This window comes from Vespa crabro, chromosome 9, assembly GCF_910589235.1.
Source record: "Vespa crabro chromosome 9, iyVesCrab1.2, whole genome shotgun sequence".
In the NCBI taxonomy this organism is placed as follows: domain Eukaryota; kingdom Metazoa; phylum Arthropoda; class Insecta; order Hymenoptera; family Vespidae; genus Vespa; species Vespa crabro.
The window spans coordinates 8,956,651-9,028,739 of NC_060963.1; positions in this window are offsets into that span (position 1 = coordinate 8,956,651).

Consider the following 72,089-nt stretch of genomic DNA (forward strand, 5'->3'; position numbering starts at 1 on the left):
AATAAGAACAATAATAATAATAAGAATAAAAAGAATAATAATAAGAATAATATTAATAATAAGAATAATAAGAATAAGAATAATAATAATAATCAGAATAATTTGAATAATAAGAACAACAAGAATAATAAGAATAATAGTAAGAATAATAAGAATAATAAGAATAGTAAGAATTATAAGAATAATAATAATAAGAGAAATATTAATAAGAATAATAAGAATAATAATAGGAATAATAAGAATAATATTAAGAATAATTAGATTAATAGGAATAATAAGAGTATCAATATTAATAGGAATAATAAGTGAAATAAGAATAATAAGAATAAAAATAGGAATAATTTGAATAATAATAATAATAAGAATAATAATAAGAATAGCAAGAATAATAAGATTAATAAAAATTATAAGAATAATAAGAATGATGAGAATTATAAGAAGAATTAGAATAATATTAATAATAACAATAAGAAAAAAATAATGAGAATTAAAATAAGAATAATAAGAATAATAATAATAAGAAGAATCAGAAGAATAATAAGAATAATAAGAATTATAACAATAATAAGAATTATAAGAATAGTAAATATAATAATAAGAATAATAAGAATAGTAATAATAATGAGTATAATAGGAATAATAAGAAGAACAAGAAAAATAATAAGAATAAATATATGAATAATTAGAATAATAGGAATAATAAGAGTAACAATAATAATAGGAATAATAAGAAAAATAAGAATAAAAATAGGAATAATGATAATAATCAGAATAATAATAGGAATAAAAGGAAAAATAAGAATAATAATTATAATAATAATAATAATAGGAATAGTAAGTATAATAATGAGAATAACGAGAATAATAAGAATAATAAGAATAATAAGAATAATAATAAGAATAATAAGAATAATAATAAGAATAACAAGAATAATAAGATTAATAAAAATTATAAGATTAATTAGAATAATATTAATAATAACAATTTGAATACAAATAATAAGAATAAAAATAAGAATAATAAGAATAATAATATTAATAAGAATAAGAAGAATAATAAGAATAAGAAGAATAATAAGAATAATAAGAATTATAACAATAATATGAATTATAAGAATAGTAAGTATAATAATTAGAATAATAAGAATAATAAGAATAATAATAAGAAAAATAAGAATAATAAAAATAATAAATAATATGAAGTATATAAAATAATAATATATAAAATAATAAGAATAACGAGAATAATAATATGAATATTAATAATAATAATAATAATAAGAAGAATACTGATATGAATAAAGAGAATAATAAGAATAATAAGAATAATAATAACAATAATAAGAATAATAGGAATAATAATAAGAATAATTAGAATAATAAGAATAATAAGAGTAACAATAATAATAGGAATAATAAGAGAAATAAGAGTAATAAGAATAAAAATAGGAATAATGATAATAATCAGAATAATACTGGGATTAAAAAGAATAATAAGAATAATAGGTATAACAAGAATAATAATAAGAATAATAAGAATAATAAGAATAATAAGAATTATAACAATAATAAGAATTATAAGAATAGTAAGTATAATAATAAGAATAATAAGAATAATAAGAATAACAAGAATAAGAAGAATAATAAGAATAATAAGAATAGTAATAATTATAAGAATAATAAGAATAAGAGAAATAATAATAAGAATAATAAGAATAATAATAGGTATAATAAGAATAAAAGAATAATTATAAGAATAATTAGATTTATAGGAATAATAAGAGTATCAATAATATTAGGAAAAATAAGTGAAATAAGAATAATAAGAATAAAAATTGGAATAATTTGAATAATAATAATAATAAGAATAATAATAGGAATAACAAGAATATTATGATTAATAAAAATTATAAGAATAATAAGAATGATAAGAATTATAAGAATAATAAGAATAATATTAATAATAATAATAAGAATAAAATAATAAGAATAAAAATAAGAATAATAGGAATAATAATAATAAGAAGAATAAGAAGGATAATAAGAATAATAAGAATTATAATAATAATAAGAATTATAAGATTAGTAAGTATAATAATAAGAATAAGAAGAATAATAATAATAAAGAGAATAATAAGAATAATAAGAATAGTAAAAAGAATAATATTAATAATAAGAATAATAAGAATAAGAATAATAATAATAATGAGAATAATATGAATAATAAGAATAATAATAAAAATAATAAGAATAACAAGAATAATAAGAATAATAAGAATAATAGGAAGAATAATAAGAATGATAAGAATAGTTAGAATTATAAGAATAATAAGAATAAGAGAATTAAAAATAAGAATAATCAGAATAATAATAAGAATAATTAGATTAATAGGAATAATAAGAGTATCAATAATAATAGGAATAATAAGTGATATAAGAATAATAAGAATAAAAATAGGAATAATTGGAATAATAATAATAATTAGAATAATAATAGGAATAGAATGAATAATATGATTAATAAAAATTATAAGAATAATAAGAATGATAAGAATTATAACAATTATAAGAATTATAAGAATAGTAAGTATAATAATAAGAATAATAACAAAATAATAATAAGGAGAGTAATAAGAATAGTAAGAATAATAAAAAGAATAATAAGAATAACAAGAATAATAAGAATAATATGAATAATAATAAGAATAATAAGAATAATAAGCATAGAAAGAATTATAAGAATAAAAAAAATAATAATAAGAATAATAAGATTAATAATAGGAATAATAAGAATAAAAGAATATTTATAGGAATAATTAGATTAATACGAATAAGAAGAGTATCAATAATAATAGTAATAATAAGTGAAATAAGAATTATAAGAATAAAATGGGAATAATGTGAATAATAAGAATAATAAGAATTATAAGAATAATAAGAAGAAGAAGAAGAAAAATAAGAATAATAATAATAAGAATAAGAATAATAATAAAAATAATAAGAATAATAAGAATTATAAGATTAACAAGAATAATAATAATATAAGAATAAAAATAATAATAATAAGAAAAATAATAATAAAAATAAGAACAATTATAATAATAAGAATAATAATAAGAATAATAAGAAAAATAAGAATAATAAGAATAATAATAAGAATAATAAGAATAATAAGAATAATAAGAAAAATAAGAATAATATGAATATTAAGAATAATAAGAATAAAAAGAATAATAATAAGAATAATATTAATAATAAGAATAATAAGAATAAGAATAATAATAATAATGGGAATAATATGAATAATAAGAATAACAAGAATAATAAGAATAATAGTAAGAATAATAAGAATAATAAGAATAGTAAGAATTATAAGAATAATAATAATAAGAGAAATAATAAAAAGAATAATAAGAGTTATAATAGGAATAATAAGAATAATAATAAGAATAATTAGATTAATAGGAATAATAAGAGTATCAATATTAATAGGAATAATATGTGAAATAAGAATAATAAGAATAAAAATAGGAATAATTTGAATAATAATATTAATAATAATAATAATAATAAGAATAGCAAGAATAATATGATTAATAAAAATTATAAGAATAATAAGAATGATAAGAATTATAAGAATAATAAGAATATTATTAATGATAAAAATAAGAATAAAATAATAAGAATAAAAATAAGAATAATAAGAATAATAATAATAAGAAGAATAAGAATAATAATAAGAATAATAAGAATTATAACAATTATAAGAATTATAAGAATAGTAAGTATAAAAATAAGAATAATAATAATAATAATAATAATGAGAATAATAAGAATAAAAGGAATAATAATAAAAATAATAAGAATAATAATAAGAATAATGAGAATAACAAGAATAATAAGAATATTAAGAATAATAATAAGTAATAATAAGAATAATATGAATAATAATTAGAATAACGAGAATAATAATAAGAATAACAAGAATAAAAATAATAAGAAGAAGAATAATAAGAGGAATAACGAGAATAATAAGAATAAGAATAATAATAATAATAAGAAGAAGAAGAATAATAAGAATAATAATAAGAATAATTAGAAAAATAGGAATAATAAGAGTAACAATAATAATAGGAATAATAAGAATAATAATAAAAATAATAAGAATAATAATAAGAATAATGAGAGTAATAATAAGAATAATAAGAATATCAAAAAAATAAGAATAATTGGAGTATTAATAGGAATAATAAGAATAATAATAAGAATAAGAAGAATAACAAGAATAATGAGAATAAAATAATAACAAAAAGAATAATAAGAATAATAATAGGAATAATAATTAGAATAATAAGAATAACAAGAATAATAAGAATAGTAAGATTAATAATAAGAAGAATAAGAATAATAAGAATGACAAGATTAATAAGAATAATAATAAGAAGAATAAGTATAATAAGAATAGGATAAATAATAAAAGGAATAATAAGAATAATAAGAATAATAATAATATTAAGAATAAAAATAAGAATAATAAGAAAAATAATAATAAGAATTCGAATAATAATAAGAATAATAAGAATTATAAGAATAATAAGAATGACTAGAATAGTGAGAATAATAATAATAATAAGAATAATAAGAATAACAAGAATAATAAGGAAAAGAAGAATAATAATAAGAATAATAAGAATAATATGAGTAACAAGAATAATAGGAATAAAAAGGTAAATAAGAATAATAAGAATAAAAATAGGAATAATGACAATAATAAGAATAATATTAACAATAATAAGAATATTAAGAATAATAAGTATAATAAGAATAAAAATAAGAGTAATAAGAATATTAATAAGAAGAATACGAATAATAATAAGAATAATAAGAATAATAATAAGAATAACACGAATAATAATAATATTAAGAATAAAAATAAGAATAATAAGAATAATTAGAATAATAGAAATAAGAAGAATAATAAGAATAGAAATGGGAATAATGAGAGGAACAAGAATTATAAGAATAATAAGAAGAATAATAAGATTAATTAGAATAATAGGAATAATAATAGTAACATTAATAATAGGAATAATAATAATAAGAATAATAATTGTAATAATAATGGGAATAATAAGAATATTAATAAGTATAATAAAAATAATAATATGAATAATAAGAATAATAAGAACAATAATATAATTAGTAACAAGAATAATAAGAATAGAAATAAGATTAATATGAATAATAATAAGAATAATAATAAGAATAATAATAAGAATAATAAGAATAAGAAGAATAATAGGAATAATAATAATAATAAGATTAATAAGAATAATAATAGGAATAATGAGGATAATAATACGAATAATAAGAATAATAAAATTAATAGTAAGAATAATAAAAATAATTATAGGATTATTAAGAATAATAATAAGAATAATAAGAATAACAAGAATAATAGGAATAATAAGAATTATAAGTATAGTAATAAGAATTATAAGAATAAAAATTGGAATAATAAGAATAATAAGAATTATATGAATATTAATAAGAATGATAATAAGATTAACAAGAATAAAAAGAATAATAACAAGAACAATAAGAATAATCAGAATAATAAGAAGAATAATAAGAATATTAAGAATAATATGAAATATAAGATTAATAAGAATAATAATAAGAATTATAAGAATAACAAGAATAATAATAATAATAAGAATAATAATAAGAATAAATAGCATAACATGAATAATAATTAGAAGAAGAATAATAATAAGAATAGTAAGAATAATAATAATAATAATAAGAATAATATTAATCAGAAAATTAATAATAGGTATAATAAGAGTAACAATAAAAATAGGAATAATAAGAAAAATAATAATAATAAGAATTAAAATAGGAATAATGAGAATAATAATATGAATAATAAGAATAATATTATGAATATGAATAATAATAGGAATAATAAGAATAATTAGAATAATAAGAATAATAATAAGAAAAATAAGAATAATAATAAGAATAATAATAAGAATAATAAGAATAATAATAAGAATAGTAAGGATAACAAGAATAATAAGAATAATAAGAATAATATGAATAATAAGAATAATAATAAGACTAATAAGAATAACATGAATAATAGAAATAAAAAGAATAATTAGAATAATATGAATAATAATAGGAGTAATAAGAATAATTAGAATAATAAGAATAATAGGAATATTGAGAGTAACAAGAATAATTGGAATAATAAGAAAAGTAAGAATAATAAGAATAAAAATAGGAATGATGAGAATAATAAGAATAATAATAAGAATAATGAGAATGTTAAGTATAATAAGAATAATAAGAATAGTAATATGAATAATATTAATAATAATAAGAGTAATAAGAATAATAAGAATATTAATAATTGTAATCGGAATAATAAGAATAATAAGAATAATAAGAATAATAAGAATAATAATAGGAGTATATAAGAATAATAAGAATTATATGAATAATAATAAGAATAATAAGGATAATATGATTAATAATAAGAATAATAATAAGACTAATAAGAATAATAAGAATAATAATAAGAATAATAAGAATAATAAGAATAATAAGAATAATAAGAATAGTAATAATTATAAGAATAATAAGAATAAGAGAAATAATGATAATAATAATAATAATAATAATAATAATTATAATAAGAATAATAATAAGGATAATTAGAATAATAGGAATAATAAGAATAATAATAAAAATAAAAATAAAAATAATAATAATAATAATAATAATAATAATAATAAGAATAATAATAAGAATAATAAGAATAATAAGAATAATAAGAATTATAAGAATAATAAGTATAAAAAGAATAAACAGAATAATAAGAATAATAAGAATAATAATATGTATAACAAGAATAATAATATTAATAAGAATTATAATTAGAATAACGAGAATAATAAACATAATAAGAATAATAAGAATAATAATAAGAATAAAATGAATAATAAGAATAATAAGAATTAGAAAAATAATAAGAATTATAAGAATAGTAAATATAATAATAAGAATAATAAGAATAATAATAAGATTAATAAGAATAATAAGAATATTAAGAATTATAAGAATAATAAGAATAAAAGAAATAATAATAAGTATAATAAGAATAATAAGAAGAATAATAGGAATAATAAGAATAATAAGAATAATAAGAAGATTAATTAGATTAATAGGAATAATTATAGTATCAATAATAAAAGGAATAATAAGTGATATAAGAATAATAAGAATAAAAATAGGAATAATGTGAGTAATAAGAATAATAAGAATAATAATAAGAATAACAATAATAATAAGATTAAAAAGATTTATAATAATAATAAGAATAATAAGAATTATACGAATAATAAGAATAATATTAAGAATAACAATAAAAATAATAATATAAGAATAAAAATAAGAATAATAAAAATAATAATAATAAGAAGAATAAGAAGAATAATAAGAATAATGAGAATTATAACAATTATAAGAATTATAAGAATAGTAAGTATAAAAATAAGAATAATAAGAATAATAATAATAATGTGAATAATAAGAATAATAAGAATAATAAAAAAAATAATAAGAATAATAATAAGAATAATGGGAATAACAAGAATAATAAGAATATTAAGAATAATAATAAGAGTAATAAGAATAATAAGAATAATAATAAGAATAACGAGAATAATAATAAGAATAACAAGAATAATAATAATAATTAGAAGAATAATAATAGGAATAACGAGAATAATAAGAATAATAATAATAATAATAATAATAATAATAATAATAATAATAATAATAATAATAATAATAATAATAATTATAATAAGAGTAATAAGAATAATAATAAGAATAATTAGAATAATAGGAATAATAAGAGTAACAATAATAATCAGAATAATAAGAATAATAATAAAAATAATAAGAATAATAATAAGAATAATGAGAATAACAAAAATATTAAGAATAATAATAAGAATAATAAGAATAATAATAATAATAATAATAATAATAATAATAATAATAATAATAAGAATAATAAGAATAATAATAAGAATAATAAGAATAATAATAAGCATAATAAGAATAATAAGAATAGTAAGAATTATAAGAATAATAACAATAAGAGAAATATTAATAAGAATAATAAGAATAATAATAGCAATAATAAGAATAATAATAAGAATAATTAGATTAATAGGAATAATAAGAGTATCAATATTAATAGGAATAATAAGTGAAATAAGAATAATAAGAATAAAAATCGGAATAATTTGAATAATAATAATAATAAGAATAATAATAAGAATAGCAAGAATAATATGATTAATAAAAATTATAAGAATAATAAGAATGATAAGAATTATAAGAAGAATTAGAATAATATTAATAATAACAATAAGAATAAAATAATGAGAATTAAAATAAGAATAATAAGAATAATAATAATAAGAATAATCCGAAGAATAATAAGAATAATAAGAATTATAACAATTATAAGAATTATAAGAATAGTAAGTATAAAAATAAGAATAATAAGAATAATAATAATAATGAGAATAATAAGAATAAAAAGAATAATAATAAAAATAATATGAATAATAATAAGAATAATGAGAATAACAAGAATAATAAGAATATTAAGAATAATAATAAGAATAATAAGAATAATATGAATAATAATAAGATTAACGAGAATAATAAGAAGAATAACAAGAATAATAATAATAAGAAGAAGAATAATAAGAGGAATAACGAGAATAATAAGAATAAGAATAATAATAATAATAATAATAATAATAATAAGAATAATAAGAATAATAATAAGAATAATTAGAAAAATAGGAATAATAAGAGTAACAATAATAATAGGAATAATAAGAATAATAAGAATAATAAGTATAATGATAAGAATAAGAATATTAACTAGAATAATAAGAATAAAATGAATAATAATAAGAATAAAGAGAATAACATGAATAATAATAAGAAGAAGAATAATAATAAGAATAATAAGAATAATAATAAGAATAATAAAAGTAGTAAGAATCAGAAAAATAGTAATAGGTATAATAAGAGGAACAATAATAATAGGAATAATAAGAAAAATAAGACTAATGAGAATTAAAATAGGAATAATGAGAATAATAATATGAATAATAAGAATAATAATAATAATATGAATAATAATAGGAATAATAAGAATTATTAGAATAATAAGAATAATAAAAATAATAATAAGACTAATAAAAATAACATGAATAATAGGAATAATAAGATAAATAAGAATAGTAAGAATAAAAATAGGAATAATTGGAATAATAAGAATAATAATAAGAATAATAAGTATAATAAGAATAATAAGAATAATAAGAAAAATAAGAATTATAAGAATAATAAGATGAGTAATAAAAATAACAAGAATAAAAGAATAATAATAAGAATAATAAGAATAACAAGAATGATAAGAATAATAGGAATAATACTAGGAATAATAAGAATATTAATAAGAATCATAAGAAAAATAAGATTAATAAGAATAATATTAAGAATAATAAGAACAATAAGAATAATAAGAAAAATAATATTAAGAATAATAAGAATCATAATAAGAATAATGAGAATACTAAGAATAATATGAAATATAAGAATAATTCGAACAATAAGAATGACAAGATTAATAAGAATAATAAGAATGATAATAAGAATAACAAGAATAAGAAGAATAATAATAAGAATAATAAGAATATTAGGAATAATAGGAGTAACAAGAATAATAGTAATAATAAGATAAATAAGTATAATAAGAATAAAAATAGGAATAATGAGAATAATTAGAATAATAATAAGAATTATAAGAATAATAAGAGTAATAATAATAAGAAAAATAATAATAGGAATAATATGAATATTAAGAATAATAATAAGAATACTAAGAATAATAATAAGAATAATAAGAATAAGAAGAACAATAAGAATAATAAGAATAATAATAATATTAATTTATATGCGAATAAAAATAGGAATAATAAGAATAATAAGAATAATAAGTATAGTAATCGGAATAATAAGAATAAACAGAATATAAAAGAATAGAAATAGGAATAATAAGAATAATAAGAATAATAATAGAAATAATAAGAATGATAATAAGAATAATAAGAAAAATAAGAATAATAGGAATAATAAGAACAATATGAATAATAAGAATAATAAGAAGAATATTAAGAATAACATGAATAATAGGAATAATAAGAATAATAAGAATAATAATAAGAATAAAGACCTTTACATGAATAAAAATAAGAATAAGAATAATATTAAGAATAATAAGAATAAAAAGAAATATAAGAATAATATGAATAATAATAAGAATAATAAGAATAATAGGAGTAACAAGAATAAAAACTGGAATAATGAGAATAATAAGAAGCATAATAAGAATAACAATAATGATAATAATAATAAGCATTATAAGAATAATAAGAATAAAAATAACAATAAGAATAATAAGAATAATAATAATAATAAGAATAATAATAAGAATATAAAGAATAACATGAATAATAGGAATAATAACAATAATAAGAATAATATGAATAATAAGAATAATTAGAATAATAAAAATAATAATAAGAATAATAATAAGAATAATAAGAATAACAAGAATAATAAGAATATTAAGAATTATATGAATAATAAGAATAATAATAAGAATAATTAGAAAAGTAAGAATAATAAGAATAATTACAATGACAAGAATAATAAGAATAATAAGAATGATAATAAGATTAACGAGAATAAAAAGAATAATAATAAGAACAATAAAAATAATCAGAATAATAAGAAGAATAATAAGAATATTAAGAATAATATGAAATATAAGATTAATAAGAATAATAATAAGAATTATAAGAATAACAAGAATAATAATAATAATAAGAATAATAATAAGAATAAATAGCATAACATGAATAATAATAAGAAGAAGAATAATAATAAGAATACTAATAATAATAATAATAATAATAAGAATAATATTAATCGGAAAAATAATAATAGGTATAATAAGAGTAACAATAAAAATAGGAATAATAAGAAAAATAATAATAATAAGAATTAAAATAGGAATACTGAGAATAATAATATGAATAATAAGAATAATAATATGAATATGAATAATAATAGGAATAATAAGAATAATTAGAATAATAAGAATAATAATAAGAATAATAAGAATAATAATAAGAATAATAATAAGAATAATAAGAATAATAATAAGAATAGTAAGGATAACAAGAATAATAAGAATAATATGAATAATAAGAATAATAATAAGACTAATAAGAATAACATGAATAATAGAAATAAAAAGAATAATTAGAATAATATGAATAATACTAGGACTAATAAGTGTAATAATAAGAATAATATGAATAGTAAGAACAATAATAAGATTAATAATAAGAATAATAAGAATAATAATAGGAATAATAAGAATATTAAGAATAATAATAAGAATGCTAAGAATGATAATAAGAATAATAAGAATAAGAAGAACAATAAGAATAATAAGAATAATAATAATATTAAGGTATATACGAATAATAATAGGAATAATAAGAATAATAAGAATAATAAGTATAGTAATCGGAATAATAAGAATAAACAGAATATAAAAGAATAGAAATAGGAATAATAAGTTTAATAAGAATTATAACAAGAATAATAAGAATAATACGAATAATAATAATAAGAATAATAGTAATAAAAATAATATGAATAATAATAGGAATAATAAGAATAATAAGAACAATAATGGGAATAATAGGAGTAATAAGAATAATAAGAATAATAAGAATGTAAAGAATAATAATAGGAATAATAAGAATAATATGAATAATAATAGGTATAATATGGTTAATAAGAATTATAACAAGAATAATAAGAGTAATAAGAATAATAAGAATAATATGAATAGCAATAAGAATAATAAGAATAATGAGAATAATAATAGGAATAATGAGAATAATAAGAATAATAAGAATAATAATAAGAATAATAATAAGAATAAAAATAAGAATAATAAGAAGAATAAGAATAATAATAAGCATAATAAGTATATCAAGAATAGTAGGAATATTAAGAATAATAAGAATATTAATAATAATAATAATAATAATAATAATAATAATAATAATAATAATAATAATAATAATAATAATAATAATAATAATAATAATAATAATAATAATAATAATAATAATAATAATAATAATAATAATAATAATAATAATAATAATAATAATAATAATAATAATAATAATAATAATAATAATAATAATAGGAATAATAAGAATTATAAGAATTATAAGAATAATATGAATAATAATAATTATAATAAGAATGATAAGAATAATAATAAGAATAACAAGAATAATAATAAGAATAATAAGAATAATAATAGGAAAAATTAAGAATAATAAGTATAATATGAATAATAAGAATAAGAAGAATAATAGAAATAATATGAATAATAAGAATAATAAGAATAATATTAATAATAAGAATTATAAGATTAATAAGAATAATAATCAGGATAATAAGTATAATAAGAATTATGAGAATAATAATAGGAATAATAAGAATAAGAATTGGAATAATAAGAATAATAAGAATAATAAGAAGAACAAGAATAATAGGAATAATTAGAATAATAAGAATAATAAGAATATTAATAATAATAAGAAGTATAAGATTATTAAGAATATTAATAAGAATAATAAGAATTATAAGAATAATAAGAATAATTATAAAAATAATAAGAATAATATGATTAATTAGAAAGACAAGAATAAGAAGAATAATAAGAATAATAAGAATAATTATAAATATAACAAGAATAATAGGAATAATAAGAATAAAAAGAATAATAAGAATAATAAAAAGAATAATAAGAATAATAAGACTTATAATTATAATAAGAATAATAATAAGAATAATAAGAATAATAAGAAAAAAAGAATAATAATCGGAAAATATGAATGATACGAATAACAAGAACAATAATAGGCATAATAAAAGTAATAAGCATAATAATAAGAATATTAAGATCAGTAAAAATAATAAGAATAATATGAATTATAAGAATATTAATAGGAATAACAAGAATAATAAGAATAATAATAAGAATAATAAGTACAATAAGAATAATACGAATAATAAGAATAATAGGAATAACAAGAATAATAATAATAATAAGAATAAAAATAAGAATAAGAATAATAATAAGAATAATAAGAGTAATAAGAATAATAAGAATAAAAAGACTAATAATAATTATAATAATAATAAGAAGTATAAGATTATTAAGAATATTAATTATGAATAATAAGAATTTTAAGAATAATAAGTATAATTATAAAAATAATAAGAATAATATGAATTATTAGAATGGCAAGAATAATAAGAATAATAAGAATAATAATAAATATAACAAGAATAATAAGAATAATAAGAATAATAAGAATAATAATAGGAATAATAAGAATAAAAAGAAAAATAAGAATAATAAAAAGAATAATATGAATAATAAGACTTATAAGTATAATAAGAATAATAAGAATAATATTAAGAATAATAAGAATAATATGAATAATAAAAAGATTAATAAAAATAATAATAAGTATAAGAATAATAATAAGAATAATAAGAATAATAAGAATAAAAAGAATAATAAGTATAATAATTTGAATAATAGGAATTATACGAATAATAATAACAATAATAGGCTTAATAAGAATAATAAGAATAATAATAGGAATAAAAAGAATAATAATAAGAGTAATAAGTATTATAAGAATAATAAGAATAATAATCAGAATAACAAGTATAATAAGAATAATGAGAATATTTATAAAAATAATAAGATAAATAAGAATATTAAGAATAATAAGAATGAGAATAGAAATAATATGAATTATAAGAATAATATGAATAATAAAAAGAATAATAAGAATAATACGAAAAATAAGAATTATTAGAATGACAAGAATCATAATAATAATAATAAAAATTATAATCGGAATAATTAGAATAATAAGAATAATATAAATAATAATAATAAGAATAATAATATGAAAAATAAGAATAATAAGAATAATAAAAATAATAAGAATACTAATCAGAATAACAAGAATAATAAGAATAATGAGAATAATTATAAGAATAATAAGAAAAAAAGTATAATAAGAATAATAATAAAAATAAGAAAAAGAATAAGAATTATAATAAGAATAATAAGAATAATAATAGGAAAAATTAAGAGTAGTAAGTATAATATGAATAATAAGAATAAGAAGAATAATAGGAATAATATGAATAATAAGAATAATAAGAATAATAAGAATAATAATAAGTATAATAAGGACAATAATAAGAATAATAGGAATAACAAGAATAATAATAATAAGAAGAATAATAATAAGAATAATAATAATAATAAGAAAAATAAGAGTAATAAGAATAATAAGAATAATAATAGGAATAATTAGAGTAATAAGAATTATAAGAATAATAAGAATAATAATCAGAATAACAAGAATAATAAGAATAATGAGAATAATAATAATAATAATAAGAAAAATAAGTATATTAAGAATAATAAGAATGTTAATAGGAATAATAAGAATAATAAGAATAATAATAAGAATAATAAGAATAATAAGAATTATTAGAATGAAAATAATAATAATAATAATAATAAAAATTATAATAGGAATAATTAGAATAAAAAGAATAATAAGAATAATAATAATAAGAATAATAATAGGAATCATAAGAATAATAAGAATAATAAGAATTACAAGAATGATAGGGAAAAAAATAAGAATTATAAGAATTATAATAAGAATAATAAGAATAATAATAAGAATAATAAGAATTATAAGAGTAATAAGAATAATAATCAGAATAACAAGAATAATAAGAATAATGAGAATAGTAATAAGAATAATAAGAAAAATAAGATAATTAAGAATAATAAGAGTGATAATAGGAACAATAAGAAAAATAAGTATAATAAGAATAATAAGAATTATAAGAATAATAAGAATAATAATAAGAATAATAAGAATAATTAGAATGACAAGAATAATAATAATAATGAAAATAATAATAGGATTAATAAAAATAATAATAATAATAAAAATAATAAGAATTATAATAATAATAAGAATAATAATAATAATAAGAATAATAAGAATAATAAAATTAACAAGAATAATAGGAACAATAAGAATAATAAGAACATTAATAAGAATAATAATAATAAGAAGAAGAAGAATATGGATAATAAGAATAATAATAAGAATCATAGGAATAATAAGAATAAGAATTGGAATAATAAGAATAATAAGAATAATAAGAATAACAAGAATAATAGGAATAATTAGGATAATAAGAATAATAATAATAATAATAATAATAATAATAAGTATAAGATTATTAAGAATAATAATAAGAATAATAAGAATAATTATAAAAATAATAAGAATAATATGAATAATTAGAATGACAAGAATAAGAAGAATAATAAGAATAATAAGAATAATAATAAGAATATTAGGATCAATAAATATAATAAGAATAATATGAATTATAAGAATATTAATAAGAATAACAAGAATAATAAGAATAAGAAGAATATTAAGAATAATATGAATAATAATAATATTAACAAGAATAATTTGAATATTAATGAGAATAATTATAATAATAATAATAATAATATTAATAATAATAATATGAATATTACGAATAATAAGAATTATTAGAATTATAAGAATAATATGAATAATAATAAAAATAATAAGAATCATAAGAATAATTAAAATGACAAGAATGAGAAGAAAAATAAGAATAATAGGAATAATAATATCTATAACTAGAATAATTAGAGTAATAAGAATAATAAGAATAATAATAGGAATAATAGGAATAATAAGAATAATAAGAATAATGAGAATCATAAAAATAATAATAAGAATAATAAGAATTATAAGAATAATAAGAATAATAATAAGAATAATAAGAATAATATGAATAATAAAAAGAATAATAAAAATAATAAAAATAACAAGAGTAATAGGAATATTAAGAAAAATAAGAATAATAGGTGTAATAATAGGAATAATAAGAACTATAATAGCAATGAAAAGAATAATAAGAATAAAAAGAAAAATAAGAATATTAACAATAATAAGAATTACAAGAATAAGAAGAATAATAATAAGATTAATAAGAATAATTAGAATGACAAGAATAATAATAATATTGAAAATTATAATAGGAATAATAAGAATAATAATAATAATAAAAATAATAAGAATTATAAGAATAATAAGAATATTAATAAGAATAATAATAAGAAGTAGAAGAAGAAGAATATGAATAATAAGAAAAATAAGAATAATAAGAATAATAAGAAGAATAATAAGAATAATAATAAGAATAATAAGAATAATAAGAATAATAAGAAAAATAAAAATAATAAGAATATTAAGAATAATAAGAATAAAAAGAATAATAATAAGAATAATATTAATAATAAGAATAATAAGAATTATAAGAATAATAAAAATAATATTAATAATAACAATAAGAATAAAAATAATAAGAATAAAAATAAGAATAATAAGAAGAAAAATAAAAATAATAATAATAAGAATAAGAAGAATAAGTAGAATAATAAGAATGATAAGAATTATAAGAATAGTAAGTATAATAATAAGAATAATAAGAATAATAATAATAATGAGAATAATAACAATAATAAGAATAATAAGAATAATAATAAGAATAATAAGAATAACAAGAAAAAGAAGAATAATAAGAACTACAAAAGTAACGATAAGAATAATAAGAGTAATAAGAACAATAAGAATAATAATAAGAATAGTAAGAATTATAAGAATAATAAGAATAAGAGAAATAATATTAAGAATAATTAGAATAATAATAGGAATAATAAGTGAAGTAAGAATAATAAGAATAAAATAGGAATAATGTGAATAATAAGATTAATAATAATAATAATTAGAATAACAAGAATAATAAGATTAATAAGAATATGAATAAGATTAATAAGAATAATAATAAGAATAAGGGGAATACTAATAAGAATAACAAGAATAATAATAATAATAATAATAAGAAGTATAATAATGAGAATATCGAGATTGATAAGAATAATAAGAATAATGAGAATAAAAAGAATAATAAGAAAAATAAAAATAGTAATAAGAATAATTAGAATAATAGGAATAGTAAGAGTAACAATAATAATTGGAATAATAAGAAAAATAAATATAATAAGAATAAAAATAGGAATAATGGTAATAATCAGAATAATAATAGGAATAAAAAGAATAATAAGAATAATAATCAGAATAATAAGAATAATAAGAATAGTAAATATAATAATGAGAATAACGAGAATAATAAGAATAATAAGAATTCTAAGAATAATAAAAAGAATAATAAGAATAATAATAAGAATAATTAGAATAATAGGAATATTAAGAGATAAAATAATAATAGGAATAATAAGTGAAATAAGAATAATAAGAATAAAAATAGGATTAATGTGAATAATAAGAATAACGAGAATAATAAGAATAAGAATAATAATAATAATAATAATAAGAATAATAAGAATAATAATAAGAATAATTAGAAAAATAGGAATAATAAGAGTAACAATAATAATAGGAATAATAAGAATAATAATAAAAATAATAAGAATAATAATAAGAATAATGAGAATAACAAAAATAATAAGAATATTAAGAATAATAATAAGAATAAGAAGAATAATAAGAATAATAAGAATTATAACAATAATAAGAATTATAAGAATAGTAAGTATAATAATAAGAATAATAAGAATAATAATAATAAGGAGAGTAATAAGAATAATAAGAATAATAAAAAGAATAATAAGAATAACAAGAATAATAAGAATAATATGAATAATAAGAATAATAATAAGAATAATAAGAATAACAAGAATTATAAGAATAATAAGAATAACAAAAATAACGATAAGAATAATAAGAATAATAAGAATAATAATAAGAATAGTAAGAATTATAAGAATAATAAGAATAAGAGAAATAATATTAAGAATAATTAGAATAATAATAGGAATAATAAGTGAAGTAAGAATAATAAGAATAAAATAGGAATAATGTGAATAATAAGATTAATAATAATAATAATTAGAATAACAAGAATAATAAGATTAATAAGAATATGAATAAGATTAATAAGAATAATAATAAGAATAAGGGGAATACTAATAAGAATAACAAGAATAATAATAATAATAATAAGAAGTATAATAATGAGAATATCGAGAATGATAAGAATAATAAGAATAATAAGAATAAAAAGAATAATAAGAAAAATAAGAATAATAATAAGAATAAATAGAATAATAGGAATAATAAGAGATACAATAATAATAAGAATAATAAGTAAAATAAGAATAATAAGAATAATAATAAGAATAACAAGAATAATAAGAATAGTAAATATAATAATGAGAATAACGAGAATAATAAGAATAATAAGAATTCTAAGAATAATAAAAAGAATAATAAGAATAATAATAAGAATAATTAGAATAATAGGAATATTAAGAGATAAAATAATAATAGGAATAATAAGTGAAATAAGAATAATAAGAATAAAAATAGGATTAATGTGAATAATAAGAATAAGGAGAATAATAAGAATAAGAATAATAATAATAATAATAATAAGAATAATAAGAATAATAATAAGAATAATTAGAAAAATAGGAATAATAAGAGTAACAATAATAATAGGAATAATAAGAATAATAATAAAAATAATAAGAATAATAATAAGAATAATGAGAATAACAAAAATAATAAGAATATTAAGAATAATAATAAGAATAAGAAGAATAATAAGAATAATAAGAATTATAACAATAATAAGAATTATAAGAATAGTAAGTATAATAATAAGAATAATAAGAATAATAATAATAAGGAGAGTAATAAGAATAATAAGAATAATAAAAAGAATAATAAGAATAACAAGAATAATAAGAATAATATGAATAATAAGAATAATAATAAGAATAATAAGAATAACAAGAATTATAAGAATAATAAGAATAACAAAAATAACGATAAGAATAATAAGAATAATAAGAATAATAATAAGAATAGTAAGAATTATAAGAATAATAAGAATAAGAGAAATAATATTAAGAATAATTAGAATAATAATAGGAATAATAAGTGAAGTAAGAATAATAAGAATAAAATAGGAATAATGTGAATAATAAGATTAATAATAATAATAATTAGAATAACAAGAATAATAAGATTAATAAGAATATGAATAAGATTAATAAGAATAATAATAAGAATAAGGGGAATACTAATAAGAATAACAAGAATAATAATAATAATAATAAGAAGTATAATAATGAGAATATCGAGAATGATAAGAATAATAAGAATAATAAGAATAAAAAGAATAATAAGAAAAATAAGAATAATAATAAGAATAAATAGAATAATAGGAATAATAAGAGATACAATAATAATAAGAATAATAAGTAAAATAAGAATAATAAGAATAATAATAAGAATAACAAGAATAATAAGATTAATAAGAATTATAAGAATAATAAGAATAAAAAGAATAAACAGAATAATAAAAAGAATAATAAGGATAATAATAAGAATAACAAGAATAATAATCATTAGAAGAATAATAAGAAAAGTAATAAGAAGAATATTAAGGATAATAAGAATAATAATAAGAATATTAAGAATTATAAGAATAATGAGAATAATAATAATAATAAGATTAATAATATGAATAATAAGAATAATAAGAATAATAAAAATAATAATAGGAATAATAAGAATAATAAGAATAATAAGAATAATAAAAATAATAATAGGAATAATAAGAATAATAAGAATAATAAGAATAATATCAATAATAAGAATAATAATAAGAATAATAAAAATAATAAGAATAGTAAGAATTATAAGAATAATAGGGATAATAACAGAAATTATAAGAATAATAAGATTAATAAGAATAATAATAGGAATCGTAAGTATAATAAGAATAAAAAGGATAATAATAAGTATAATAAGAATAATAATAGGAATAATAAAAGTAACAAGAATGATAGGAATAATAATAAAAATAAGAATAATAAGAATAATAATAAGAAAAATAAGAATAATAGGAATAATAAGAGACACAAGGATAATAGGAATATTAAGAAAAATAAGAAAAATAAGAATAAAAATAGGAATAATGAGAATAATAAGAATAATAAGAATAATAATAAGAATAGCAAGAATAATAAGAATATGAAGAATAATAAGAATAAGACGAATAATAATATAGATAATAAGAATAATAGGAATAATAAGAGAAAGAAGAATAATGGGAATATTAAGAAGAATAAGGAAAATAAGAATAAAAATAGGAATAATGAGAATATTAAGAATAATAAGAATAACAAGAATAATAATAATAATAAGAATTATAATAAGTATAATAAGAATAATATAATTATTAAGAGAAAGTGGAATAATAGGATTATTAAGAAAAATAAGAAAAATAAGAATAAAAAGAGGAGTAATTAGAATAATATGAATAATAAGGATAATAATAAGAATAATAAGAATTATAAGAATTATAAGAATAATAATAAGAATAATAAGGATATCAACAATAATAAGAATAATAGGAATAATAATAGGAATAATAAGAATAATAATAAGAATAATAAGAATAATAAGAATTATAATTAGAATATTAAGAATAATAATAAGAATAACAGGAATAATAAGAATTATAGAATAATAATAAGAGTAATGAGAATAATAGGAATAATAAGAAAAATAAGAGTAATGGGAATAAATATAGTAATAATGAGGATAATGAGAATTATAATAGGAATAATAAGAATAATAAGTATAACTATAATAATAAGAATTATGAGATCAATAATAAGAAAATTAAGAATAATACTAAGAAGTATAAGAATAATAAGAATAAATAAGAATAATAATTATAATAAGAATTATAGAGTAATAATAAGAATAACAGGAATAATAAGAATTATAAGAATAATAAGAATAACTAGAATAATAGGAATAATAAGAATAACAATAAGAATAATAAAAATAATAAGAATAATAATAAGAATAATAAGAATAATAATAAGAATAATAAGAATAACAAGAATAATAAGGATAAGAAGAATAATAATAAGAATAATAAGAATAATATGAGTAACAAGAATAATAGGAATAAAAAGGTAAATAAGAATAATAAGAATAAAAATAGGAATAATGACAATAATAAGAATAATATTAAGAATAATAAGAATAATAAGTATAATAAGAATAAAAATAAGAGTAATAAGAATATTAATAATAAGAATACGAATAATAATAAGAATAATAAGAATAACAAGAATAATAAGAATAATAAGAAGAATAATAAGAATAATTAGAATAATAGAAATAAGAAGAATAATAAGAATAGAAATAGGAATAATGAGAGGAACAAAAATTATAAGAATAATAAGAAGAATAATAAGATTAATTAGAATAATAGGAATAATAATAGTAACATTAATAATAGGAATAATAATAATAAGAATAATAATTGTAATAATAATGGGAATAATAAGAATATTAATAAGTATAATAAAAATAATAATATGAATAATAAGAATAATAAGAACAATAATAAAATTAGTAATAAGAATAATAAGAATAGAAATAAGATTAATATGAATAATAATAAGAATAATAATAAGAATAATAATAAGAATAATAAGAATAACAAGAATAATAGGAATAATAATAATAATAAGATTAATAAGAATAATAATAGGAATAATGAGGATAATAATACGAATAATAAATATAATAAGATTAATAGTAAGAATAATAAAAATAATTATAGGAATAATAAGAATAAGAATAAGAATAATAATAACAATAGTAATAACAATAATAATTATAGTAATAATAGGATTATTAAGAATAATAATAAGAATAATAAGAATAACAAGAATAATAGGAATAATAAGAATTATAAGTATAGTAATAAGAATAATAAGAGTAATAATTGGAATAATAAGAATAGGAAGAATTATATGAATATTAATAAGAATAATAATAAGAATAATAATAAGAAAAATAAGACTAATAAGAATTAAAATAGGAATAATGAGAATAATAATATGAATAATAAGAATAATAATAATAGTATGAATAATAATAGGAATAAAAAGAATTATTAGAATAATAAGAATAATAAAAATAATAATAAGACTAATAAGAATAACATGAATAATAGGAATATTAAGATAAATAAGAATAATAAGAATAAAAATAGGAATAATTGGAATAATAATAATAATAAGAATAATAATAAGAAGAAATAGCATAACATGAATAATAATATGAAGAAAAATAATAATAAGAATACTAAGAATAGCAATAACAATAATAAGAATAATATTAATCAGAAAAATAATAATAGGTATAATAAGAGTAACAATAAAAATAGGAATAATAAGAAATATAATAATAATAAGAATTAAAATAGGAATAATGAGAATAATAATATGAATAATAAGAATAATAATATGAATATGAATAATAATAGGAATAATAAGAATAATTAGAATAATAAGTATAATAATAAGAATAATAAGAATAATAAGAATAATAATAAGAATAATAATAAGAATAATAAGAATAATAATAAGAATAGTAAGGATAACAAGAATAATAAGAATAATAAGAATAATATGTATAATAAGAATAATAATAAGACTAATAAGAATAACATGAATAATAGAAATAAAAAGAATAATTAGAATAATATGAATAATAATAGGAGTAATAAGAATAATTAGAATAATAAGAATAATAGGAATATTAAGAGTAACAAGAATAATAGGAATTATAAGAAAAATAAGAATAATAAGAATGAAAATAGGAATAATGAGAATAATAAGAATAATAAGAAGAATATTAACAATAACAAGAAAAATAAGAATTATAAGAATAATAATAAGAGTAACAAGAATAATTGGAATAATAAGAAAAGTAAGAATAATAAGAATAAAAATAGGAATGATGAGAATAATAAGAATAATAATAAGAATAATGAGAATGTTAAGTATAATAAGAATAATGAGAATAGTAATATGAATAATATTAATAATAATAAGAGTAATAAGAATAATAAGAATATTAATAATTGTAATCGGAATAATAAGAATAATAAGATTAATAAGAATAATAAGAATAATAATAAGAGTAATAAGAATAATAAGAATTATATGAATGTTAAGAAAAATAATAAGAATATTAAGAATTATAACATTAATAAGAATTATAAGAACAGTACGAATAATAATAAGAATAATAAGAATAATAATAGGAATAATGAGAATAATAAGAATAACTAGAATTATAAGAATAATAAGAATAAGGAGAATAATAAGAATAATAAGAATAAAAATAAGATTGATAGGAATAATGAGAGTAATGAAAATAATAAGTAAAATATGAATAATAAGAATAAGAAGAATAAGAAGAATAATTAGAATAATAAGAATAATAAGAATAGTAATAAGAAAAATATAAAGAATAATAAGTATAATAAGAATAATACGAATAATAATAATTAGAAGAATAATAAGAATAATAATAAGATTAATAATAAGAATGATGAGAATAATAAGAATAATAAGAATAATAAGAATAATATTAAAAATAATAAGAACAATAAGAGTAATAGGAAGAATAATAAGATTAATAAGAATAATAATAGGAATATTAAGAATAATATGAATAATAAGTATAATAATAAGAATTAAAATAAGAATAATAAGAATAGAAAGTAAAATAAAAAGCATGTTAAGTACATCAAGTATAATAGGAATAATAAGAATATTACGAATAATATTAGGAAAAATAAGAATAAGATGAATAATAATAAGAATAATAAGAATAATAAGAATATAAAGAATAATAAGAATATTAATAAGAATAATATGAATAACAATAAGAATAATAAGAATAATAATAATAATAAGAAGAAAAATAATAATATTAATAATAATAAGAATAATATGAATAATAAGAATAATAATAAGATTAATAATAATAATAATTATAGTAATAAGAATAATAATAATAATAATAATAATAAGAATAATAAAAATCGTAAGAATAATAATAAGCATAATAAGAAAAGTAAGAACAATAATAACAATAATAATAAGAATAACAAGAATAATAGGAATAATTAGAATAATAAGAATAATAAAAGGAATAATAAGAATAATAAGGATAATGAGAATCATAAAAATAATAATAGGAATAATAAGAATAATAAGAAAAATAAGAATATTAATAAGAATAATTAGAATAATAAGAATAACAAGAATAATAGGAATAAAAAGAATAACAAGAATAATAAGAATAATACTAGGAATAATAAGTATAATAATAAGAATAATAAGAATAGTAAGAACAATAATAAGATTAATAATAAGAATAATAAGAATAATAATAAGAATAATAAGAATAATAATAGGAATAATAAGAATATTAAGAATAATAATAAGAATACTAAGAATAATAATAAGAATAAGAAGAATAAGAAGAACAATAAGAATAATAAGAATAATAATAAGAATAATAAGAATAAGAAGAACAATAAGAATAATAAGAATAATAATAATATTAAGTTATATACGAATAATAATAGGAATAATAAGAATAATAAGAATAATAAGTATAGTAATCGGAATAATAAGAATAAACAGAATATAAAAGAATAGAAATAGGAATAATAAGATTAATAAGAATAATAATAGGAATATTAAGAATAATAAGAATATCAAGAATAATCATAGGTATAATAAGATTAATAAGAATTATAACAAGAATAATAAGAATAATACGAATAATAATAATAAGAATAATAGTAATAAAAATAATATGAATAATAATAGGAATAATAAGAATAATAAGAACAATAATGGGAATAATAGGAGTAATAAGAATAATAAGAATAATAAGAATGTAAAGAATAATAATAAGAATAATAAGAATAATAATAAGAATAATAAGAATAATAAGAATAATAAAAGGAATAATAAGAATAATAAGGATAATGAGAATCATAAAAATAATAATAGGAATAATAAGAATAATAAGAATAATAATGGGAATAATAGGAGTAATAAGAATAATAAGAATAATAAGAATGTAAAGAATAATAATAAGAATAATAAAATAACAATAATAATAAGAATAATAAGAATAATAAGAATAATAATAGGAATAATATGGTTAATAAGAATTATAACAAGAATAATAAGAGTAATAAGAATAATAAGAATAAAAAGAATATTAATAAGAATATTATGAATAATAATAAGAATAATAAGAATAATGAGAATAATAATAGGAATAATGAGAATAATAAGAATAATAATAAGAATAATAAGAATAATAATAAGAATAAAAATAAGAATAATAAGAAGAATAAGAATAATAATAAGCATTATAAGTATATCAAGAATAGTAGGAATATTAAGAATAATAAGAAGAATAATAAGAATAAGAAGAACAATAAGAATAATAAGAATAATAATAAGAATAATAAGAATAAGAAGAACAAAAAGAATAATAAGAATAATAATAATATTAAGTTATATGCGAATAATAATAGGAATAATAAGAGTAATAAGAATAATATGTATAGTAGTCGGAATAATAAGAATAAACAGAATATAAAAGAATAGAAATAGGAATAATAAGATTAATAAGAATAATAATAGGAATATTAAGAATAATAAGAATATCAAGAATAATCATAGGTATAATAAGATTAATAAGATTTATAACAAGAATAATAAGAATAATACGAATAATAATAATAAGAATAATAGTAATAAAAATAATATGAATAATAATAGGAATAATAAGAACAATAAGAACAATAATGGGAATAATAGGAGTAATAAGAATAATAAGAATAATAATAGGAATAATAAGAATAATAAGAATAATAAAAGGAATAATAAGAATAATAAGGATAATGAGAATCATAAAAATAATAATAGGAATAATAAGAATAATAAGAATAATAATGGGAATAATAGGAGTAATAAGAATAATAAGAATAATAAGAATGTAAAGAATAATAATAAGAATAATAAAATAACAATAATAATAAGAATAATAAGAATAATAAGAATAATAAGAATAATAATAGGAATAATAAGAATAATGAGAATAATAATAGGAATAATATGGTTAATAAGAATTATAACAAGAATAATAATAATAATAATTATAGTAATAAGAATAATAATAATAATAATAATAATAATAATAATAAAAATAATAAAAAGCGTAAGAATAATAATAAGCATAATAAGAAAAGTAAGAACAATAATAACAATAATAATAAGAATAACAAGAATAATAGGAATAATTAGAATAATAAGAATAATAAAAGGAATAATAAGAATAATAAGGATAATGAGAATCATAAAAATAATAATAGGAATAATAAGAATAATAAGAAAAATAAGAATATTAATAAGAATAATTAGAATAATAAGAATAACAAGAATAATAGTAATAATAAGAATAACAAGAATAATAAGAATAATACTAGGAATAATAAGTATAATAATAAGAATAATAAGAATAGTAAGAACAATAATAAGATTAATAATAAGAATAATAAGAATAATAATAAGAATAATAAGAATAATAAAAGGAATAATAAGAATATTAAGAATAATAATAAGAATACTAAGAATAATAATAAGAATAATAAGAATAAGAAGAACAATAAGAATAATAAGAATAATAATAAGAATAATAAGAATAAGAAGAACAATAAGAATAATAAGAATAATAGGATTAACAAGAATAAAAATTGAAATAATGAGAATAATAAGAAGCATAATAAGAATAACAATAATGATAAGAATAATAAGCATTATAAGAATAATAAGAATAAAAATAACAATAAGAATAATAAGAATAATAATAATAATAAGAATAATAATAAGAATATAAAGAATAACATGAATAATAGGAATAATAACAATAATAAGAAAAATATGAATAATAATAGGAATAATAAGAATAATTAGAATAATAAAAATAATAATAAGTACAATAATAAGAATAGTAAGAATAACAAGAATAATAAGAATATTAAGAATTATATGAATAATAAGAATAATTACAATGACAAGAATAATAAGAATAATAAGAATGATAATAAGATTAACAAGAATAAAAAGAATAATAATAAGAACAATAAGAATAATCAGAATAATAAGAAGAATAATAAGAATATTAAGAATAATATGAAATATAAGATTAATAAGAATAATAATAAGAATTTTAAGAATAACAAGAATAATAATAATAATAAGAATAATAATAAGAATAAATAGCATAACATGAATAATAATATGAAGAAGAATAATAATAAGAATACTAAGAATAGCAATAACAATAATAAGAATAATATTAATCAGAAAAATAATAATAGGTATAATAAGAGTAACAATAAAAATAGGAATAATAAGAAAAATAATAATAATAAGAATTAAAATAGGAATAATGAGAATAATAATATGAATAATAAGAATAATAATATGAATATGAATAATAATTGGAATAATAAAAATAATTAGAATAATGAGAATAATAATTAGAATAATAAGAATAATAAGAATAATAAGAATAATAATAAGAATAATAATAAGAATAATAAGAATAATAATAAGAATAGTAAGGATAACAAGAATAATAAGAATAATAAGAATAATATGTATAATAAGAATAATAATAAGACTAATAAGAATAACATGAATAATTGAAATAAAAAGAATAATTAGAATAATATGAATAATAATAGGAGTAATAAGAATAATTAGAATAATAAGAATAATAGGAATATTAAGAGTAACAAGAATAATCGGAATTATAAGAAAAATAAGAATAATAAGAATGAAAATAGGAATAATGAGAATAATAAGAATATTAAGAAGAATATTAACAATAACAAGAAAAAAAAGAATTATAGGAATAATAATAAGAGTAACAAGAATAATTGGAATAATAAGAAAAGTAAGAATAATAAGAATAAAAATAGGAATGATGAGAATAATAAGAATAATAATAAGAATAATGAGAATGTTAAGTATAATAAGAATAATGAGAATAGTAATATGAATAATATTAATAATAATAAGAGTAATAAGAATAATAAGAATATTAATAATTGTAACCGGAATAATAAGAATAATAAGAATAATAAGAATAATATTAAGAATAATAAGAACAATAAGAGTAATAGGAAGAATAATAAGAATAATAAGAATAATAATAAGAATTATAAGAATAATAATAAGAATAATAATAATACTAATAAGAATAATAAGAATAATCAGAATAATAACAAAAATTATAAGAATAACAAGAATAATAAGAATAATAATAATAAGTCTAATAAGTATAATAATAAGAATAATAAGATTAATAAGAATAATAATAGGAATATTAAGAATAATATGAATAATAAGTATAATAATAAGAATTAAAATAAGAATAATAAGAATAGAAAGTAAAATAAAAAGCATGTTAAGTATATCAAGTATAATAGGAATAATAAGAATAATAAGAATATTAAGAATAATAAGAATATTAATAAGAATATTATGAATAACAATAAGAATAATAAGAATAATAATAATAAGAAGAAGAAAAATAATAATATTAATAATAATAAGAATAATATGAATAATAAGAAAAATAATAAGATTAATAATAATAATAATTATAGTAATGAGAATAATAATAATAATAATAATAATAATAATAAGAATAATAAAAATCGTAAGAATAATAATAAGCATAATAAGAAAAGTAAGAACAATAATAACAATAATAATAAGAATAACAAGAATAATAGGAATAATTAGAATAATAAGAATAATAAAAGGAATAATAAGAATAATAAGGATAATGAGAATCATAAAAATAATAATAGGAATAGTAAGAATAATAAGAAAAATAAGAATATTAATAAGAATAATTAGAATAATAAGAATAACACGAATAATAGGAATAATAAGAATAACAAGAATAATAAGAATAATACTAGGACTAATAAGTATAATAATAAGAATAATAAGAATAGTAAGAACAATAATAAGATTAATAATAAGAATAATAAGAATAATAATAAGAATAATAATAAGAATAATAAGAATAATAATAGGAATACTAAGAATAATAAGAATACTAAGAATAATAATAAGAATAATAAGAATAAGAAGAACAATAAGAATAATAAGAATAATAATAAGAATAATAAGAATAAGAAGAACAATAAGAATAATAAGAATAATAATAATATTAAGTTATGTACGAATAATAATAGGAATAATAAGAATAATAAGAATAATAAGTATAGTAATCGGAATAATAAGAATAAACAGAATATAAAAGAATAGAAATAGGAATAATAAGATTAATAAGAATAATAATAGGAATATTAAGAATAATAAGAATATCAAGAATAATCATAGGTATAATAAGATTAATAAGAATTATAACAAGAATAATAAGAATAATACGAATAATAATAATAAGAATAATAGTAATAAAAATAATATGAATAATAATAGGAATAATAAGAATAATAAGAACAATAATGGGAATAATAGGAGTAATAAGAATAATAAGAATAAAAAGAATATTAATAAGAATATTATGAATAACAATAAGAATAATAAGAATAATGAGAATAATAATAGGAAAAATGAGAATAATAAGAATAATAATAAGAATAATAAGAAGAATAAGAATAATAATAAGCATTATAAGTATATCAAGAATAGTAGGAATATTAAGAATAATAAGAAGAATAATAAGAATAAGAAGAACAATAAGAATAATAAGAATAATAATAAGAATAATAAGAATAAGAAGAATAATAAGAATAATAAGAATAATAATAATATTAAGTTATATACGAATAATAATAGGAATAATATGGTTAATAAGAATTATAACAAGAATAATAAGAGTAATAAGAATAATAAGAATAAAAAGAATATTAATAAGAATATTATGAATAACAATAAGAATAATAAGAATAATGAGAATAATAATAGGAATAATGAGAATAATAAGAATAATAAGAATTATAATAAGAATAATAATAAGAATAAAAATAAGAATAATAAGAAGAATAAGAATAATAATAAGCATTATAAGTATATCAAGAATAGTAGGAATATTAAGAATAATAAGAATAATAATAGGAATAATAATAATAATAACAATAATAAGAATAATAAGAATATTAAGAATAATAAGAATAATAAGAATAATAATAATAATAATAATAATAATAATAATAATAATAATAATAAGAATAATAAGAATTATAAGAATTATAAGAATAATATGAATAATAATAATTATAATTAGTTTGATAAGAATAATAATAATAATAACAAGAATAATAATAAGAATAATAAGAATAATTTGAATTATAGGCATAATAGGAAAAATTATAAGAATAATATGAATAATAAGAATAATTAGAATGACAAGAATAATAAGAATAATAATAATAACTAATATAATAAGAATAATGATAGGAATAATAAGAATAATAAGAATAATAAGAATAGTAATCGGAATAATAAGAATAATAAGAATAATTAGAATAAAAATAGGAATAATAAGAATAATAAGAATAAAAAGACTAATAAATGGAATAATTGTAATAATTCGAATAATAAGAACAATATTAGGAATAATAAGTATAAAAAGAATAATATAATAATAATAATAATAATAATAATAATAATAAGAATAATAAGAATGATAATAATAAGAAGAAAATTAATATGATTAATAAGAATAGTAAGAATAATAATAAGAATAATAATAGGAATAATATGATTAATAATAAGAATAATAAGAATAAGAATAATAATAAGAATAATATTAAGACTAATAGGAATAATAAGAATAATAAGAATATAAAGAATAATAAATAGAATAATAGGAATAATACGAATAATAAGAACAATAATAGGAATAATAAGTATAAAAAAATAATATAATAATAATATTAATAATAATAATAATAATAATAAGAATAATAATAATAAGAATAATGTGAATAATAAGAATTATAATAGGAATAAGAAGATTAATAAGAATTATAACAAGACAAATAAGAATATTAAGAATAATAATAAGAGTAATAAGATTAATAAGAATTGTAACAAGAATAATAAGAATAATAAGATTAATAAGAAAATAAGGATAATAATTAGAATAATAAGATTAATAAGAATTATAACAAGAATAATAAAAATAATAAAAATAGTAAAAAGTATGATATGAATAACAATAAGAATAATAACATTAAAAGGAACAATAATAAGAATTATAACAACAACAATAATAATAATAATAATAAGAAGAATAATAATAAGAATAATAAGAATAATAAGAATAATAATAATAATAAGTATTATAATAGGAATAATAAGAATAATAATAGGAATAATAAGAATAATAAGAATAATAAGAATAATAAGAATAATAAGAATAGTAAAAATTATGATATGTATAACAATAAGAATAATAACATTAAAAAGAATAATAATAAGAATTATAAGAATAATAATAGGAATAATAAGAATAATAATAAGAATAATAAGAATATTCAGAGTAATAATAAGAATAATAAGAATAATAATAATAAGAATTATTATAGAAACAATAAGAATAATAATAGGAATAATAAGTATAATAAGAATTATAAGAATAGTAATCGGAATAAAAAGAATAAAAAGAATAAAAAGAATAAAAAAAGGAATAATAAGATTAATAAGAATAAGAATAATAGTAATAATAAGAATAATAGGCATAATAATAATAAGAATAAAAATAAGAATAATAATAATAATAATAATAATAATAATAATAATAATAATAATAATAAGAATAGTAGTAAGAATCAAATGAATAACAATAAGAATAATATGAATAATAAGAATAATGAGAATAATAATTTGAATTATAATAAGAATAATAATAATAATAATGATAAGAATAATAAGAATAATAGTACGAATAATAAGAATAAAAAGAATAATAATAGGAATAATAAGAATAATAATAAGAAAAATAAGAATTATTAGAATAATAAGAATAATAAGAATAATAAGAATAATAAGAATAATAATAAAAATAATAAGAATAATAAGAATAATAAGAATAATAATAGGAATAATAGGAAATACGAATAATAAGAACAATAATTGGAGTTAGAATAATAATAATAATAATAATAACAATAATAATATTAAGAATAATAAAAAGAATAATAATAAGAATAATTAAAATAATAATAAGAATAATAAGAACAATAAGAGTAATAGAAAGAATAATAAGAATAACAAGAATAATAATAATAATAAGAATAATAAGAATAATAAGAATAATAATAGGGGTATTAAGAATAATAGGAATAATAAGAATAGTAATAAGAGTAATAAGAATAATAATAAGACTAATAAGAATAATAAGAATAATCAGAATAATATTAAGAATAAGAATAATAATAATAATAATATTAATAATAATAATAATAATAATAATAATAATAATAGTAATAATAATAATAATAAAAATACGAATAAAAAGAATACTAATAAGAATAATATGAATAATAATGAGAATAATAAGAATAATAATGAGAATAATAAGAATAACAAGAATAATAAGAATAATAATGAGAATAATAAGAATAACAAGAATAATAAAAATAATAAGAAGAGTAATAAGAATAATAAGGATAATAAGAATAATAAGAATAATAAGGATAATCAGAATATTAATAAGAATAATAAAAATAATAATAAGAATAATAAGAATAAAAAGAATAGTAATCGGAATAATAATAATAATAATAATAAGACTAATAAGATTAATAAGAATAATAGGAATAAGAAGATTAATAAGAATTATAACAAGAATAAAAAGAATAATAAGAATAATAAGAATAATAAAAATAGTAATGAGAATAATATGAATAACAATAAGAATAATAAGACTAATATGAATAATAATAATTATAATAATAGTAATAGGACTAATAAGAATAATAATAAGACTAATAATAATAATAATAATAATAAGACTAATAAGAATAATAAGAATATTAAGTATAATAATAAGAATAATAAGAATAGTAAGTATAATAATAAGAATAATAAGAATAATAAAAATAATAATATGAATAATAAGAATAATAATAAGAAGAAATAGAATAATAATAAGAATAATAAGATTAATTAGAATAATCAGAATATTAATAATTATAGTGATAATAAGAATAATAATAAGAATAATGAGAATAATAATAATAATAAGAATAATGAGAATAATAATAAGAAGAAGAAGAATAATAAAAATGATAATAAGAATAATACGATTTATAATAATAATAATGAGAATAATAATAAGAAAAATAAGAATAATAAGAATAAAAATAGGAATAATATCATTAATAAGAATATTAATAGGAATAATAAGAATAATAAGAATAATTCGAATTATAACAATAATAAGAATTATAAGAATAGTAAGTATAATAATAAGAATAAGAAGAAGAATAATAATAATGAGAATAATAAGAATCATAAGAATAATAAAAAGAATAATATTAATAATAAGAATAATAAGAATAAGAATAATAATAATAATGAGAATAATATGAATAATAAGAATAATAATAAAAATAATAAGAATGACAAGAATAATAAGAATAATAAGAATAATAAGAATAATAGTAAGAATTATAAGAATAATAAGAATAAGAGAAATAATAATAAGAATAATAAGAATAATGATAAGAATAATTAGATTAATAGGAATAATAAGAGTATCAATAATAACAGGAATAATAAGTGAAATAAGAATAATAAGAATAAAAATAGGAATAATTAGAATAATAAAAATAATAAGAATAATAATAAGAATAGCAAGAATAATATGATTAATAAAAATTATAAGAATAATAAGAATGATAAGAATTATAAGAATAATAAGAATATTATTAATGATAACAATAAGAATAAAATAATAAGAATAAAAATAAGAATAATAAGAATAATAATAAGAAGAAGAATAAGAAGAATAATAAGAATAATAAGAATTATAATAATTATAAGAATTATAAGAATAGTAAGTATAAAAATAAGAATAATAAGAATAATAATAATAATGAGAATAATAAGAATAATAACAAAAATAATAAGAATAATAATAAGAATAATGAGAATAACAAGAATAATAAGAATATTAAGAATAATAATAAGAATAATAAGAGTAATAAGAATAATAATAAGAATAACGAGAATAATAATAAGAATAACAAGAATATTAATAATAATAAGAAGAATAATAATAGGAATAACGAGAATAATAAGAATAATAATAATCATAATAATAATAATAATAATAATAAGAATAATATGAATAATAATTGGAATAATAGGAATGATACGATTAATAATAACAATAATTGGCATAATAGGAATAATAAGAATAATAAGAATTATAAGATTAATATGAATAATAATAAGAATAAGAAGCATTATAATAGGAATAATAAGAATAATAAGAATATTAATAGGAATAACAAGAATAATAAGAATAATAATAAGAATAATAAGTATAATAAGAATTATACGAATAATAAGAATAATAAGGACAATAATAGGAATAATAGGAAGAACATGAATAATAATAATAATAAGATTAAAAATAAGAATAAGAATTATAATAAGAATAATAAAAGTAATAAGAATAATAAGAATAATAAGAATAATAAGAATAATAATTGGAATAATAAGAATAATACGAATAATAATAACAATAATAGGCGTAATAAGAATAATAAGAATAATAATAGGAATAAAAAGAATAATAATAGGAATAATAAGAGTTAGAGGAATTATAAGAAAAATAAGAATAATAATCAGAATAATAAGTATAATAAGAATTATGAGAATAATAATAGGAATAATAAGAATAATAAGAATAATGAGAATAATAATAAGAATAATAACAAAAATAAGTATATTAAGAATAATAGGAATGATATTAGAAATAATAAGAATGATAAGAATAATAATAAAAATAGTAAGAATTATAAGAATAATAAGAATAATAATAAGAATAATAAGCATAATAAGAATAATATGAATAATAAGAATAATAGGAAGAACAAGAATAATAATAATGATAAGAATAAAAATAAGAATAAGAATAATAATAAGAATATTAAGAATAATAATAAAAATAGTAAGAATAATAAGAATAATAATAAGAATAAAAATAATAATAGGAATAATAAGAATAATAAGAATAAAAAGAATAATAAGAATAATAATTCGAATAATAGGAATGATAAGAATAATAATATCAATAATAGGCTTAATAAGAATAATAAGAATAGTAATAGGAATAAAAAGAATAATAATAAGAACAATAGGAATAATAAGAATAATAAGAATTATTAGAATGACAAGAATAATAATAAGAATAACAAGAATAATAAGAATAAGAATAAGAATAACAAGAATAATAAAAATAATGTGAATAATAAATCGAATAATAAGAATGATAATAGGAATAATGAAAATAATAAGTATAATAAAAATAATAAGAATAATGAGAATAATAAGAATTATAAGAATAATCAGAATAAAAAGAATAAAATGAATAATAATAATAATAAAAAGTATAATAAGAATAACAAGAATGATAGGAATAATAAGAATAATAAGAATAATAATAAGAATAATAAGAATAATAATTGGAATAATAGGAATGATACGAATAATAATAATAATAATAGGCATAATAAGAATAATAAGAATAATAATAAGAATAATTAGAAAATAAGAATAATTAGAATGACAAGAATAATAAGAATAATGAGAATAATAAAGCGAATAATTAGAATGATAATAGGAATAATGAAATTAATAAGTATAATAAGAATAATAAGAATAATAAGAAAATAAGAATAATAATAGGAAAATAGGAATGATACGTATAACAAGAACAATAAGAGGCATAATAAGAGTAATAAGAATAATAATAAGAATATTAAGATCATTAAAAATAATTAGAATAATATGAATCATAAGAATATTAATAGGAATAACAAGAATAATAAGAATAGTAATAAGAATAATACGAATAATAAGAATAATAAGGACAATAATAAGAATAATAGGAATAACAAGGATAACAAGAATAATAATAAGAATAATCAAAATAAGAATAAGAATAACAAGAATAATAAGAATAATGAGAATAATAAAGCGAATAATTAGATTGGTAATAGGAATAATGAAATTAATAAGTATAGTAAGAATAATAAGAATAATAAGAATAATAAGAATTATAAGGATTATAAGAATAATAAGAATAACAAGAATTATAGGAATAATAAGAATAATAATAATAATAAGAATAATAATAAGAGGAATAAGAATAATAAGAATGATAAAATAAATAATAAGAATAATATGAATAGTAAGAATGACAAGAATAAAAATAATAATAAGAATAATAATAATAATAATAAGAAGCATAATACGAATAATAAGAATAATAATAAGAATAACAAGAATAATAAGAATAAGAAGAAGAATAACAAGAATAATAGGAATAATAAGAATAATAAGAATAATAATAAGAATAATAATAAGTGTAATAAGAATAATAAGAATGTTAAGATTTATAATAAGAATAATATGATAATTAGAATGACAAGAATAAAAAGAATAATAAGAATAATAAAAATAATAGGAATAATAAGAATAATAGTAGGATTAATAAGAATAATAAGAATTATAAGAATAATAGTAAGAATAATCAGAATTATAAGAATAATAATCAGAATAACAAGAATAATAAGAATTATTAGAATAATAATAGGAATAATAAGAATAGTAAGAATAATAGGAATAATATTAATAATAAGAATTATAAGATTAATAAGAATAATAATAAAAATAATAAGAATAATAAGAATAATAATAAGAATAATAAGAATAATAATAATAAAAAGAATAATAAGTATAATAATTGGAATAATAGGAATTATACGAATAATAATAACAATAATAGGCTTAATAAGAATAATAAGAATAATAATAGGAATAAAAAGAATAATAATAAGAATAATAAGTATTATAAGAATAATAAGAATAATATTCAGAATAACAAGAATTATAGGAATAATAAGAATAATAATAATAATAAGAATAATAATAAGAGGAATAAGAATAATAAGAATGATAAAATAAATAATAAGAATAATATGAATAGTAAGAATGACAAGAATAAAAATAATAATAAGAATAATAATAATAATAATAAGAAGCATAATACGAATAATAAGAATAATAATAAGAATAATGAGAATATTTATAAAAATAATAAGAAAAATAAGAATATTAAGAATAATAAGAATGAGAATAGAAATAATATGAATTATAAGAATAATAAGAATAATAATAAGAATATTAAGAATAATACGAATAATAAGAATTATTAGAATGACAAGAATCATAATAATAATAATAAAGATGATAATCGGAATAATTAGAATAATAATAATAATAAGAATAATAATAATAAGAATAATAATATGAAGAAGAAGAATAATAAGAATAATAAGAATAATGAGAATAATTATAAGAATAATAAGAAAAAAAATATAATAAGGATAATAAGAATAATATTAATAATAAGAATAATAAGAATAATAATAAGAATAATAAGGACAATAATAAGAATAATAGGAATAACAAGAATAATAATAATAAGAAGAATAATAATAAGAATAAGAATAATAATAAGAAAAGTAAGAGTAATAAGAATAATAAGAATAATAATAGGAATAATTAGAGTAATAAGAATTATAAGAATAATAAGAGTAATAATCAGAATAACAAGAATAATAAGAATAATGAGAATAATAATAATAATAATAAGAAAAATAAGTATATTAAGAATAATAAGAATGTTAATAGGAATAATAAGAATAATAAGAATAATAATAAGAATAATAAGAATAATAAGAATAATAAGAATTATTAGACTGAAAATAATAATAATAATGATAATAAAAATTATAATAGGAATAATTAGAATAATAAGAATAATAAGGATAATGATAAGAATAATAAGAATTATAAGAATTATAAGAATAATAATAAGAATAATAAGGATATCAACAATAATAAGAATAATAGGAATAATAATAGGAATAATAAGAATAATAATAAGAATAATAAGAATAATAAGAATAATAATTAGAATATTAAGAATAGTAATAAGAATAACAGGAATAATAAGAATTATAGAATAATAATAAGAGTAATGAGAATAATAGGAATAATAAGAAAAATAAGAGTAATGGGAATAAATATAGTAATAATGAGGATAATGAGAATTATAATAGGAATAATAAGAATAATAAGTATAACTATAATATTAAGAATTATGAGATCAATAATAAGAAAATTAAGAATAATACTAAGATGTATAAGAATAATAAGAATAAATAAGAATAATAATTATAATAAGAATTATAGAGTAATAATAAGAATAACAGGAATAATAAGAATTATAAGAATAATAAGAATAACTAGAATAATAGGAATAATAAGAATAACAATAAGAATAATAAAAATAATAAGGATAATAATAAGAATAATAAGAATAATAATAAGAATAATAAGAATAACAAGAATAATAAGGATAAGAAGAATAATAATAAGAATAATAAGAATAATATGAGTAACAAGAATAATAGGAATAAAAAGGTAAATGAGAATAATAAGAATAAAAATAGGAATAATGACAATAATAAGAATAATATTAAGAATAATAAGAATAATAAGTATAATAAGAATAAAAATAAGAGTAATAAGAATATTAATAATAAGAATACGAATAATAATAAGAATAATAAGAATAACAAGAATAATAAGAATAATAAGAAGAATAATAAGAATAATTAGAATAATAGAAATAAGAATAATAATAAGAATAGAAATAGGAATAATGAGAGGAACAAAAATTATAAGAATAATAAGAAGAATAATAAGATTAATTAGAATAATAGGAATAATAATAGTAACATTAATAATAGGAATAATAATAATAAGAATAATAATTGTAATAATAATGGGAATAATAAGAATATTAATAAGTATAATAAAAATAATAATATGAATAATAAGAATAATAAGAACAATAATAAAATTAGTAATAAGAATAATAAGGATAGAAATAAGATTAATATGAATAATAATAAGAATAATAATAAGAATAATAATAAGAATAATAAGAATAACAAGAATAATAGGAATAATAATAATAATAAGATTAATAAGAATAATAATAGGAATAATGAGGATAATAATACGAATAATAAATATAATAAGATTAATAGTAAGAATAATAAAAATAATTATAGGAATAATAAGAATAAGAATAAGAATAAAAATAACAATAGTAATAACAATAATAATTATAGTAATAATAGGATTATTAAGAATAATAATAAGAATAATAAGAGTAACAAGAATAATAGGAATAATAAGAATTATAAGTATAGTAATAAGAATAATAAGAGTAATAATTGGAATAATAAGAATAGGAAGAATTATATGAATATTAATAAGAATAATAATAAGAATAATAATAAGAAAAATAAGACTAATAAGAATTAAAATAGGAATAATGAGAATAATAATATGAATAATAAGAATAATAATAATAGTATGAATAATAATAGGAATAAAAAGAATTATTAGAATAATAAGAATAATAAAAATAATAATAAGACTAATAAGAATAACATGAATAATAGGAATATTAAGATAAATAAGAATAATAAGAATAAAAATAGGAATAATTGGAATAATAATAATAATAAGAATAATAATAAGAAGAAATAGCATAACATGAATAATAATATGAAGAAGAATAATAATAAGAATACTAAGAATAGCAATAACAATAATAAGAATAATATTAATCAGAAAAATAATAATAGGTATAATAAGAGTAACAATAGAAATAGGAATAATAAGAAATATAATAATAATAAGAATTAAAATAGGAATAATGAGAATAATAATATGAATAATAAGAATAATAATATGAATATGAATAATAATAGGAATAATAAGAATAATTAGAATAATAAGTATAATAATAAGAATAATAAGAATAATAAGAATAATAATAAGAATAATAATAAGAATAATAAGAATAATAATAAGAATAGTAAGGATAACAAGAATAATAAGAATAATAAGAATAATATGTATAATAAGAATAATAATAAGACTAATAAGAATAACATGAATAATAGAAATAAAAAGAATAATTAGAATAATATGAATAATAATAGGAGTAATAAGAATAATTAGAATAATAAGAATAATAGGAATATTAAGAGTAACAAGAATAATAGGAATTATAAGAAAAATAAGAATAATAAGAATGAAAATAGGAATAATGAGAATAATAAGAATATTAAGAAGAATATTAACAATAACAAGAAAAATAAGAATTATAAGAATAATAATAAGAGTAACAAGAATAATTGGAATAATAAGAAAAGTAAGAATAATAAGAATAAAAATAGGAATGATGAGAATAATAAGAATAATAATAAGAATAATGAGAATGTTAAGTATAATAAGAATAATGAGAATAGTAATATGAATAATATTAATAATAATAAGAGTAATAAGAATAATAAGAATATTAATAATTGTAATCGGAATAATAAGAATAATAAGATTAATAAGAATAATAAGAATAATAATAAGAGTAATAAGAATAATAAGAATTATATGAATGATAAGAAAAATAATAAGAATATTAAGAATTATAACATTAATAAGAATTATAAGAACAGTACGAATAATAATAAGAATAATAAGAATAATAATAGGAATAATGAGAATAATAAGAATAACTAGAATTATAAGAATAATAAGAATAAGGAGAATAATAAGAATAATAAGAATAAAAATAAGATTGATAGGAATAATGAGAGTAATGAAAATAATAAGTAAAATATGAATAATAAGAATAAGAAGAATAAGAAGAATAATTAGAATAATAAGAATAATAAGAATAGTAATAAGAAAAATATAAAGAATAATAAGTATAATAAGAATAATACGAATAATAATAATTAGAAGAATAATAAGAATAATAATAAGATTAATAATAAGAATGATGAGAATAATAAGAATAATAAGAATAATAAGAATAATATTAAAAATAATAAGAACAATAAGAGTAATAGGAAGAATAATAAGATTAATAAGAATAATAATAGGAATATTAAGAATAATATGAATAATAAGTATAATAATAAGAATTAAAATAAGAATAATAAGAATAGAAAGTAAAATAAAAAGCATGTTAAGTATATCAAGTATAATAGGAATAATAAGAATATTACGAATAATATTAGGAAAAATAAGAATAAGATGAATAATAATAGGAATAATAAGAATAATAAGAATATAAAGAATAATAAGAATATTAATAAGAATAATATGAATAACAATAAGAATAATAAGAATAATAATAATAATAATATGAATAACAATAAGAATAATAAGAATAATAATAATAATAAGAAGAAAAATAATAATATTAATAATAATAAGAATAATATGAATAATAAGAATAATAATAATAATAAGAATAATAATAAGAATATAAAGAATAACATGAATAATAGGAATAATAACAATAATAAGAAAAATATGAATAATAATAGGAATAATAAGAATAATTAGAATAATAAAAATAATAATAAGTACAATAATAAGAATAGTAAGAATAACAAGAATAATAAGAATATTAAGAATTATATGAATAATAAGAATAATTACAATGACAAGAATAATAAGAATAATAAGAATGATAATAAGATTAACAAGAATAAAAAGAATAATAATAAGAACAATAAGAATAATCAGAATAATAAGAAGAATAATAAGAATATTAAGAATAATATGAAATATAAGATTAATAAGAATAATAATAAGAATTTTAAGAATAACAAGAATAATAATAATAATAAGAATAATAATAAGAATAAATAGCATAACATGAATAATAATATGAAGAAGAATAATAATAAGAATACTAAGAATAGCAATAACAATAATAAGAATAATATTAATCAGAAAAATAATAATAGGTATAATAAGAGTAACAATAAAAATAGGAATAATAAGAAAAATAATAATAATAAGAATTAAAATAGGAATAATGAGAATAATAATATGAATAATAAGAATAATAATATGAATATGAATAATAATTGGAATAATAAAAATAATTAGAATAATGAGAATAATAATAAGAATAATAAGAATAATAAGAATAATAATAAGAATAATAATAAGAATAATAAGAATAATAATAAGAATAGTAAGGATAACAAGAATAATAAGAATAATAAGAATAATATGTATAATAAGAATAATAATAAGACTAATAAGAATAACATGAATAATTGAAATAAAAAGAATAATTAGAATAATATGAATAATAATAGGAGTAATAAGAATAATTAGAATAATAAGAATAATAGGAATATTAAGAGTAACAAGAATAATCGGAATTATAAGAAAAATAAGAATAATAAGAATGAAAATAGGAATAATGAGAATAATAAGAATATTAAGAAGAATATTAACAATAACAAGAAAAAAAAGAATTATAGGAATAATAATAAGAGTAACAAGAATAATTGGAATAATAAGAAAAGTAAGAATAATAAGAATAAAAATAGGAATGATGAGAATAATAAGAATAATAATAAGAATAATGAGAATGTTAAGTATAATAAGAATAATGAGAATAGTAATATGAATAATATTAATAATAATAAGAGTAATAAGAATAATAAGAATATTAATAATTGTAACCGGAATAATAAGAATAATAAGAATAATAAGAATAATATTAAGAATAATAAGAACAATAAGAGTAATAGGAAGAATAATAAGAATAATAAGAATAATAATAAGAATTATAAGAATAATAATAAGAATAATAATAATACTAATAAGAATAATAAGAATAATCAGAATAATAACAAAAATTATAAGAATAACAAGAATAATAAGAATAATAATAATAAGTCTAATAAGTATAATAATAAGAATAATAAGATTAATAAGAATAATAATAGGAATATTAAGAATAATATGAATAATAAGTATAATAATAAGAATTAAAATAAGAATAATAAGAATAGAAAGTAAAATAAAAAGCATGTTAAGTATATCAAGTATAATAGGAATAATAAGAATAATAAGAATATTAAGAATAATAAGAATATTAATAGGAATAATATGAATAACAATAAGAATAATAAGAATAATAATAATAAGAAGAAGAAAAATAATAATATTAATAATAATAAGAATAATATGAATAATAAGAAAAATAATAAGATTAATAATAATAATAATTATAGTAATGAGAATAATAATAATAATAATAATAATAATAATAAGAATAATAAAAATCGTAAGAATAATAATAAGCATAATAAGAAAAGTAAGAACAATAATAACAATAATAATAAGAATAACAAGAATAATAGGAATAATTAGAATAATAAGAATAATAAAAGGAATAATAAGAATAATAAGGATAATGAGAATCATAAAAATAATAATAGGAATAGTAAGAATAATAAGAAAAATAACAATATTAATAAGAATAATTAGAATAATAAGAATAACACGAATAATAGGAATAATAAGAATAACAAGAATAATAAGAATAATACTAGGACTAATAAGTATAATAATAAGAATAATAAGAATAGTAAGAACAATAATAAGATTAATAATAAGAATAATAAGAATAATAATAAGAATAATAATAAGAATAATAAGAATAATAATAGGAATACTAAGAATAATAAGAATACTAAGAATAATAATAAGAATAATAATAATAAGAAGAACAATAAGAATAATAAGAATAATAATAAGAATAATAAGAATAAGAAGAACAATAAGAATAATAAGAATAATAATAATATTAAGTTATGTACGAATAATAATAGGAATAATAAGAATAATAAGAATAATAAGTATAGTAATCGGAATAATAAGAATAAACAGAATATAAAAGAATAGAAATAGGAATAATAAGATTAATAAGAATAATAATAGGAATATTAAGAATAATAAGAATATCAAGAATAATCATAGGTATAATAAGATTAATAAGAATTATAACAAGAATAATAAGAATAATACGAATAATAATAATAAGAATAATAGTAATAAAAATAATATGAATAATAATAGGAATAATAAGAATAATAAGAACAATAATGGGAATAATAGGAGTAATAAGAATAATAAGAATAAAAAGAATATTAATAAGAATATTATGAATAACAATAAGAATAATAAGAATAATGAGAATAATAATAGGAATAATGAGAATAATAAGAATAATAATAAGAATAATAAGAAGAATAAGAATAATAATAAGCATTATAAGTATATCAAGAATAGTAGGAATATTAAGAATAATAAGAAGAATAATAAGAATAAGAAGAACAATAAGAATAATAAGAATAATAATAAGAATAATAAGAATAAGAAGAACAATAAGAATAATAAGAATAATAATAATATTAAGTTATATACGAATAATAATAGGAATAATATGGTTAATAAGAATTATAACAAGAATAATAAGAGTAATAAGAATAATAAGAATAAAAAGAATATTAATAAGAATATTATGAATAACAATAAGAATAATAAGAATAATGAGAATAATAATAGGAATAATGAGAATAATAAGAATAATAAGAATTATAATAAGAATAATAATAAGAATAAAAATAAGAATAATAAGAAGAATAAGAATAATAATAAACTTTATAAGTATATCAAGAATAGTAGGAATATTAAGAATAATAAGAATAATAATAGGAATAATAATAATAATAACAATAATAAGAATAATAAGAATATTAAGAATAATAAGAATAATAAGAATAATAATAATAATAATAATAATAATAATAATAATAATAATAATAAGAATAATAAGAATTATAAGAATTATAAGAATAATATGAATAATAATAATTATAATTAGTTTGATAAGAATAATAATAATAATAACAAGAATAATAATAAGAATAATAAGAATAATTTGAATTATAGGCATAATAGGAAAAATTATAAGAATAATATGAATAATAAGAATAATTAGAATGACAAGAATAATAAGAATAATAATAATAACTAATATAATAAGAATAATGATAGGAATAATAAGAATAATAAGAATAATAAGAATAGTAATCGGAATAATAAGAATAATAAGAATAATTAGAATAAAAATAGGAATAATAAGAATAATAAGAATAAAAAGACTAATAAATGGAATAATTGTAATTATTCGAATAATAAGAACAATATTAGGAATAATAAGTATAAAAAGAATAATATAATAATAATAATAATAATAATAATAATAATAAGAATAATAAGAATGATAATAATAAGAAGAAAATTAATATGATTAATAAGAATAGTAAGAATAATAATAAGAATAATAATAGGAATAATATGATTAATAATAAGAATAATAAGAATAAGAATAATAATAAGAATAATATTAAGACTAATAGGAATAATAAGAATAATAAGAATATAAAGAATAATAAATAGAATAATAGGAATAATACGAATAATAAGAACAATAATAGGAATAATAAGTATAAAAAAATAATATAATAATAATATTAATAATAATAATAATAATAATAAGAATAATAATAATAAGAATAATGTGAATAATAAGAATTATAATAGGAATAAGAAGATTAATAAGAATTATAACAAGACAAATAAGAATATTAAGAATAATAATAAGAGTAATAAGATTAATAAGAATTGTAACAAGAATAATAAGAATAATAAGATTAATAAGAAAATAAGGATAATAATTAGAATAATAAGATTAATAAGAATTATAACAAGAATAATAAAAATAATAAAAATAGTAAAAAGTATGATATGAATAACAATAAGAATAATAACATTAAAAGGAACAATAATAAGAATTATAACAACAACAATAATAATAATAATAATAAGAAGAATAATAATAAGAATAATAAGAATAATAAGAATAATAATAATAATAAGTATTATAATAGGAATAATAAGAATAATAATAGGAATAATAAGAATAATAAGAATAATAAGAATAATAAGAATAATAAGAATAGTAAAAATTATGATATGTATAACAATAAGAATAATAACATTAAAAAGAATAATAATAAGAATTATAAGAATAATAATAGGAATAATAAGAATAATAATAAGAATAATAAGAATATTCAGAGTAATAATAAGAATAATAAGAATAATAATAATAAGAATTATTATAGAAACAATAAGAATAATAATAGGAATAATAAGTATAATAAGAATTATAAGAATAGTAATCGGAATAAAAAGAATAAAAAGAATAAAAAGAATAAAAAAAGGAATAATAAGATTAATAAGAATAAGAATAATAGTAATAATAAGAATAATAGGCATAATAATAATAAGAATAAAAATAAGAATAATAATAATAATAATAATAATAATAATAATAATAATAATAAGAATAGTAGTAAGAATCAAATGAATAACAATAAGAATAATATGAATAATAAGAATAATGAGAATAATAATTTGAATTATAATAAGAATAATAATAATAATAATGATAAGAATAATAAGAATAATAGTACGAATAATAAGAATAAAAGGAATAATAATAGGAATAATAAGAATAATAATAAGAAAAATAAGAATTATTAGAATAATAAGAATAATAAGAATAATAGAAATAATAAGAATAATAATAAAAATAATAAGAATAATAAGAATAATAAGAATAATAATAGGAATAATAGGAAATACGAATAATAAGAACAATAATTGGAGTTAGAATAATAATAATAATAATAATAACAATAATAATATTAAGAATAATAAAAAGAATAATAATAAGAATAATTAAAATAATAATAAGAATAATAAGAACAATAAGAGTAATAGAAAGAATAATAAGAATAACAAGAATAATAATAATAATAAGAATAATAAGAATAATAAGAATAATAATAGGGGTATTAAGAATAATAGGAATAATAAGAATAGTAATAAGAGTAATAAGAATAATAATAAGACTAATAAGAATAATAAGAATAATCAGAATAATATTAAGAATAAGAATAATAATAATAATAATATTAATAATAATAATAATAATAATAATAATAATAATAATAGTAATAATAATAATAATAAAAATACGAATAAAAAGAATACTAATAAGAATAATATGAATAATAATGAGAATAATAAGAATAATAATGAGAATAATAAGAATAACAAGAATAATAAGAATAATAATGAGAATAATAAGAATAACAAGAATAATAAAAATAATAAGAAGAGTAATAAGAATAATAAGGATAATAAGAATAATAAGAATAATAAGGATAATCAGAATATTAATAAGAATAATAAAAATAATAATAAGAATAATAAGAATAAAAAGAATAGTAATCGGAATAATAATAATAATAATAATAAGACTAATAAGATTAATAAGAATAATAGGAATAAGAAGATTAATAAGAATTATAACAAGAATAAAAAGAATAATAAGAATAATAAGAATAATAAAAATAGTAATGAGAATAATATGAATAACAATAAGAATAATAAGACTAATATGAATAATAATAATTATAATAATAGTAATAGGACTAATAAGAATAATAATAAGACTAATAATAATAATAATAATAATAAGACTAATAAGAATAATAAGAATAGTAAGTATAATAATAAGAATAATAAGAATAGTAAGTATAATAATAAGAATAATAAGAATAATAAAAATAATAATATGAATAATAAGAATAATAATAAGAAGAAATAGAATAATAATAAGAATAATAAGATTAATAAGAATAATCAGAATATTAATAAGAATAATTGGAATAATAATAAGAATAATGAAAATAAAAAGTATAATAAGAATAATAAGAACAACAAGAATAATAAGAATAGTAATCGGAATAATAAGCATAATAAGAATAATAATAAGAATAATAAGAATAATAAGTGTTATATGAATAATAATAAGAATAATAATGAGACTAATAGGAATAATAAGAATAATAAAAATAATTATAGGAATAATAAGAATATTAATAATTATAGTGATAATAAGAATAATAATAAGAATAATGAGAATAATAATAATAATAAGAATAATGAGAATAATAATAAGAAGAAGAAGAATAATAAAAATGATAATAAGAATAATACGATTTATAATAATAATAATGAGAATAATAATAAGAAAAATAAGAATAATAAGAATAAAAATAGGAATAATATCATTAATAAGAATATTAATAGGAATAATAAGAATAATAAGAATAATTCGAATTATAACAATAATAAGAATTATAAGAATAGTAAGTATAATAATAAGAATAAGAAGAAGAATAATAATAATGAGAATAATAAGAATCATAAGAATAATAAAAAGAATAAGGACAATAATAGGAATAATAGGAAGAACATGAATAATAATAATAATAAGATTAAAAATAAGAATAAGAATTATAATAAGAATAATAAAAGTAATAAGAATAATAAGAATAATAAGAATAATAAGAATAATAATTGGAATAATAAGAATAATACGAATAATAATAACAATAATAGGCGTAATAAGAATAATAAGAATAATAATAGGAATAAAAAGAATAATAATAGGAATAATAAGAGTTAGAGGAATTATAAGAAAAATAAGAATAATAATCAGAATAATAAGTATAATAAGAATTATGAGAATAATAATAGGAATAATAAGAATAATAAGAATAATGAGAATAATAATAAGAATAATAACAAAAATAAGTATATTAAGAATAATAGGAATGATATTAGAAATAATAAGAATGATAAGAATAATAATAAAAATAGTAAGAATTATAAGAATAATAAGAATAATAATAAGAATAATAAGCATAATAAGAATAATATGAATAATAAGAATAATAGGAAGAACAAGAATAATAATAATGATAAGAATAAAAATAAGAATAAGAATAATAATAAGAATATTAAGAATAATAATAAAAATAGTAAGAATAATAAGAATAATAATAAGAATAATAATAAGAATAAAAATAATAATAGGAATAATAAGAATAATAAGAATAAAAAGAATAATAAGAATAATAATTCGAATAATAGGAATGATAAGAATAATAATATCAATAATAGGATTAATAAGAATAATAAGAATAGTAATAGGAATAAAAAGAATAATAATAAGAACAATAGGAATAATAAGAATAATAAGAATTATTAGAATGACAAGAATAATAATAAGAATAACAAGAATAATAAGAATAAGAATAAGAATAACAAGAATAATAAAAATAATGTGAATAATAAATCGAATAATAAGAATGATAATAGGAATAATGAAAATAATAAGTATAATAAAAATAATAAGAATAATGAGAATAATAAGAATTATAAGAATAATCAGAATAAAAAGAATAAAATGAATAATAATAATAATAAAAAGTATAATAAGAATAACAAGAATAATAGGAATAATAAGAATAATAAGAATAATAATAAGAATAATAAGAATAATAATTGGAATAATAGGAATGATACGAATAATAATAATAATAATAGGCATAATAAGAATAATAAGAATAATAATAAGAATAATTAGAAAATAAGAATAATTAGAATGACAAGAATAATAAGAATAATGAGAATAATAAAGCGAATAATTAGAATGATAATAGGAATAATGAAATTAATAAGTATAATAAGAATAATAAGAATAATAAGAAAATAAGAATAATAATAGGAAAATAGGAATGATACGTATAACAAGAACAATAAGAGGCATAATAAGAGTAATAAGAATAATAATAAGAATATTAAGATCATTAAAAATAATTAGAATAATATGAATCATAAGAATATTAATAGGAATAACAAGAATAATAAGAATAGTAATAAGAATAATACGAATAATAAGAATAATAAGGACAATAATAAGAATAATAGGAATAACAAGGATAACAAGAATAATAATAAGAATAATCAAAATAAGAATAAGAATAACAAGAATAATAAGAATAATGAGAATAATAAAGCGAATAATTAGATTGGTAATAGGAATAATGAAATTAATAAGTATAGTAAGAATAATAAGAATAATAAGAATAATAAGAATTATAAGGATTATAAGAATAATAAGAATAACAAGAATTATAGGAATAATAAGAATAATAATAATAATAAGAATAATAATAAGAGGAATAAGAATAATAAGAATGATAAAATAAATAATAAGAATAATATGAATAGTAAGAATGACAAGAATAAAAATAATAATAAGAATAATAATAATAATAATAAGAAGCATAATACGAATAATAAGAATAATAATAAGAATAACAAGAATAATAAGAATAAGAAGAAGAATAACAAGAATAATAGGAATAATAAGAATAATAAGAATAATAATAAGAATAATAATAAGTGTAATAAGAATAATAAGAATGTTAAGATATATAATAAGAATAATATGATAATTAGAATGACAAGAATAAAAAGAATAATAAGAATAATAAAAATAATAGGAATAATAAGAATAATAGTAGGATTAATAAGAATAATAAGAATTATAAGAATAATAGTAAGAATAATCAGAATTATAAGAATAATAATCAGAATAACAAGAATAATAAGAATTATTAGAATAATAATAGGAATAATAAGAATAGTAAGAATAATAGGAATAATATTAATAATAAGAATTATAAGATTAATAAGAATAATAATAAAAATAATAAGAATAATAAGAATAATAATAAAAATAATAAGAATAATAATAATAATAAGAATAATAATAAAAATAATAATAAGTATAATAATAATAATAAGAATAATAAGAATAATAATAATAAAAAGAATAATAAGTATAATAATTGGAATAATAGGAATTATACGAATAATAATAACAATAATAGGCTTAATAAGAATAATAAGAATAATAATAGGAATAAAAAGAATAATAATAAGAATAATAAGTATTATAAGAATAATAAGAATAATATTCAGAATAACAAGAATTATAGGAATAATAAGAATAATAATAATAATAAGAATAATAATAAGAGGAATAAGAATAATAAGAATGATAAAATAAATAATAAGAATAATATGAATAGTAAGAATGACAAGAATAAAAATAATAATAAGAATAATAATAATAATAATAAGAAGCATAATACGAATAATAAGAATAATAATAAGAATAATGAGAATATTTATAAAAATAATAAGAAAAATAAGAATATTAAGAATAATAAGAATGAGAATAGAAATAATATGAATTATAAGAATAATAAGAATAATAATAAGAATATTAAGAATAATACGAATAATAAGAATTATTAGAATGACAAGAATCATAATAATAATAATAAAGATGATAATCGGAATAATTAGAATAATAATAATAATAAGAATAATAATAATAAGAATAATAATATGAAGAAGAAGAATAATAAGAATAATAAGAATAATGAGAATAATTATAAGAATAATAAGAAAAAAAATATAATAAGGATAATAAGAATAATATTAATAATAAGAATAATAAGAATAATAATAAGAATAATAAGGACAATAATAAGAATAATAGGAATAACAAGAATAATAATAATAAGAAGAATAATAATAAGAATAAGAATAATAATAAGAAAAGTAAGAGTAATAAGAATAATAAGAATAATAATAGGAATAATTAGAGTAATAAGAATTATAAGAATAATAAGAATGTTAATAGGAATAATAAGAATAATAAGAATAATAATAAGAATAATAAGAATAATAAGAATAATAAGAATTATTAGACTGAAAATAATAATAATAATGATAATAAAAATTATAATAGGAATAATTAGAATAAAAAGAATAATAAGAATAGTAATAATAAGAATAATAATAGGAATAATAAGAATAATAAGAATAATAAGAAAATAAGAATAATATAAGGAATAATAGGAATGATACGAATAATAAGAACAATAATAGGCATAAAAAGAGTAATAAGAATAATAATAAGAATATTAAGATCAATAAAAATAATTAGAATAATATGAATTATAAGAATATTAATAGGAATAACAAGAATAATAAGAAAAGTAATAAGAATATTAAGTATATTAAGAATAATACAAATAATAAGAATAATAAGGACAATAATAAAAATAATAAAAATAACAAGAATAATAGGTGTAATAATAGGAATAATAAGAATTATAATAGCAATGATAAGAATAATAAGAATAAAAAGAAAAATAAGAATATTAACAATAATAAGAATTATAAGAATAAGAAGAATAATATTAAGATTAATAAGAATAATTAGAATGATAAGAATAATAATAATATTGAAAATTATAATAGGAATAATAAGAATAATAATAATAATAAGAATAATAAGAATTATAAGAATAATAAGAATAATAAGAATAATTAGAATAATATAATTAAAAAGAACAATAGGAACAATAAGAATAATAAGAATATTAATAAGAATAATAACAAGAAGTAGAAGAAGAAGAATATGAATAATAAGAATAATAATAAGAATCATAGGAATAATAAGAATAATTAGATTGAGAAGAATTATAAGAATAAAAAGAATAATAATAAATATAACAAGAAAATAAGAATAATAAGAATATTAAGAATTATAATAGGAAAATTAAGAATAACAAGAATAATAAGAATAATAATAAGAATAATAAGAATAATAAGAATAATAATAAGAATAATAAGAATAATATTAATAATAAGAATTATGAGTTTAATAAGAATAATAATAAGAATAATAAGAATAATAATAAAAATTATAAGAATAATAAGAATAAAAAGAATAATAATAAGAATAATAAGAATAATAATAAGAATAATAAGAATAATAAGAATAAAAAGAATAATAAGTATAATAATAGGAATAATAGGAATTATACGAATAATAAGAACAATAATGGGCATAATAAGAGTAATAAGAATAATAAGAATTATACGAATAATAAGAATAATAATCAAAATAACAAGAATAATAAGAATTATGAGAATAATAATAGGAATAATAAGAATAGTAAGAATAATCGGAATAATATTAATAAGAAGAATTATAAGATTAATAAGAATAATAATAAGAATAATAAGTATAATAATAATAATAATAAGAATAATAAGAATAATAATAAATATAATAATAATAATAAGAATAATAATAAAAATAATAATAAGTATAAGAATAATAATAAGAATAATAAGAATAATAAGAATAAAAAGAATAATAAGTATAATAAATGGATTAATAGGAATTATACGAATAATAATAACAATAATAGGCTTAATAAGAATAATAAGAATAATAATAGGAATAAAAAGAATAATAGTAAGAATAATAAGTATTATAAGAATAATAAGAATAATAATCAGAATAACAAGAATAATAAGAATAATGAGAATATTTATAAAATAATAAGAAATATAAGAATATTAAGAATAATAAGAATGATAATAGAAATAATATGAATTATAAGAATAATAATAAGACTAATAAGAATAATAAGAATAATACGAATAATAAGAATTATTAGATTGACAAGAATCATAATAATAATAATAAAAATTATAATCGGAATAATTAGAATAATAAGAATAATAAGAATAATAAGAATAATAATAATAATAATAGGAATAATAAGAATAAAAAGAATAATAAGAATAATAAGAAGAATAATAAGAATAATAAGACTTATAAGTATAATAAGAATAATAATAAGAATAATAAGAATAATAAGAAAAAAAGAATAATAATAGGAAAATATGAATGATACGAATAACAAGAACAATAATAGGCATAATATGAGTAATAAGCATAATAATAAGAATATTAAGATCAGTAAAATTAATAAGAATAATATGAATTATAAGAATATTAATAGGAATAACAAGAATAATAAGAATAATAATAAGAATAATAAGTACAATAAGAATAATACGAATAATAAGAATAATAAGGACAATAATAAGAATAATAGGAATAACAAGAATAATAATAATAATAAGAATAAAAATAAGAATAAGAATAATAATAAGAATAATAAGAGTAATAAGAATAATAAGAATAATATGAATAATAATAATTATAATAATAATAAGAAGTATAAGATTATTAAGAATATTAATAAGAATAATAAGAATTATAAGAATAATTATAAAAATAATAAGAATAATATGAATTATTAGAATGGCAAGAATAATAAGAATAATAAGAATAATAATAAATATAACAAGAATAATAAGAATAATAAGAATAATAAGAATAATAAGAATAATAATAGGAATAATAAGAATAAAAAGAATAATAAGAATAATAAAAAGAATAATAAGAATAATAAGACTTATAAGTATAATAAGAATAATAAGAATAATAATAAGAATAATAAAAATAATATGAATAATAAAAAGATTAATAAAAATAATAATAAGTATAAGAATAATAATAAGAATAATAAGAATAATAAGAATAAAAAGAATAATAAGTATAATAATTGGAATAATAGGAAATATACGAATAATAATAACAATAATAAGCTTAATAAGAATATTAAGAATAATAATAGGAATAAAAAGAATAATAATAAGAATAATAAGTATTATAAGAATAATAAGAATAATAATCAGAATAACAAGAATAATAAGAATAATGAGAATATTTATAAAAATAATAAGATAAATAAGAATATTAAGAATAATAAGAATGAGAATAGAAATAATATGAATTATAAGAATAATAAGTATAATACGAATAATAAGAATTATTAGAATGACAAGAATCATAATAATAATAATAAAAATTATAATCGGAATAATTAGAATAACAAGAATAATAAAAATAATAATAATAAGAATAATATTATGAAAAATAAGAATAATAAGAATAATAAAAATAATAAGAATACTAATCAGAATAACAAGAATAATAAGAATAATGAGAATAATTATAAGAATAATAAGAAAAAAAAGTATAATAAGAATAATAATAAAAATAAGAATAAGAATAAGATTTATAATAAGAATAATAAGAATAATAATAGGAAAAATTAAGAATAGTAAGTATAATATGAATAATAAGAATAAGAAGAATAATAGGAATAAAATGAATAATAAGAATAATAAGAATAATATTAATAAGAAGAATAATAAGAATAATAATAAGTATAATAAGGACAATAATAAGAATAATAGGAATAAGAAGAATAATAATAATAAGATGAATAATAATAAGAATAAGAATAATAATGAGAGAAATAAGAGTAATAAGAATAATAAGAATAATAATAGGAATAATTAGAGTAATAAGAATTATAAGAATAATAAGAATAATAATCAGAATAACAAGAATAATAAGAATAATGAGAATAATAATAATAATAATAAGAAAAATACGTATATTAAGAATAATAAGAATGTTAATAGGAATAATAAGAATAATAAGAATAATAATAAGAATAATAAGAATAATAAGAATAATTAGAATTATTAGAATGAAAATAATAATAATAATATTAATAAAAATTATAATATGAATAATTAGAATAAAAAGAATAATAAGAATAATAATAATAAGAATAATAATAGGAATAATAAGAATAATAAGAATAATAAGAAAATAAGAATAATATTAGGAATAATAGGAATGATAAGAATAATAAGAACAATGATAGGCATAATAAGAGTAATAAGAATAATAATAAGAATATTAAGATCATTAAAAATAATTAGAATAATATGAATTATAAGAATATTAATAGGAATAACAAGAATAATAAGAATAGTAATAAGAATGATAAGTATATTAAGAATAATACAAATAATAAGAATAATAAGGACAATAATAAGAATAATAGCAATAATAAGAATAATAAGAATAACAAGAATAATAATAAGAATAAGAATAAGAATAAGAGTAAGAATAATAATATGAATAATAAGAATAATAAGAATAATAATAAGAATAATAAGAAAATAATAATAATTAGAATGACAAGAATAATAAGAATAATAAGAATAATAATTGGAATAATAGGAATAATACGAATAATAATAACAATAATAGTCATAATAAGAATAATAATAATAATAATCAGAATAACAAGAATAATAAGAGTAATGAGAATAATAATAAGAATAATAAGAAAAGTAAGTATATTAAGAATAATAAGAATGTTAATAGGAATTATAAGAATAATAAGTATAATCAGAATAAGAAGAATAATTAGAATAACAAGAATAATAATAATAAGAAGAATAAGAATAAGAATAAGAATAATAAGAAGAATCATAGGAATAATAAGAATAATTAGATTGAGAATAATTATAAGAATAAGAAGAATAATTAGAATGACAAGAATAATAAGAATAATAATAGGAATCATAAGAATAATAAGAATTATAATAAGAATAATAAGAATAATAACAAGAATAATAAGAATTATAAGAATAATAAGAATAATAATCATAATAATCATAATAAGAATTATAAGAATAATAAGAATAATAAGAATAATAAGAATAAAAATAATAAGAAGAAGAAGAATATGAAAAATAAGAATAATAATAAGAATCATAGGAATAATAAGAATAATTTGATTGAAAAGAGTTATAAGAATAAGAAGTATAATAATAAATATAACAAGAATAAAAAGAATAATAAGAATATTAAAAATAATAATAGGAAAAATAAGAATAACAAGAATAATAAGAATAATAATAGGAATAATAAGAATAAGAATTGGAATAATAAGAATAATAAGAATAATAAGAATAATAATAAGAATAAGAAGAATAATAAGAATAATGAGAATAATAATCAGAATAATAAGAAAAATAAGAAAATTAAGAATAATAAGAATGATAATAGGAACAATAAGAAAAATAAGTATAATAAGAATAATAAGAATAATAAGAATAATAATAAGAATAATAAGAAAATAATAATAATTAGAATGACAAGAATAATAAGAATAATAAGAATAATAATTGGAATAATAGGAATAATACGAATAATAATAACAATAATAGTCATAATAAGAATAATAATAATAATAATCAGAATAACAAGAATAATAAGAGTAATGAGAATAATAATAAGAATAATAAGAAAAGTAAGTATATTAAGAATAATAAGAATGTTAATAGGAATTATAAGAATAATAAGTATAATCAGAATAAGAAGAATAATTAGAATAACAAGAATAATAATAATAAGAAGAATAAGAATAAGAATAAGAATAATAAGAAGAATCATAGGAATAATAAGAATAATTAGATTGAGAATAATTATAAGAATAAGAAGAATAATTAGAATGACAAGAATAATAAGAATAATAATAGGAATCATAAGAATAATAAGAATTATAATAAGAATAATAAGAATAATAACAAGAATAATAAGAATTATAAGAATAATAAGAATAATAATCATAATAATCATAATAAGAATTATAAGAATAATAAGAATAATAAGAATAATAAGAATAAAAATAATAAGAAGAAGAAGAATATGAAAAATAAGAATAATAATAAGAATCATAGGAATAATAAGAATAATTTGATTGAAAAGAGTTATAAGAATAAGAAGTATAATAATAAATATAACAAGAATAAAAAGAATAATAAGAATATTAAAAATAATAATAGGAAAAATAAGAATAACAAGAATAATAAGAATAATAATAGGAATAATAAGAATAAGAATTGGAATAATAAGAATAATAAGAATAATAAGAATAATAATAAGAATAAGAAGAATAATAAGAATAATGAGAATAATAATCAGAATAATAAGAAAAATAAGAAAATTAAGAATAATAAGAATGATAATAGGAACAATAAGAAAAATAAGTATAATAAGAATAATAAGAATTATAAGAATAATAAGAATTATAATAAGAATAATAAGAATAATTAGAATGACAAGAATAATAATAATAATGAAAATTATAATAGGAATAATAAGAATAATAATAAGAAGTAGAAGAAGAAGAATATGAATAATAAGAATAATAATAAGAATCATAGGAATAATCAGAATAATTAGATTGAGAAGAATTATAAGAATAAGAAGAATAATAATAAATATAACAAGAATAATAAGAATAATAAGAATAATAAGAATATTAAGAATATTAATAGGAAAATTAGGAATAACAGGAATAATAAGAATAATAATAGGAATAAAAAGAATAATAATAAGAATAGTAAGTTTAATAAGAATTATAAGAATAATAAGAATAATAATCATAATAATAAAGAAAATAAGAATTATGAGAATAATAATAGGAATAATAAGAATAAGAATTAAATCATAAGAATAATAATAATAATAAGAATTATAAGATTAATAAGAATAATAATAAGAATAATAAGCATTATAAGATTAATAAGAATAATTATAAAAATAATAAGAATAATATGAATAATAAGAATAATAATAAATATAACAAGAATAATGAGAGTAATAAGAATAATAGGAATAATAAGAATAATAATAGGAAAATAGGAATGATACGAATAATAAGAACAATAATAGGCATAATAAGAGTAATAAGAATAATAATAAGAATATTAAGATCAATAAAAATAATAAGAATAATATATATTATAAGAATATTAATAGGAATAACAAGAATAATAAGAATAATAATAAGAATAATAAGTATAATAAGAATTATACGCTTAATAAGAATAATGACAATAATAGGAATAATAGGAAGAACATGAATAATAATAATAATAAGAATAAAAATTAGAATAAGAATAATAATAAGAATAATAAGAGTAATAAGAATAATAAGAATAATAATAATAATAATAGCAATAATAAGAGTAATAAGAATTATAAGAATAATCAGAATAATAATCAGAATAACAAGAATAATAAGAATAATGAGAATAATCATAAGAATAACAAGAATAATAAGAATAATGAGAATAATTATAAGAATAATAAAAAAATAAGAATATTAAGAATAATAAGAATGATAATAGGAATAAAAAGAATAATAATAAGAATAATAAGAATAATAAGAATTATAAGATTAATAAGAATAATAATCAAAATAATAAGAATAATTAGAATTATGAGAATAATAATAAGAATAATAAGAATATAAGAATAATTAGAAATACAAGAATAATAATAATAATAAGAATAATAAGACGAATCATAAGAATAATAAGAATAATAAGAATTACAAGAATAATAGTAATAATAAAAATAATAATAATAAGAAATATAATAAGAATAATAAGAATAATAATAGGAATAATAAGAAAAATAAATATAATAAGAATAATAATAAGAATAATAATAAGAATAATAATAATAAGAATAATAAGAATAATAATAAGAATTATAAGAATAGTAAGAGTAATAATAAGAATAATAAGAATTATTAGAAAGACAAGAATAATAATAATAATAATAAAAATTATAATAGGAATAATAAGAATAATAAGAATTATAAGAATTATAAGAATAATCAGAATAATAAGAAGAAAAAGAATAATAATAAGAATAATACGAATAATATGAAAAATAATAAAAATAATAAAATTAATTAGAATAACAAGAATAATAGGAATAATAAGAATAATAAGACTAATAATAAGAATAATAATAAGAGTAATTAGAATAATTATAATAATAAGAATAATATAAAGAATAATAAGAATAATATTACGAATAATAAGATTAATAATAAGAATAATTAGAATAATAAGAATTATAAGAATAATAAGAAGAATAAGAGAAATTATAAGAATAATAAGAATAATAATAATAATTAATATAATAAGAATTATAATTGGAAAAATAAAAATTATATGAATAATAAAAATATAATCGGAATAATAAAAATAATATGAATAATAATAATAATAATAGGAGTAATAAGAACAATAATAAGAATAATAAGAATAACAAGAATAATAATAATAATAAGAATAATAATAAGAATAAGAATAATAAGAACAATAATAAGAATAAATGAATAACAAGAATAATAATAATAATAAGAATAATAAGAAGAATAAGAATAATAAAAATAATATGAATAATAATTGGAATAATAGGGATGATACGAATAATAATAACAATAATAAGCATAATATGAATAATGAGAAAAATAATAAGAATATTAAGATTAATAAGAATAATAAGAATAATATGAATTATAAGATTAATATGAATAATGGTAAGAATAATAAGAATTATATGCATAATAAGAATAATAATAAGAATAATAAGAATATTCAGAATAATTAGAATGACAAGAAAGATAAGAATAATAAGAATAACAAGAATAATATGAATAATAATAGGTAAAATAAGAATAATAAGAATAATAATAAGAATAATAAGAATAATAAGAATAATTAGAGTAATAATTGGAATAATAGGAATGACACGAATAATAATAACAATAATAGGCCTAATAAGAATAATAAGAATAATAGGAATAATAAGAGTTTAAATGGAATATTAGGAATGACACGAATAATAATAACAATAATAGGCATAATAAGTATAATAAGAATAATAATAAGAATATTAAGATTAATAAGAATAATAGGAATAATAAGAATTATAAGATTAATATGAATAATAATAAGAATAATAAGAATAATAATAATAACAAGAATTATAGGAATATTAAGAATAATATGAATAATAATAAGAATAATAAGAATTATATGAATAATAATAAGAATAATAATAATTAGAATGACAAGAATAGTAAGAAAAATAAGAATAATAATAGGAATAATAAGAATAATAAGAATAATAAGAATTACAAGAATAATTATAATGACAGGAATAATAAGCGTAATAAGAATATTAAGAATAATAAGAATACTAATAATAGTAATCCGATTAATAAGAATAATAAGAATAATAATAAGAATAAAAAGAATTATAAGAATAATAAGAATGATAATAAGAATAATAAGAATAATAAGAATAAATAGAATGACAGGAATAATAAGAATAATAAGAATAATACGAATGTTAAGAATAATAATAAGAATAACAAGAATAAGAAGAATAATGAGAATAAAAATTGGAATAATAAGAATAATAAGAATATTAAGAATAATGACAATAATAGGAATAGTAAACGGATTAATAAGAATAATATGAATAATAAGAATTGTAAGAATAATAAGAATAATAATAAGAATAATAAGTATAATAATATTAATAAGAATAATAAGAATAATAAGAATAATAATAAGAATAACAAGAATAATAAGAATAATGAGATTAATAATAGGAATAATAAGAATAACAAGAATAAAAAGAATAGTAAGAATAATAATAAAAATAGTAAGAATCATATGAATAATAAGAGTAACAATAATAATAGGAATAATATGAAAAATAAGAATAATAAGAATAAAAATAGGATTAATACGAATAATCAGAAAAATAATAGGCATAATAAGTTTAATAAGAATAATAAGAATAAGAATAAGAATTAGAATAATAAGAATAATAAGAATAAGAAGAATAATAATAAGATTAAAAAGAATAATAAGAATAATAATAAAAATAATAAGAATAATAAGAATAATATGAATAATGAGAATAATAAGAAAAATAAGAATAATGGGAATAATAAGAATAACAAGTATAATAATAGGAATAATAATAGTAATATGAATTATAAGAATAATAATAAGAATAATAAGAGTAAAATGAATAATAATAAGAATAATAAGAATAATATTAGGAATAATAAGAATAATAATAAGAATAATAAGAATTATAATAAGAATAATAAAAATAATAATAAGAACAATAAGAATAATAATAAGAATAATAAGAATAATGAGAATAATGGTTATGAATAACATGAATAAAAAGAATAAAATGAATAATAGTAAGAAAAATTAGAATAATAATAGGAATAATAAGAATAATAATAATAATAATAAGAATAATAAAATTTATAAGAATAATAAGAATTATAATAAGAATTAGAAGAATAATAAGAAGAGTAATTATAATAATAAGAATTATACGAATAATAATAAGAATAACAAGAATAATAAGAATAATAATAAGAATAATAAGAATAATAAGAATAATATTAGGAATAAGATGAATAATAAGATTAATATGTATAATAATAAGAATAATGAGAATAATATGAATGATAATAAAAATAACAAGAATAATAAGAATAATAAGAATTATAGGAATATTAAGAATATAATAAGAATGACAAGAATAATAATAATAATAAGAATAAATATAAGAATAATAAGAATAATAAGAATAAGAATAAGAATAATAATAAGAATAATAAGAATAATAAGATTAATAATAAGAATAACAAGAATAATAAGAATAAAATGAATAATATTATGAATAATACGAATAATATTAAGAATAATTAGAATAATAATATGAATAATAAGTATAATAAGTATAACAAGAATAATAAGAATAATAATAAGAATAATAAGAATAATAATTAGAATAATAATAATAACAAGAACAATAAGAACAATAAGAATAATAATAAGAATAATAAGAATTATGATAATAATAAGAATAAAATAATAAGAAGAATAATAATAAGAAGAACAAGAATAATAATATTAAGAATTATAATAAGAATAACGGAAATAATGAGATTAATAAGAATAATAGTAAGAATAATAAAAATAGTAATAATAATAATAAGTATAATAAGAATTATAAGAATAATAATAATAATAATAAAAATAATAAGAATAATAAGAATAATAATTGAATTATAAGAATAATAATATTATAAAGAATAATAAGAATAATAATAAGAATAAAAAGAATAATAATAATAATAAGAATACATATAACAATAATAATAAGAATAATAAGAATAATATGAATTATAAGAATAATAACAATAATAACAATAATAACAATAATAACAATAATAACAATTTTAATAAGTCTAATAACTATAATAAGAATAATGAGAATAATAAGAATAATAATAATAATTATAATAATAATAATATAGAAATATTAAGAATAAAAATAATAATAAGGATGATAAGAAAAATTATAAGAATAATAAGTATAATAATAAGAATAATGAGAATAATAATAAGAATAATAAGAATAATAAGAACAAAAATAGGAATGATGAGAAGAATAAGAATAATAAGAACAATAAATAGTATAAAAAGCATAATAGTACTAATAATAAGATTAATAAGAATAATTATAATAATAATGATAAAAATATTAATAATAATATTAAGAATAATAAGAATAATAATAATAATAATAATATGAAAAATAATAAGAATAAAAATAATAATAAGAATGATAAGAAAAATTATAAGAATAATAAGTACTATAATAAGAATAATAAGAATTAGAAGAATAATAATAATTATAAAAATAATAATAATAATACTAATAATAAGAATAATAAGTATAATATTAAGCATAATAAGAATAATAATAATAATAATACTAATAATAAGAATAATAAGAATAATAATAGGAATAATAAGAATAAAAGAATAATAATAATAATAAGATTTATAAGAATAATAAGAATCTTAATAGTAGTAATAAGAATAATTAGAATAATAAGAATAATAATAGGAATAATTTAATAATAAGAATAATAAAATAATAAGAATAATAATAGGAATAATTGGAAAAATACGAATAATAAGAATAATTATAGGAATAATAAGAATAAGAAGAATAATAAATAGGATAATATGAATGATAAGCATAACAAGAATAATAAGTATATTATGAATAATAAGAACTATAATAATAATAATAATAATAATAATAATAATAGGAATAATAAGAGTAAGAAGAATAATAAGAATAATAAGAATAATAATCAGAATAACAAGAATAATAAGAATAATGAGAATAATAATAAGAGTAATAAGAAAAATAAGTATAATAAGAATAATAAGAATGTTAATAGGAATAATAAGAATAATATGAATAATACGAATAATAATAAGAATAATAAGGTTAATAAGAATAATAAGAATAATAAGAATAAGAATAATAATAATAAGAATAAGAATAATAATAATATTAAGAATAATATGATTAATAAGACTTATAGGAATAATAAGAATAATAATAAATATAACAAGTACAATAAGAATGATAATAGGAATAATAGGAATAATAAGAATTATAAGTATAATAAGAAATATTGTAAGAATTATAAAATAATAAGAAATATGATAAGAATAAAAAAATAATAAGAATAATAAGAATAATAATAGGAATCATAAGAATAATAAGAATGATAATAATTGGAATAATAAGAGTAATAAGAACTATAAGAATAATAAGAATAATAATAAGTATAATAAGAATAATAATCAGAATAACAAGAATAATAAGAATAATGAGAATAATAATAAGAAAAATAAGAATAACAAGAATAATAATAATAGTAAGAATAATAATAAGAATATGTATGATAATAAGAATAATAAGAATGATAAGAATAATAAGAATATTAATAAGTATTATAAGATTAATAAGAATAATAAGAATAATAATGAAAATAATAATAATAATAATATAATAGGTATAATAAGAATAATGAGAATAACAAGATTAATAAGAATAATAAGAATAAAGAGAATAATAAGAATAATGAGAAAAAAATAAGAATAATAAGAAAAATAAGAATAATGCGAATAATAAAAATAACATGAATAATGAGAATAATAAGAATAGTTATAATAATGATACTGATAATAAGAATAATAAGAATGATAATAAGCATATTATGAGTAAGAATAATAATAATAATAATAAAAATAATAGTAATAATTATAATAAGAATAATAATAATAATAATAATAATAATAATAATAATATGAAAAATAATAAGAATAAAAATAATAATAAGGATGATAAGAAAAATTATAAGAATAATAAATATAATAATAAGAATAATGAGAATAATAATAAGAATAATAAGAATAATAAGAACAAAAATAGGAATGATGAGAAGAATAAGAATAATAATAAGAATAATAATAAAAATAATAAAAATAATAAGAATAATAATAGGAATAATATGAATAATAGGAACAATAAATAGTATAATAAGCATAATAGTACTAATAATAAGATTAATAAGAATAATAATAATAATAACGCTAAAAATATTAATAATAATATTAAGAATAATAATAATAATAATAATAATAATATGAAAAATAATAAGAATAAAAATAATAATAAGAATGATAAGAAAAATTATAAGAATAATAAGTACAATAATAAGAATAATAAGAATTAGAAGAATAATAATAATTATAATAATAATAATAATAATACTAATAATAAGAATAATAAGTATAATATTAAGCATTATAAGAATAATAATAATAATAATGATAATAATAATAATAATAATAATAATAATAATAATAATAATAATAATAATAATTATTATAATAGTAATACGAATAAGAATATGAATCATAATAAGAATAATAAGAAAAATAAGAATAATAAGAATAATAATAAGAATAATCAGAATAACAAGAATAATAATAATTATAATAATAATAATAATAATAATAAGAATAATAAGAATAATAATAAGAATAATAATAATAATAATACTAATAAAAGAATAATAAGAATAATAATAAGAATAATAATAATAAGAGTAAGAATGATAATAAGAATAATAAGAATAATAAGTATAATAATAGGAATAATAAGGGAAATAAGAATATAATGAATAATAATAAGATTAAGAGGAATAATAGTAAGAATAATAAGAATAGTAGGTATAATAATAATTAGAATAAAAGGAATAATAAGAAAAATGAGAGTAATAAGAATAAAAATAGGAATGATGAGAATAATAAGAATAATAATAGGAATAATAAGAATAAAAAGAATAATAATAATAATAAGATTTATAAGAATAATAAGAATCTTAATAGTAATAATAAGAATAATTAGAATAATAAGAATAATAATAGGAATAATAATAATAATAAGAATAATAAAATAATAAGAATAATAATAGGAATAATTGGAAAAATACGAATAATAAGAAAAATTATAGGAATAATAAGAATAAGAAGAATAATAAATAGAATAATATGAATGATAAGAATAACAAGAATAAGAAGTATATTATGAATAATAAGAACTATAAGAATAATAATAATAATAATAATAATAGGAATAATAAGAATAATAAGAATAATAAGAATAATAAGAATAATAATCAGAATAACAAGAATAATAAGAATAATAAGAAAAATAATAAGAATAAAAAGAACAACATGAATACTAGGAATAATAGGAATAATACGAATAATAAGAATAATAAGAAAAATAATAGGTATAATAAGAATAATAAGAATAGTAGTAAGAATAATAAGATTAATAAGAATAATAATAATAATAATAATAATAATAATAATAATAATAATGATGAGAATAATAATAATAATAAGGATAATAAGAATAATAGGAATAATAAGAATAACAAGTATTATGAGAATAATAAGAATAATAAGAATAATAATAAGAATAATAAGAATAGTAATAGGAATAATAATAAGAATAATTATAATAATAAGAATAATAAGAATAATAATAAGAATATCAAAAATAATAAGAATAATAAGAATAATAATAATAATAATTAGATTAATAGGAATAATAAGAGTAACAATAATAATAGGAATAATAAGAAAAATATGAATAATATGAATATAAATAGGAATAATGGGAATAATAAGAATAACAAGAATAATAACAATAATAGTAAGAATAATAAGAATAATAAGAATAACATGTATTATAAGAATAATATGATGTATGAGAATAATAAGAACAAAAAGAATAAAAGGAATAATAATAAGAATAACAAGAATAATAATAATATTAATAATAAGAAGAATAATGAAAATAATGAAAATAATAAGAATAATAAGAAGAATAAGAATAAAAATAAGAATAAGAAGAATAATAAGAATAATAATACTAATAATAAGAATAATAAGAATAATAATCATAATAATAATAATGAGAATAATAATAATAAGTGTAAGGATGATAATAAGAATAAAAAGAATAATAAGAATAGTAATCGGAATAATAAAAATAATATAAATAAGAATAGGAATAATAGGAATCATACGAATAATAAAAACAATAATAGGATTAATATGAATAATAAGAATAATAAATAGAATAATAAGTATAATAGTAAGAATAATAATATTAATAAGAATAATTATTAATAATAATAATAATAATAATAATAATAATAATAATAATAATAATAATAATAATAATAATATTGAAAATACGTATAATAAGAATAATTAGAATAATAAGAATAATAGTACGAGTAATAAGTATTATAAGAATTATAAGAATAGGAAAAATAATAACAGGTATAATAAGAATAAAAAGAATAATATGAATAAGAAGAGTAATAAGAAGTATAATAAGAATATTAAGAATAGTAAGAATTATAAGAATAATATATATAATAATAGAAATTATAAGAATAATAAGAATAATAAAAGGAATAATAGGAATAATAGGAATTAAAAGAAAAATAAGATTAATAAGAATAAATATAGGAATGATGAGAATAATAAGAATAATAAGATTAATAAGAATATTAAGAATATTAATAGTAGTAATAAGAATAATAAGAATAATAGTAATAATATTAGTAAGAATTATAAGAATAGTAAGATTATAATAATAAGAATAATAAGAAAAAAATAAGAAAAATGAGAATAATTAGAATAATAAGAATAGAAATAAGAATAATAAGAATAAAAATAAGAATAATAATAAGAATAATAAGAATAATAAGAATAGTAAGAATTATAAGAATAATAAAACTAATAAGAATAATAAGAATGATATGTATAGAAAGAGGCATAATAAGAATAATTATAAGAATAATAATAAGAATAATTAGAATAATAAGAATAATCAGAATAATAATAGAAATAATGAGAATAATAAGAATAATAGGATAATAAGAGATAAAGAATAATAGGACATTAAGAGAAATAAGAAAAATAAGAATAAAAATAGGAATAATGAGAATAATAAGAATAATAATAAGATTAACAAGAATAATAAGAATAAAAAGAATAAGAAGAATAATAAGTATTATAAGAATTAGAATAACAATAATAATAATATTAAGAATATTAAGAATAATAATAAGAAGAAGAGGAATAATAAGAATTCTAGAATAATAATAGGAATAAAAAGAAAAATAGGAATAATAAGAGTAACAATAACAATAGGAATAATAAAAGAATAAGAATAATAAGAATAAAAATAGGAATAATGAGAATAATAAGAAAAATAATAGGAATAATTAGAGTAATAATATTAACAATAATAATAAGAATTATGAGAATAATAATTAGAACTATAAGAATAATAATTAGAATAATAAGAATAGCAAGAATTATAAGAATAATAACAATAATAATCAGAATAATAGGAATAATAGGAATAATAAGAGTAAAAATAATAATAGGAGTAAGAAGAAAAAGAAGAATAATAATAAGTATAATGAGAATAATAGGAGTAATAAGAGTAACAAGAATGATAGGAATAATATGAAAAATAAGAATAATAAGAATAAAAATAGGAATAATGAGAATAATAAGAATAATAATAAGAATAATAACAGTAATAAGAATAACAAGAATAAGAAGAATAGTAGGAATAATATGAATAATAAGTTTAATATGAATTATAAGAATACTGAGAAGAATAATATCAATATTAATAATAATAATATAATAAGTATTATAAGAATAATGAGAATAATATGAATAATAAGAATAATAATAATAATTATAAGAATAATAAGAATAAGAAGAATAATAATAAGAATAATGGGACTAATAAGAATAATAGGAATAATAAGAGTAACAAGAAAGATAGGAATAATAAGGAAAATAAGAATAATAAGAATAAAAATAGGAATAATGAGAATAAAAAGAACAATAATAAAAATAATAAGAATAATACTAAGAATAAAAAGAATAATAAGAATATGAATAAGAATAATGATAAGAATATTAAGAATAATTTAGGAATAATAATAACAATCATATGAATAATAAGAATAATAGGAATAATAAGAAAAATAGGAATAATAAGAATAACAAGAATTATGAGAATAATAAGAATAATAAGAATAATAATAAGAATAATAAGAATAGTAATAAGAATAATAATAAGACTAATTATAATAATAAGAATAATAAGAATAATAATAAGAATATCAAACATAATAAGAATAATAAGAATAATAATAATAATAATTAGATTAATAGGAATAATAAGAGTAACAATAATAATAGGAATAATAAGAAAAATATGAATAATATGAATATAAATAGGAATAATGGGAATAATAAGAATAACAAGAATAATAACAATAATAGTAAGAATAATAAGAATAATAAGAATAACATGTATTATAAGAATAATAAGAAGTATGAGAATAATAAGAACAAAAAGAATAATAGGAATAATAATAAGAATAACAAGAATAATAATAATATTAATAATAAGAAGAATAATGAAAATAATGAAAATAATAAGAATAATAAGAAGAATAAGAATAAAAATAAGAATAAGAAGAATAATAAGAATAATAATACTAATAATAAGAATAATAAGAATAATAATCATAATAATAATAATGAGAATAATAATAATAAGTGTAAGGATGATAATAAGAATAATAAGAATAATAAGAATAGTAATCGGAAAAATAAAAATAATATAAATAAGAATAACAATAATAGGAATCATACGAATAATAAAAACAATAATAGGATTAATATGAATAATAAGAATAATAAATAGAATAATAAGTATAATAGTAAGAATAATAATATTAATAAGAATAATTAATAATAATAATAATAATAATAATAATAATAATAAAAATAATAATAATAATAATAATAATAATAATATTGAAAATACGTATAATAAGAATAATTAGAATAATAAGAATAATAGTACGAGTAATAAGTATTATAAGAATTATAAGAATAGGAAAAATAATAACAGGTATAATAAGAATAAAAAGAATAATATGAATAAGAAGAGTAATAAGAATTATAATAAGAATATTAAGAATAGTAAGAATTATAAGAATAATATATATAATAATAGAAATTATAAGAATAATAAGAATAATAAAAGGAATAAAGGAATAATAGGAATTAAAAGAAAAATAAGATTAATAAGAATAAATATAGGAATGATGAGAATAATAAGAATAATAAGATTAATAAGAATATTAAGAATATTAATAGTAGTAATAAGAAAAATAAGAATAATAGTAATAATAATTAGATTAATAGGAATAATAAGAAGAATATGAATAATAAGAATAAAAATAGGAATAATCGAATAATAACAATAATAAGAATAATAACAATATTAATAAGAATAATAAGAATAAGAAGAATAATAAGAATAATAATAAGAACATCATGAATAACAAGAATAATATGAATTGTGAGAAGAATAAATAGAATAATAATTATAAAAGTAAGAATAATAAGATTATTAATAATAATAATAATCATAATAATAATAATAATAATAATAATAATAGTAATAATATTAATAATAATACTGATAATAAGAATAATAAGAATAATAATAATCATAATAAGAATATAAAAAAAAAAAATAATAATAATAATACTGATTATAAGAATAATAAGAATAATATGAATAATAAGAATTATAACAATAATAAGAATAATAAGTATAATATTAATAATGAGAGTAATAAGAATAATAAGAATAATATTTATAATGACAATAAGAATACAAATAACAAGAATAAAATTAAGAATAATAAGAACAATAAAAATAATAAGTATAAGAAGAATAAGAAGAATAATAAGAATTATAACAATAATATGAATTATAAGAATAGTAAGTATAATAATAAGAATAATAAGAATAATAATAATAATTAGAATAATAAGAATAATAAGAATAATAATAATAATGAGAATAATAAGAATAATAAGAATAATAATAAAAATTATAAGAATAATAATAAGAATAATGAGAATAACAAGAATAATAAGAATTTTAAGAATAATAATAAGAATAATAAGAATAATAAAAATAATAATAAGAGTAACGAGAATAATAATATGAATATCAAGAATATAATAATAAGAAGAAGAATAATAATAGGAATAACGAGAATAATAAGAATAATAAGATTTATAAGAATAATAATAATAATACGAATAATAAGAATAAAAAGAATAATAATAAGAATAATATTAATAATAAGAATAATAAGAATAAGAATAATAATAAAAATGAGAATAATAAGAATAATAAGAATAATAATAAGAATAATAAGATTAATAAGAATAATAAGAATAGTACGAATTATAAGAATAATAA